Genomic DNA, 70,776 nt, shown 5'->3' with positions numbered 1-70,776 from the left:
CTACCTTTCTTTCCTATGAGCTTCTTTGAAATGCAGGCATACATATATTTTATAATTTGTTTAGTTAAAAATGTTCAATACAAAATTACTTAGAATTTTGTTTTCCAAAAAATATTTATTTCTCTGTTTTTTTTTTACATGAAAAATATTTATTTATTTAAAAGTACATTATATTTGAAGATATTTATTTTTCCTTACATTATACTTCTGTTAATAGTATTCAACGCGGAAGGTTTAGCCTTTGGTTGCTGTAATAATAATATTAGAGTCCTAATGTATAAAAATAATATATGTTTATGTATATTATAATGCATGTTTATACATATCGTTTTCACTAATAACATTCTTACATATTCTTTTACTTATGTATATATTCTTAAATAATACATGGAAATATCATATGAGATATATGTATTATAAATTTAAGTGAGATATTTTATATTTAAATGTTAATTAAATAAATTTATTTAATAACCAAACCAAGGCTATGTGATGAATCAAATATAATTTAATAAATTAATGCTAACTAAACTCAGGTTAATATCACATAGAGAATTAAATATCATATATAGTTCAAGCATAAAATTTTAATGAAAAGATATGAAAAAGTTGTGTTAATTATTTTCAATTTTATATTGAGAGAGAGAGAGAGAGAGAGAGAGAGAGAGAGAGAGAGAGAGAGAGAGAGAGAGAGTTTGGTAGGTGGTTTTGTGTGAAAATTAGGTGGTTAATGTTATTGATTTACAAAAATAGGTCCGATTAATGGGTGCGAATAAAGCATTTGTTAATGGACCTTTTTAAGGAAATTTTAATAACACTTTCATGGGAAATATAGAAAGTTATAAAAAAAATGTTAGTTACTTTTTTTTTTCCCATAAAAATGTTCTAAAAATAGTAAACTAATGCCCTTATAACACCTGTTAACTTTTCCCTACAAAAATTAGAGTCTGAAGCTATTAGAGGAAAATTAATCATCATTGATGATCTAACACATTTATCACTTTTTTTTTTTCAAAACTGTTTAGGGTTTCAATTGGATTAAGTTGTTGTTGGTCTGTTATTTTGGAGGTCTTATTAGAAATGAAAAAAAAAAAAAAAAAAAAAAAAAATTCTAAAGGTACTACAAAACGTTTACAAAATGATATGGTAATGAATGTGATTGCTAAACTTTAATAACCTAATTAATTAATGTTTGAATTACATTTTAGTGATTGTTGACACATCAATTGTAAGTCTTATGCAGTAATTTGTTTTTGGAAAAATGCTAAGAATATTACAAATTTTACTATATAATCTTAGTTTATAAAGGTCAGAGAGTAAAATTTGTAGTATTTCTAACATCACTTATTTAGCCCTTTTATAATAGGATGGGGGCATTTCTTATTAAAAGGTGAGACCTTTTTGTATTGGGGCTTTAGGTATAAGTTTGTGGCCTAAGCCTTAGGCTAGCTCGTGGTCTTACTGTTTATGTTTTCTCTGATTTTATTTTGTACAACTAAACTTTTTAAACTTCAAATTTATTATTTTGGGACATTTCAAATTTGTTGTTCTCTTTAGTAAATTATAAAGATAATAAAAACCCATTATAAAATTATAATATTATTTTTACCAAAACTAAATTGAAATTGTAGCATAAAAAATAGACTTTGTAATATTCAAGCAATTAAAATAGTTGGTAAATACAATCAAATACATAGTCCATTGGGGGAAGAAATGTCAAAAAATGGAGAAAAGTTGAAGGAAGAGTAATTGTAAGGTTAAAAATAATTAGGAGAAAAAGAGTAGAAAATGGGGTGAGAATAGTTAAAGAAAGTCACAATAAGGTGAAAAATAATAGAGAAAAGACAAAAAAAGAGATAGCAATGGTTGGGAATAGGTGGTTGACATGGCACAGTTAAATGCTAATCCTTCATTATTAAATACGAATGATGTCCCTCCCAAGCGATGTCCAATGCATTTTAAAACATTTCATAATAAAGTATATTATATCTTATGTATATTATTTATTGGACAAAACTTAGGTACAGTACCCTAAATGCTATTCTTTAGGTTCCATTCTTAAGATTCAGTTATATGGCTACTTAACTAAAAAATATACTTCTATTCCATTAAAAAAAATTCATATGGCAGAATTTTAAAAGGAGAACCTAAGAAACAGTATCTAAGTACTGTACCTAAGTTTTGCTGTGACTTATTATCTATTATATTATTTAGGAAAATCAATTTCAATTATACTTTCTGTTACAATTGATATTAACATTGACCTAAATGAATTTTTATTTTTTATTTTATTTTGAGAGTTAGATGGTTATGTGAAGAGAATTATCATTTATCATTTATTTCCTAGTTTTGTGCCAAAAAAATGAAAAAAAAAAAAAATAAAAGAAGAAGGAGAATTATCATTCACTTTCAAGGAATGAACCACTTAACAAAATCTTAGATCACTATGACTAATGTTCCCACTTAAAGCTATATATAAAATCTTGAAAAAAAGTGTGAAATTATTAAAATCATTTTTTTTAAAGAATTTTTTTAAGAAGAAGTAAGAAAAGTTTTATTGCTGACTAAAATCAATTTAGAATACATCCTCCAAATCTAGTGCTAGATTTTCTAACCATACATCAAGATCTACATATAGACTGCTCTTCTAGTAAGGATTATTGACTCAAAATTTATACTTTATAATTAGTACAACTTTAATAACAAAAAATACATTTATAAAAGCTCGTATCTTTTTTTTCTTCTTCATTGATAATCCTTATTTACAATCTCATCCTTTTTCAAGAGAGAATAGTGCGAAAATAAATCACAATAAAAATTCATAACAAAATTCAAACATACTTGAGTACACTATAATTTGCAATTAAAACATTTTACTAAATAAAATAATATTTTTTTTTGGGAAATTGTTGTGATCATAGTTTTAACTTTTAAGTGTTTTTTTTTAACCAAAAAAAAAAAAAAAAAGGGATAAAAAGGGTGATGACGTGGCTAGTTCCAAAACTACAAGTGACGTTAGTTAAGGAACACAAAACACAGAGCCATAAGAAGAGACCTTTTGGTCACAATCTTCACTCCAACCTCTGTAACAATCTTTTTTTGTGTCAAATTTGATATTTTGGAGAGCTTTGAACTTCACTTTCTTAGTACATACACACACACACACACACACACTTTCCATGGCATTGGGTCTTGTTTTCCCAAGTTTTATGCAAATTCACCGACCTCTTTCACTCTGCAGTTTCAACTCCTCAACGGTCAGAAAAACTGTTTTGGCGCGAAACTCCAACGGTCAAGAGCCATCTTCCACCGGTTCTATTGCTGTCAAAGAAAAGAAAGCTTTCCCAGGTTCTCTCTTTCTCTCTCTCTAAATATATATATCTTTGATTGTACATTTAAGGTTTTAAGTTGATGTGGTGGAATTTGGAGTTTGTGTATGAATTAATTGCTGAGAGATTACTTTCAATGCTACCCTTTTATCCACTGAATGTACTCACCTTAAACTAGATCAGATTGCTTTATTAGACACACTTTAAGTGGTAGCTTCTTTTTTTTTTTTTTTTTGGAAGTCCAAAAATGATGAAATTTGAGATTCAAGGTTTATTATTGTAACTTGTAAGAATATATTAGTATATATCATATTAAGGTATTTGCATAAATAAAGTAACCATAATTTGTAGAATACCCGGGATTACTATGGTTTTGCAAATCCATGGTTTAAGTTATTTATGGTAATATCCTGATATATAATGTCCTAATAAATTCTAACAATTATTATTATTATTACTGGGTTGTACCCAGTAAGCGAAGAGATTAAGATTTTAGTTTAAGGAACTGATAAAGTGTCTTGTCTATTTTACTTACTGCCTCAATTAGTATGATTTGCCAGTCTTATTTTGTGGTGCATTCTTTTGGTTTTTAATTCAAATTTCCAAACGGTTGATATGATTTTCTCTTTTAATCCACTGTCCAAAGAAAACATTTTTCACATCTAAATTATGTAAACATGGGCTGTTACCGGAAAACTAGCTTGCTTCCTTTCTGTTTGAACATTCTGTGAAAGTTTAAATTGTCATCACAAATGTCTAAAACGTCTTCTTGATTATATATCAGGCCTTAATAGATGTTTATCATGTGATTGTGGTGCAATGTGCAGGGAAGCCGGAGGCCGATGTTGTTGTAATTGGGAGTGGTATTGCTGGACTGTGCTGTGCAGGGCTTTTGGCTAGGTATGGACAAGATGTTCTTGTATTAGAAAGTCATGATCTACCTGGAGGCGCAGCTCACTCGTTTGAGATCAAAGGCTACAAATTTGACTCTGGCCCATCTTTGTTCTCTGGTTTTCAATCAAGAGGTCCTCAGGCCAATCCTCTTGCACAAGTAATTTTTCTTATGTTATTGTATCGATGAGTACATTTTTTTGCCATCAATAAACATATTGCTTGGATCAACAGTTTTGAAAAACTATTTGTGAAATTTATATTACCATCACTTTCTGATAATTGAGCAAAATTGGTTCCCTATCAATATTTTCAACTTGAATGTTACTACAAGCCAAAGTCTCATGACTTCTCTTTTATGATCAAATGTGACATGAGTCCAGTGACCATATTTTGTATGATTTTCAGGTTTTGGATGCATTGGGTGTGTCACTGCCATGTGTCAAATATGATTCATGGATGGTCTACATACCTGAAGGTGAATTCTTGTCACGCATTGGTCCCACAGAATTTTTCAAGGTAGATTCTGGTTATTAAAGCTTTCTATTATAGGTTCACTATTGCACAATAGTCTCTTCTATCATCATGAACACCCTGTATGTTTCTTTCTTATTTCATTAATAATAGTTCTCATATTACCTATCAAAAAAAATTCTATGAAATAATAATGTGTTGTCTATTTAAAAAAAAAAAAAACTAGACAAATGATTTTCCCCATGGCTTAGTGCAAGAGTTACCATGCTGTGTTCAGAACTAAAGCAAAATTTGAAGTCCTAGCTGTTGAAAATGATTAATTGGTTCATAACATATTCAAAGTCCAAGGCAGCAATGAAATTTTACTAATATTCACTTGTGATATAAAGATTTAAAAGCAATATTAAACTCAACTAAGCTTTAATTGCAATTCAATTGAGGTCAGTTCTATGGATCCCCATCAACTAAGTAGGATCACCTGTATGGATTTTATCATACCATTCTACCCTTTCTAAAATTATACTCTTGCCTCTGTATTTAACATATGTTTCTTCAATACTTCTACCCATATTTGCTTTTAGACATCCTTCCCACCTCTTTTCACTTCGTTAACTTGAATTAAATCTCTCTCGTTACTGATGAAAATTTTGATAAATCAACAGTAATTTAAATTTCACAATGACATGCATATCAACTAATTTTTCAAATAATAAAAACAATTTTAAAACGGCTTACAACATCTTTTATAAAACTAAAGGCACATTAAAATCATAAGTATGAAGTCAAACTTGAGTAACAAAGAATTATTAGTAATCACTCAGTCAATTTTCTTGCATGTTAGTACATTCTTTCACATCCCATACAGTATATTCCTACTTTACCTCTCTGGAATTGTTACTGTCTCACTTACGCTGCATTGATATTTTATTTAGGCTTTTACAATGTGTGTTTTTTCTGGTCTTCAGGACCTTGAGAAGTATGGAACTCCCAATGCTGTTCAAGAGTGGCAAAAACTTCTTGTGAGTGCCATTTGTTGTTAATCTCTTTTAACCTTTGATAAGATATGTTTTTAACATTGTGATATTTACTTCCAAGAGTTGACATACCATCTTCTTTGTGTTTGAAGATATCAAAATATTTTTACAAAAAAAAAAAAAAAAAATCCATCATATTGAAACATGAAACCGAAAATTGGGAAAACTCCCTTTCTTTAAACGTCTTTGAAAATTACCAAGTAAGAAAGATGGAAAAGCTGCTGGTCAGCAAAAAGGCTGATATCGTTTGATCTCGCAAATTACATACTAGGATTATGATTTTGCAAGATATGTACATCTTACAGGCTGCAGTTCAAGTTTTACATTTCTCCACAAGTCTCCATTTTCATGTTATCATCTCCCATATGAATAATGCCATTCACCTACAGGATGCAATTCTTCCAATGTCTGCTGCTGCAATGGCTCTGCCTCCTCTATCTATCAGAGGTGATTTTGGAGTTCTTTCCACTGCTGCTGCAAGATATGCCCCATCTCTCTTGAAATCTTTTGTCCAAATGGGACCACAGGGAGCTCTTGGTGCTACAAAGCTTCTCAGACCATTTTCAGAGGTCATTGACTCATTGGAGCTAAAAGACCCTTTTATACGGAATTGGGTGGACCTACTGTCTTTCTTGCTGGCTGGGGTGAAAACAAATGGTATACTTTCAGCAGAGATGGTAACTATTATATATTAATTATTCATAGAGACATTCTTTTTAACTATTCTAGCATACTCTTCTAGATGCTTGTCTTGAATGCATGCTTGGTATGCACCCAGGGACATATGCAAATAGTAAAGAAACAATGTAAATATATACCAATAAGTTACCTAATGATTAATACTTTTACCAGTTAAATCCACAGCAAAAATATTTCTAGATATTTGGATAACATACATAGCATCATTAAACTTTCCAGAATGCTCAAGAAGAAAGTCAAATATTTAGGAAAGCTATTCCAACTTTGTTAACTTGCTTTCATGTGAAAATACAATGCACCATGAGCAAAATATTGGATACTTTATTGTCATGATCAGGTCGTTGATGTATGTATTATAGCTCTGGCTATTCATGATTTTAAGTTTTCAATTAGCAGCCAAAGCAACAAGCTTAAGGGGTTGGAGCATAGCAGTGATATAATAAATCTTGACAGTAACCTTATCTTGCACAAAGCCACAGACACTATAGTAAAAATACTTTTATAACAAATTTAAGCAAAAAAACTTATTCTGTCAACTGCAAATCAGTTTTAATTTCCATAATTTCATCTTTCAATGTGTTTTTTCTCTCTTATAATGTGATATCTTGGTTTTTATAATCATATTCTGTTATAAAACTTTGCGATTAAATTTCTTTTGCAGATAACATGATTTCTTGTTCTCCAATTTTTTCAGGTTTACATGTTTGCTGAATGGTACAAGCCTGGTAGCTGTCTTGAATACCCTCTTCATGGAACTGGGGCTGTTGTTGATGCCCTTGTCCAAGGAATGAAGAAGTTTGGTGGACGGCTCTCTATAGGAAGTCATGTGGAAAAGATTGTTATTGAAAATGACCGAGCTAGTGGAGTCAAGCTAAGAAGTGGTCAAGTAAGTAACTTCAGGGAGCTTGAAGTTGATTCAAATTGAATTATATGTATTTTATTATTTTATCAGTTGAAGGAACATGTATGTATGCTGCAGTTCGTGCGAGCTAAAAAGGCTGTCATAAGCAATGCAAGTATGTGGGACACTTTGAAGCTGTTACCTAAGGAAGTTGTTCCAAAGTCATACCTGGACAGGGTTAACACAACCCCACAATGTGAATCATTCATGCATCTTCATTTGGGATTTGATGCAGAGGTGAGTAGGTGACACAATGTAATTTGTAGACTAGTCTGCTTGGGGGTGGGTTGGGGGGGGGGGGTCCATTAATATTTGTGTTAAAACCCTCAAGAGGATCTTCCAAATCTGTGCCAATTTTCTTTTTGCATAAAGTTGTCTCAGCAAAACCATGTCTCAACCATTTAGTGTCTGTGTAAAAGTGATTTGTCAACCGTTACACTTCTCCCCAGGCATTATTTCAGTTACTTTGTGGGTCATCAGTCTTTTCTCATTACCTTGACTGATGTCCTTTTTGGGCTTTCAAGTGTAAGATTTTCTTTTTAATTTCTCAACATGCTTGATGACATTATAGCAGAAGCGCCTTCCACTTCATTCATGTTGCTTTAATTCATCTCCTTATGAATTATTAGAACCCCCCCCCCCCCCCCCTCCCCCACCCCAAAAAAAAAAAAAAAAAAAAATCAATATTTGTTTCATATATTATGATTCAACTTTTGTTCTAGCAAGTGAGTTTTGATATAGATATAAATAATTTACCAACGTTATTTACTTATCAAAAAAAATTACCAACGTTATGAACCAATCTATCATATTAGTCTCTAATGCTTCATGCAGTTTTCAACTATAGTGGTATGATTTTTATTTTAGTGCCACAATTTCAGTAACCTTTCAACTAGAGGTCACCATCACAGCTTCAGATATCATCTGTGTTCATAGTATGTATTTTTTACCAGGGTATACGCGAGGACTTGGGAATTCATCATATAGTTGTAAATGATTGGGAGAGAGGAGTTGATGCTGATCAGAATGTTGTTTTGATATCTATACCAAGTGTACTTAGTCCAGATTTAGCACCCCCTGGGAAGCATGTGTTACATGCTTACTTGCCGGGAACTGAACCCTTTGGACTGTGGGAAGGACTTGATCGTAGAAGCACTGAATACAAAAATCTAAAAGCAGAAAGATCAGAGGTAAAATATATTTACCTGCATTTCTTGTCAATTGAAAGCTTTATGGTGCTGTTAATGATGACACTAACTTGAAACTTAATATTAATAAAAGTTGGACAAACAACAAGTTTGTTGATTCAACTCGCTTATAATGTTCTGATTTTTTTTTAATTTTTTTTTTACCAATGATTAATGTTTAGATATTTACATAAAAAGAAAATGAAAAAGTAACTGAGTGGAAACTCTTTACTCGAATTTCTTAAAACCTTGTTGAACTAACTGAAAGGATGAACTGAGGCTGATGTTCTTGAGCATTAAAAACATGACAAGTTAGCCTCCTTTGTCATTTAGAAGCTGAACTCATTTGAAAAAACTTGATGGAATATCAAGTTTTTCTGATCAAGTTGCAGAACAAAACCACTGATGCCCTGTTGCATGACTCCTCTTATCTATTAGTAGACAAGTGAGTGCCTGACCTGCTGTAGATTATGCAACAAACAAGATACTAAAATTAGTTTACTTCACTTATTCCGAAAACAAATATTAAATAGAAGAATCACTAACACTAATTGGAATAAAATGCAAGTTTAAAATATATATATATATATATATGAAAAATGGAAGTCAATAGTAGCTGTAATTCTATTTACAGTAATAAGTCAAAGCATAGTACATATTTATCGGCATCAAAATTTACTCTCGTGTTTCTGGTAACAATAAAATATTTACCTGTATCTTATTCTCGTGGTATCTAATATTTATACATATATTGTTACAGAGTCCCAATAACTCTACCTTGTTACTACTGTTAGAACAAGATTTTAGTGAGGTGAACTGTTTGATTTAGTTATTCTCAAGCATTTCTTTTGTTTCAATGATATGTCAGGTCATGTGGAGAGCTGTGGAGCGTGCAATTGGTGCTGGTTTCAGCCGTGATAAGTGTGAGGTGAAGTTAGTTGGAACTCCATTGACACATCAAAGGTTTCTTCGAAGGAATAGAGGAACATATGGCCCAGCTATAGAAGCTGGCAAAAACTCCTTCCCGGGGCATTCAACTCCCATCCCTCAGCTTTACTGTTGTGGAGATTCTACTTTTCCCGGAATTGGTGTCCCTGCAGTTGCTGCTAGTGGTGCAATTGTGGCCAATTCACTAGTTTCTGTGTCTCAACACTCCCAACTTCTTGATGCGATTGGTATTTGAATGTATTGTTCTTTCTTTTCTTACTTCACGTCAAATTTTGCCATTATTTGGGTGTATCTTCATTGATGTTATTCCCTCAGCATTAACTGTTCTTTTTTCCCCCAGAGCATTTTGATAAATATTGTAATGTACTATCACACATACTGAGTGGTTGAGTTTGGATTTGTCACATATAAAAAGGAAATATCAAAAAGAAGTTATATTTACAAGAAATTCCTTATGTGGTTTACTTCTATTACTGAAATTAAGACATGACCACCACCTAGTTCTATTTTTCTCTAGTCCTTTTTTATTAGACATGAAAATCATTTGAAACATTGTGACTTTGAATGTAATGTCTTTGGCATGTCAAGATGGACCAGATGTTGCAATAGAAGTGTGCATTCAAATGAACTTGCCAATTATTTTGAAAGCACATTGTACTCAGTCTCATGCACCTTTTGACTTTTTAAAAGAGAAAAGTGTGCTTGTCTCATGAAACAGGATGCTTTTTACTTTTTTTTTTTCTTTTTTTTTTCCTGTTAAATAAAAATAGTTCCAATGTAGATACTGAGTGCACTTGTTAAAGTGTGATGTAATTTACAAGGCATCATTATATTTTAGTCAGTAGTTGATGATACATCAAGATGCTTTTTTGGTGGGAGGATGATACAAATAAATATGTTTCTCATGGTACATTGAGATGATATAACCCTGTAGATCTAAACGGTCAAAGTAGTTACTAAGGAGTGGCATCGTAATGTTTCTTTACAGGGTGTCATGATTCCTGTGTTCATGATTTTTTTTTTGGAATTTAATTGCACTTGCATCGTTTCTAGTCAAAACTTGCTAAATGGTGCTATCACTTGGTACACTATATTCTAGGCATTAGATAGATGCTTTAGATAAGACAGTTTGGAATATACTCCCAACATTTTGTGATAGATGCATGCATGGTGATAACTAGGTACTAAAAACAGTGGTTAAGCTTTTTCTTTTTTTTAGGCTAAGTGAAAAAGGAGATGAGAAGAAGAGGCTTATTGGTGGGCTTGGCATTAACACCTGAAAGCCTTGTCTACCATAGTTGAGCACTCGTTTCCATTGTTTTTAACATTGCTCTTACTAATATAAAACCAATGGATACCAAAGATTAACAGGTGTTAATCTTTGGTAACCGTTGTTTTTTTTAGCTAAATTTTGGTATCCAGTTATGTTAACACAAATATTGTTAACTTGTTTGCTGATGACTACAACGAGAGATAATGATGTAGAAGAATTAGGAAATTGTAAAAGGACTGTTACTATAAGGGATATTGTCTTCATAAGTTATGGAAAAATTATAGAGAGAAATGTATTTTCCTGAGAGTGTTGGATTACCCTAAAAAACAAGTCTGTTTTGAGGATGAGAACTTCAGGTAAATATGGTATAAAACATCATATTTGTATGTAAAATGAGAGCAGAACTAGCATCAGAACATAAAATGCAGGTGCACTATGCAATAGCCAAAGCTTTTTAAAGGACCTGACATCTTCTTTATTTCTATATTTCTGGCCATAGATTAATCCAAGAGTGAAACATTTAGATGAGTAACGAGATTACATATCTGTGAAGTTTATGAATCCTATGAAGCTGTCATAAAGACTCTCATTGAATGATGTACCTTTTGGATTTAAATAGTAGATGGCATGTGATTTAAAGAAGAAACAAAGCATGCAACAAGGGTTGGAAAAGTAAATTTTATGCAGGCATTGTTATTCTATGTTCATATATCTTATAATATTTTTGGTTTGTACATAGTCAATTGTTATGGTATAGTTCTCTTTTCACTAAGTCTATAGACCTAACTTTTTTCCATAGACTTTTTCACAATTACTAAGGCGTCAAGTTGTCAATGGTAAGTAAGAGTGATTCTAAAGACATCATTTTTCACAACGGGTGATATGACTTGTTGTGATTGAAGTAACGTCACTTTCAATTGAGTCATAAACATGTCATATTAACGGTTGTGAAAATTGTTAGTCCCTAAATTTATCGATGTATCAATGCAACTAAAGTGTGGAGTCCCAATAAAGTTACTCTTATTTTTTAAGCATTTCACTGACTGATCGTATCTGAATTTGATGTAGTAAAAAGTCATGGAGTGTAGTTAGAATGAGGCTAATTTTCTTAGCAGTTGATTCGTTTGAAATGTTGAAGAGCAATTGTTCACTTCCAGGCTCTCGCTCACGCATGCACACAGCAGCTAGCATGCGTGCACGCACAAATAGAAGGAGAAAGAGATGCCCAAGTTGTCAACATGCCCTTCTTTTACACTTAGAAATGGACTGGGATTTTTAATCATAAGCTTGGACGGTCAAACAGCCCAATAGGTAGTCTTTATTTAGTTTGCAATCATTTAAGATACCTTGCCTTTATCATCTTTTTATTTTTATGATTTGCTTATTCTTATCCTACTTTTATCATTTTTAGCATCTAGATCTGTCTATTAATTCTTTTTGGACTGTGGTTGGACCACCCTATATATAGGAGTACTAGTCTGTTTTTTGGTGTACAATATATATGTGTACTGGTTTTTACTAGGCCTTGCATTTTTGTGAAACTAAAATTGACAAGCACTAGTAATTGAATTATTGATTAAGACCATTCAATTGGAGGACCACCTAATGGCCATAATTATGACACGAAATTTGACAAGCTCTTTGCAAAAATTTATCCTTTGCACATGAAGAATGTAGACAAAAGTTGAGGAACTCAAAAGTCAAAATGACATGGTCCAATTATACATGTGGCTGAATTCAACTTCTTCTTCTTTTTTCTAAATTTTTTACTGCATTATATTTCTAGTGAAAACTCAAAGCAGATATATTGGATTTTTTTTTTTCTTTTTTTACAGATATATCATCTTTAAGGACCTTTTTCTCCAAAAAAAACCTCTAAGGACCTTAAAACACTTCAGCCAACTAAAAGAGCTTTTAACCCTTTTAAAACACCTTTCAACCCCTCCAAAAGTAAAACCAGACAAACCCTTTATGATTTACTTATATGAACTCCTAAACTAGTTACATTTTTTTTTTTTTTAATTTAAAGAAATTTAATTCTAATATTCCAAATCACCTTTGATTACATGACCCAAATATTTTATTTTAGCAAGAGTTTTTTAACCTAATAATATTTAAAATGAAAAGAAAAGAAATACACATTGTAAGACCTAATGAGTTCAGGATCCTTAGTTGAAAGTAGTGTTCATTGATTTTTATAACTTCTCTTGAAGTAAAGAAAAAAAAAATTAGAACCACCTCAACTGGTAGATGTGTAGTTGATGTATAATTGTTCTGTTTGCTCTATGATTAGATTTTAATCCCACAATACTCATGTAACAACAAAATTTTCATTGAAGGAAAACTCTTCTGATGTGTTATCTATGTGTGTATTAATCACATTATTTAAATAATAATTAAAATCATCACAAAATAAATTACAAAGATTCTACCTAACCTTTTGAAAAAAAAGACAATCTGTTACATTACCAATTGGCATCATACTATAAATATGAAATTTAATGCATGCGCCTACTATATTTGATTAGATAATCTAAGTTCTTTATAAGCTTTTGAAAAAGACAATATAACAAGCCAAAAACAAAAAAATTATGCATATGATGCTTGTTCTAAAAGCAATGAAAGTAAAGTATCATAAATGATTCTACCCAACAAAGATAGGGATGGATCATTTAAGTGAGAAAAGTTCAACAAACAAAATGGTACAAGATTATCTCATTACGTAGATGTTGACCCTCGATTTCTTGAATACATTTTAGATTGGGTCCCATATAAAAGTGGCCCATGTATGATATAATGCATGTTCTGCGTGTCAATTGTCTAGCATGGGAGCTCATGCATGTTTGTTTGTAGGTGATCATGATATGAGGTCAGTGAATGCTTAAGCTTAGCTATTTGAGTGCCTGTGCTTTGGAAACTTTGGAATAGACTCTGCACTAGAGAATAAAAATGTCACCATCATGATGCAAGAGCAGTTGAGCCCTACAATGACCTTATCTTCGTTTATATGCCCCAAAAAATATTACAATAATCTTTGCTTAATCCTTTAGCTCTGTTTGATTGATGGGAAATTTTGAGGGTTTGGGGAAATTTTAATCAGAATTCTTCTTGAACATTCTATGATTGTGATTTGTGAGTGTCTAGATTCTCATGAACTTGTGATTTTTATATACGTAAATATGAATGATGGTAAAAAATGACATTTTCAATCAACACAATCATTGTCTCATTTTCTCTCTTTCTAATCTCTTCATTCTCTCTTTCCTGCATATTGAATTCTCCTAGCAGGCCAGCCCCATTTTGTTTCTATTGAATGCCTAAAATCCTTGGTTTTCACTAATTAAAGGTCCCTAGCCACCTCAAGCAAAGAACTCCTTGAGTTGTTACATTTTTCTTTTTAGTGTTATGATGTCCAAAGTTTTACGAGTACTTAACTATTTTTTTGGGTGAGCATAATCTTATATACATTGATTAAGTATCAGGATAAATCCTTTGAGAGTGATCTCAATATATTAGTTAGAGGTTTCAAATAAGATCTTATGTATCTAATGAAACCTTAGAAAATACTTCACACAAAAAAATAGTGCTCCTAAAACATCATATGTTGTTACAGTGGAACTATTAAAGTAGGGTAGGCTCCATTTCAAGACAACATATACCAAGATGTTGAAAATGACTCAAATTAAATTTATGCAAAAAAGTTTCTTCCTGTTAACTCTTGCTTTAAATGTGTTGAAACTCTTTAGCAAGATCTTATGGATTTTGATAACAACAAATGAGGAAATGAATTACCTATTCAAATAATTTGTTTGCATTTTTTTTTTTTTTTTATGACTGTTTGGAGATAGAGAAAATCAAAGTAACAATTAATGACAAAGACTTTTTGACACAAACTTAAAAATATAAAATTAAAATTAAACATTTTCAAAGATGGTGGCCAGTTTAAAACACTACAAAACACGCGGGCTATATCCGTGTTTTTTTTAGCCGTGTTTAAACATGAAATAAGAATCAATATCCGTGTTTTTTTTAGCCGTGTTTAAACATGAAATAAGAATCAAGAACTAAATATGTAATTAAACCTTTTCATTCTTTATTTTGTCGATAAAAAAAGTTTTAAGATGTTGACAGTTTGACACATACAAACACAGAGAAAAACAGTGTGAAATTTGAACAGGAAAACCCCACACTCTGATTCAGGCTTCAGCATCAAATCTACCAAATTTCATCTCACACGTTATTATCATCCCCAGATCCACTAAGATCTTCACAGCTCAAATTTTTACTTAACAGCGTGAGTACTACTTCACGTACATTACACAATTGACAATACTCTCTCTCTCTCTCAATCAATCAATTATATGATTATTTCGGTTTCTTTGGTTTTAAAGAAGAAGAAGAAAAACTGGTTTCCCACCCTACTGATATCCTACAAAGATAGTGTCAAATTGAATAAAAACTGGTTTTATCTTTGATTTTTTTCCTTTTTCTTTTATTTATATTGAAAAAATATATGAAACAAGATGTTAGAATCTTAGAATGTTAATGGTTTTTTTTTTTTTTAATGTGAAAAAATAAAGTCAGAATAACGATTATAAGAATAACGATCCGCTTTAGTCTAATATGTTCCTAACCAGAACTCGATTGAGCCAACTTGTTTGCTAGATGTGCTTGTGCCATTTAAGATCAAATAAATGTCACGTGTTTCATATTCAATTAAAAATGAGAGAAAATTGAATGATTCAATGGAAGAGGATTATTTTCAATGATGAACCATTTATACTCTTTACTTCAACTCTACTCTATTATCTCCTCAAATAAAAAAAATAAAAAAATACTCCGCTCTATAATTTATTAATTTTCACTTTTTTTATTTATTTACTTTAATGGTGCTGTGTTATGTGTTTCTTTCCTCTCCCAGGGTTTTTCCTTCTAATTGGAGGAGGAGATAATTAACCATAACAAAAGTGGCGTCATCTGGGGCTTCTTATGTAATATCCCCTTTCTTTCTTTCTATTTTTTTTAACGTTTTTATTTCACTATTTTAAAACCAATTAAAACTCAATCATGATTAATTACATTTTGATATTCTCTAAAATAAATTTTAATTAAATTTACTTCATTTACATGCTCAATAGTTTAAGTTTTTGTTTATAATTTAAGTGTTTATTAGTTTTTTATTATTATTATGAATAAGTCTTTATTAATCTTAATGACTAATAAAGATAATAAGTGAAATAATGCGAGTAGAGAAAGAGTAATGCTTAATCAACACCCTATCCATTATTTTCTTTCCTTAAATCACATGGCAAATATAATAATGAACGTAGTATAGCTAAGGAGTGCGTATGCAATATAGTAATATGTACGCTTACCCTATGCAATCAACCAATAGGAACACAACAAATTTAACCCAAAAAAAAAAACTATTAAAGTAATCTATATTATAATAATAATAATAATAATAATAATAATAGTTGAGAAAAACTCAAATTAGAATTCCAAATTAGAATTTCAATTTTACGTCATGTGTTCTAATTTATTTATTCTTAAAGAGTTTTATTTTTTAATTTTAGAATCAAATATGTGACTATATCATAAATATTCATTTAAGTGAGTTATTAAATACAAAAACTAAAAAGTATAAAATAAATGAGTCGTAAAAAAAAAGAGTACTTCACAATAATTAAAAAAATGGACAATTTAAAGTTTATACCTAATAAAATCCTTACAAATTTTTTTAAAACGTTAATAAAATATAAAAATGACTATCAATAGTATTTAAATTATATATATATATATAGGAATTATATTATGTATTTTATTATATATTTTTAAGTGTTTTCATGCATATGTATGAAGTTATAAGTTAATAGACCGTACAATAAAATTACTACTATTAAAGATTCTAACTTTTTTGACTGTTGGTGCTGCCTTTTTATATTATTAATTTATAATTGAAATTCATTTCCTTTGGTAAATCAAGATTGAATATTAAGTAAAAAACCAAACTCAAGAGTATTCGAGCCTAGGTTCTTTTTTTTCTTTTTCTTTTTTTAATAAATGTAAGAAAATAATACTTATCAACCAAGACATTATCAATTTTGTTAGGAGACCATAATTTAACTTCATACAACCACTCTAAAAATAGGCATTCAAAGTATAATGTTGAATGCCATAAAAGATTTGAGTGTGTTTTCTTCATCACTAATTGATTTTGAGGTAGAATGACATAACTCACAGTCCATCAAATTTGATAATTGAATTTAAAACTATCACTCCTAATCTATTATTCCAATAATAATAGGTGAAACTGAGAGAAACTCAAATTAGAATTCCAAATTAGAGTTCCAATTTTGCGCCATGTGTCCTAAATTATTTATTTTTAAAGAGTTTTATTTCTTAATTTTAAAATCAAATGTGAGACTATATCATAAATATTCATTCAAGTGAGTTGTTAAGTACAAAAACCAAAAAGTATAGAATAAATGAATCGTAAAAAAAAAGTGCTTCACAATAATTAAAAAAATGGACAATTTAAATTTTATACCTAATAATATCCTTACATTTTTTTTTAAACGTTAATAAAATACAAAAATGATTATTAATAGTATTTAAATTATATATAAGAATTATATTATGCATCTTATTGTATATTTTTAAGTGTACTTATATATATGCATGGAGTTACAAGCTAGTAAACTAATAATATATGGGCATGAATAATGATAGGAATACACTTAATCTCACATCTTAATTTGATAATATGTTGATGTGTACAATTGTAAGCGGTAAATATTTTCTCTCCCTCCTTATTTACATGGAATCAGTTACTTTTAATCGATCATTTGCACTAACACAAATCAACAAATGAGTATAAAATAGAGTATGAAAATATTTGGATATTGCAGGAAAATAAAAAATTCAAATTTTAAAAAAAAAGTTAAGTTGACAAACTTTTACGGCTTTTTGTCTAGGTCTACTGCCGAAATTACTTTATCCAAAATCATTAATTATTAAAAAATTTATAATTTTTTTTTTGGAAAGATGGATTAATTTATATCTCTTTGTTGTTAAATTATGCACCACTCGTAGCATGCCACCTAAGCCTTTTTGAGAAAAAAAAATGGTCATATTTGTGGTGTATACAAAGTTACAATACAAACAACGTTTGTAGTGGAGTATGTATGGTATCCAATTCCCAAAATCCAAACCACTCCATTTTAAGAGATAAATGTAGAGTGATACTGATAATTGTCAGAGAAACCAAAAATAAAAACTGTCAGAGAGAGAGAGAGAGAGAGAGAGACATTTGTTTTTTTGAAAACACCAAAACCACCTCTTTTCTTCTCTCACAACACTATTCTTTGAATCCCTCCACTCTCTCTCTCTCTCTCTCAAACACACAAAGCCAAAAAAAAAATAAGAAAAAAGTGAAAAACCAAAAAAGAAAATCAATCAATCAGATCAAACACACAGTTCACTCACTTCACGCTCTCCGATCAAAATTTTTATTTTTATTTTTTTTAATTTATTTATATTTAATTAGTGAAAGCGAAAAAGTTTTGGTTTAGAGAGGAAAAAAAAAAAAAATTTTGCGAAAATCGAAAAGCTAAAGTAAAATGCTCGAGCTCCGATTCGAATTCGCTCCGAAACACTCGCTGGTGAGTTTCTCTCTCTTTCTGCGTCACTGAATTCTCATTTCTCATCGATCTGATTCGATTTTTGAAAAAAAAAAATTGTGCTTTTTTTGTTTATTTTTGGGAAAAATTCGGTGTTGAGTAAATTGGATTTGAATATTGCAAGAAAAAAAAAGGGTAATTTTGGTGTAGATCTATGCGGTTTTGGTTTATTGGGTTTTGTGAATTTTTGTTTTTAATTGGTGGATAAATTGTGCGATGAATCTGATAGGAATTTGAAATGTAAATTTTCGTATCTCATTTTGTTTTGGGTCTCAATTTGGTAATTTGGTAGTGGAAATTGTAAGAACAAGGAAAAAAAGATTGTGGTTTTGTACAATTACAGTGGCCCTAGTTTTAAGTAATTGTGATGAATGGAGTATTAAACTTTAATGCCATTGATTTGCTTGTTTTAATTACTTCTATTCTAGCTTCCACAAAGGTAATTCATACTTGAGATAGTGCAGCTTATGGTTTTATTTATTTATGTATTTGTTTTTGATTGATAAATTACACGCTGGTTTTGAACACGCGGCCTTACCTTGCACCTCTTCTTGTGGGAACAAGAAATATCATTTGAGCCGAAGCTCGTTGGTAGAGCTTAATTTTTGCCAATTTTATGCTTTACTCAAGTTGGGTTAGTTGGTTTAGGAGGGGCCGCAATTTAAAGTTGAAAAATTGTAGGATGTGTGTTCATAAGGCTTTCAACCATGGGTTTCTATGTTGCTGAATTAATTGAGACTTTAATTGTTGCGATTGTCTTGTGTTGGTGGTTTTTTTATATTTTATTTCCCTTATTATGCATTTCTGACTTAGTTTTGTGCACTTCTGTTTTCCTCCTTTTTGTTGTTTGAGTTTGGCTGCCAAATTGTTGATGCATGACCTAACCTTTGTAGTGATGGTCATATATATGTTTGGTGCAGAGAGAAGAAAGATCACGATAATGCTACTGTGTTTTTTATTATTCATTCTGTTACAAATCTATAATAACGTTTTCTGACATAGCTCTATGATTGGCAATTCTTCTTCCACCTAAAAGCTAGTATCTTTATGTGATTATGTGACTGTTGGCTCCCTATAAGATGGTTGTAAATATTTCTCTTGTTTTTCATTTTGATGTTTGATGGTGATATATGGGGGAATCTTTTCCTGTCATTTAACTATCTGTTCACAATAGTATAAATCGCTTATTTATTTCTTACTTTTGGCTAACAAGATTCTACCGTATTGTTCACTTATAAGGATTAACAAGTCTATAATATTGGTTGGAATTTTTAAATTAGATGAAGTGATTGAGGACAACATTCAGTTTAGATATTTAATGCCGTCTAAAATCAACATGATATCTACCGTGTTTTGTGCTCAATATATGTTTCTCGGTTTAAAGTAATGCAATTAATTATTTTAGGAAGGTACTTGCTTGGATGGTATGGGAGGCAGAACAGAAAAGTATCACGAGGGTAGCACATACTAGCGTCCGTAATATACACCAAGCGCATTTATGGCGTCTGCCAGCCTAGGGAATGGTGGAGTGGGCAGTTCCAGGTCTGTTAATGGCTTTAAAGGTTCATCTAGTTCGGTTGACTGGCTGGGGAGAGAGATGCTTGAGATGAGACTGAGGGACAAGGTGGACCATGATGAGGACAGAGTAAGTGGCAATAAATTAGAGTTGTTTATCTTTGATGTCGAAAGTTCTTTCTGTTCCGTTTCAATCATTTCAATTATCCAATAGTTCACTTCTATCCCATATAAGTATCTACTGTAATGGGTAACATGTTGGTGAAGTGGTACTGAAATGGTTTGGTGTTTGTAAAGACACTTTGCCTGATTGGAGAATGATTGGCTCCTCTCTTCAAGCTATGGAAAAAATTTGAGACCTTTATTTTTTGTTGTACCAGTTTCTGTTCCTTAGTGTTTAATCTGTTGCAGGATAGTGAACCAGATGTAATTGATGGTGTTGGTGCTGAAACGGGACATGTAATACGAACCACTATTGGTGGTCGAAATGGTCAAGTTAAGCAGGTTGAAAGTAAATCTAATTGTAGAATGTGAAAATTTTGATATGGTGTTGTGATCTTAATTGGTGAGTACCTTACATTTTCCTGTATTTTACTTGACAGACAGTAAGTTATATTGCAGAACATGTTGTTGGAACTGGTTCTTTTGGTGTTGTTTATCAAGTAAGTTTACTTGTAATGAATTGCTATTAAACTACTTTTTATTCATTTTGACATAATTTCACATTGTTGAAATAATTATATTTTCTGTGCAGGCAAAATGTAGAGAAACTGGAGAGATTGTTGCTATAAAGAAGGTTCTACAAGACAAGCGCTACAAGAATAGGGAGTTACAGATAATGCAGATGTTGGATCATCCAAATATTGTTGCCCTTAAGCATTGTTTCTTTTCAACTACAGACAAAGAAGAGCTTTATCTGAATCTTGTACTAGAATTTGTCCCTGAAACTGTTAACCGTATTGCAAGAACCTATAGCAGGACCAACCAGCGAATGCCCTTAATATATGTTAAACTTTATACCTATCAGGTAGTTCTTTTTGTTTTGGTATATTTCTTTTGATCATTAATTATATTGTTTTGCTTTCAAGAACACAAATTTCTATTGCATGGATCTTGCCTTTATTATTGAATGTATGGGTATGGCAACTGTGTATCAGGACTTGAAGGAATTTTAGAAATGTTGTTTTATAGAAGTATAATCTTTATGGTATACTTCAGTGTATATGTATATGCAATTAGAAGTGGCATCCTTGTACATAGTTTTGAGTCTTTACTGTAGTTTCTTGGCTACTTCCTTCACTTTTCCATGCAATAGTCTTTTTTAATGAAATCTTATCTTATCTATCAAAAAAGAAAAAAAAAAAAAAAAGAGTGGCATCTTTTATTCTTTTATGATGCTTATAATAGCTTAGCTATATGATATAGCAATATAATAGGTCAGACATTATTTCCCTGGTTTGGATGAGTTGGAGAATGAATGGAAAGAAATGAAGAGAAGTGAGTGAGGTATACTTCCCACCAGTAGTCTTTTTTAATGAAATCTTATCTTATCTATCAAAAAAAAAAAAAAAAAAAGGGAGTGGCATCTTTTATTCTTTTATGATGCTTATAATAGTTTAGCTATATGATATAAAAATATAATAGGTCAGACATTATTTCTTAGTGTGGATATTTGGATGAGTTGGAGAATGAATGGAAAGAAATGAAGAGAAGTGAGTGAGGTAAACTTCCCACCAGGCTCATTTTTTGCCTCACCAAAAGTGATGAGCATTGGTGGGACATGAGTTAAGTCTTTTATAGTTTTATCATTGATCTTCTTACTTGTCAAAAAAAAAAAAGTTTTATCATTGTATCATTAGGACCCCTGCCTGACTCAGACTGGTAAAACAAGTATAAATAGAGGATAGAAAAGAGAATTCACATAGCTCATGCGTTGGGTATTTTAAACTTTATTGTAGAAACCCTAACATATTATGAGAAATTTACACGTTTTCCTAACATTTCTCTTTGCATTACTTTTCTTCCTATTAATTCTCACCTAGGTTAAAATCCAAAGTTTGTGTTAATAAGGAAAGTGTTGTCGATTGATTTGAGGATGAAATCTGGGTGCTGGTTCCTCAACAGGAAAAATTATTGTAGTTAGTTGCATTTTATCAGCAGCCTTAATATCACTGTATTCAAGTATGCGCGCTTATAAAATTGTGGTTCCCTCTTCTTATTTTTTGTTTGGCCGTATAGAATATCTTTTTTAATAAAAAAAACCGCCCTGTTAAAAGCTTCTTAAGTTAGTATATTATTTTTAATATATTAACTACTAAATGAAAGCTGCAAATGTATTTATTCTAGGGTTATTCATGGATTAATTTTTTCAAGTTGACAAAACTTAGCTCCAAGTTGTGTTGTCTATAAATAAGTCTCTCCTTTTTCTCCGATTTTTAGTTATTCTAATGGTCCTAGTGTTTCAAAAGGATCCCTTAAAATACTTGTGAAAAAGAGTGCGTAGTTTCTTCCAATGTATTAGGCTAGCTATGCCTTGGGGTTTTTTTTTTGGGTCTCCTTACTTTCCAATTTTATAATCAAGTGACTTATAAGCATTTCATTTGATAAGATTAAAGAATGGTGTTTACATATTACAAATTTATATGATTTTTGCATTTAAAAAATAATTCCACATCTGCTTTTTCGAATTTTATGATTTCTATGCTCAAAGCATGCTGATGTTTTGTAAAACATGAAAGCCATACTATGTTCCCATTATATGTTCCTGCTGTAGCTATTGCATTGTTGTAGCCATGTGCAGAGGAAACATATAATGCATGTCCTCTTGCTTTATGTCTTAAGAAAAAAACTCAAATGTACGTTAATCTTTTTGTTGGAAAAACTAATACAAATGAGCTCCAACTCATATGGAATTTTCTCTCCATGTAAGAATAGGGTGGAGGATGGGGTTGTGGGTTTAAAACTCATGTGGGCATGTGTTGCTTACCAATATAAAAGAAATACCTTATCTGCTATCAGCTAGAGTTCTGTTTCTCATTGTTGTTGTTTTCTGGGTGCAGATCTGCAGAGCGCTTGCCTACATACATAATTGTATTAATATTTGTCATCGTGACATCAAGCCACAAAACCTACTAGTAAGATTCTTCTTTTTGAAGAAGTTGGTGTTTGTTGCTCAAGACTTATTTTGCATGTGACTATTGATTTGCATGAATGCATGATATCTATCATACTAATTCTGTGGGTTGACTAAAGCTTATTGAAGCTGGTCATTCATTGGCAGTTGCATGTTAAATTCATTTGCAAAAAATAAAAAAATGTATTACTTTGGTGGTAGTGTACTCAAGACATTATTGACAAATCTATATTAATACCAAGAAATGCTGATGGGGTCATATTGCACTTGTGCAATGGATATGCCATATATTATTATATGGCAAGGAGGTTATGTGGCTTCTATGTCAAAATACATCTGTATATGTACACTAGTATGTGTACATATATAAACATGCATGCATACTTGTTTAAGTATAAGGAATATAACATGTCCATAATCATGAATATGCCTTTTAATTTCAGACTAAGAAGCATTGATGCAGATTCAAAATATACATATGATACAATATGGACGTGGCAATACATTAAATTTTGAAAACTTGGGATATGATATGGTAGAAATACTTTGATTAATAAAGAGAGTTGGGGATTTACTTTTTGGATGGAGGAATTGGTTTGGTAAACATGGAAGCTCTTTCTGTTTGGAATATGGGTAATATGGAAGGGGAGAAACAATTGCCCATTTAATGGAGTGGCGGTCTTGGTTACTGAGCTGAAATCCTTGCATTTGAGATCATTGTTTGAGTGGTCTCATATACTTGGCACTGGCAATATGCATTCTGCATTCTGTTGTAGATTATATAGACTCTTTTAGAATGTAATTCTTTAGGAGCACTTTGTGTAGACCCTGTACATCTGTTTCCTCTCCATTATCAATGAAAGCGCTAATAATTTTTTTTAAATGTATATATTTTTATATTTTAGTTTAAAAGATAATATCTGAGGCTAAAAGGCAGACAATGTCTAAATATAAAACTAGTTAAGAAGCTATTAGTTTCACATGGAGAGAGTTTACTTATAAGAAAAAAAGTAGTTTCACATGGAGAGAGTGAAAGAAAAAAAAGGTGGGAAGTATCCAATCGTATTAGAAAGTATCTGTATTAGAAATATATCCAATATGGATACAGCTATTAGTTTGAAGTATCCATGCTTCACAGGTTTCAGATATACCATATAGTTGATTTAGTTATTGTACATTCATCTGCACCTCTTTCTTGAATTTCTTTTGTTTGAAATGGGATGGATGGCTTCATGATCCCTGTTTTGCTGTTATATTAATTCATATTTTTTTACTTCAAATTCATCATTAGCTGTCAGTTTCTTTCATCTCAGCATACAATTTTCTAACCTATGTAAGCCGTCAGTTTCCTTAGAACCCATGTTATTGTTAGAAAGTTGTGTTCTTTCAAAATGTTTGATAGTATTATGCTTATATTGGATTTCTTATAAAGTGGAAACCCATGCACATTATAATTGTTGCTTTCGTAACTTAGTTCTAGGATGTGGATGACTTTGGACTATCTTTTGGTCGACTTGGCTTATAAAAATGTTGGTTGTTTGCTATCATTCCATGAGTTCAGTTTATCTATTGATAATGAAGACTTAGTTGTATTTTGTGATTCTTTGATGTGTATAGAATCTGTTGAATTTCTTGGTGACTTTCTAATTACACATTTCAGGATATTTCCTTTTCAATAATTTTCACACTAAAGTGCTAAGTGTTCACTGTCCAGGTCAATCCCCATACACATCAGCTGAAACTTTGTGATTTTGGGAGTGCAAAAAAGTTGGTAAGTTTCATGCCTCTCCCCTTGGTTATTGATGGTTGTGTTTTGTTATTTGCTTTGAGTTTATCCCTTTTGCATTTTATCAGGTGAAAGGAGAACCCAATGTTTCTTACATCTGTTCAAGATATTATCGTGCTCCAGAGCTCATATTTGGTGCCACTGAGTACACAACTGCGATAGATATATGGTCTACAGGTTGTGTGATGGCTGAGTTACTTCTTGGACAGGTGGATCAATACTTGAAATTATACGGACTTAGCTCTGTTTTTACCGTCTTGTGTACTGTCATTAACACTTTTATTGCAACTTATCTTTCAGCCTTTGTTTCCTGGTGAAAGTGGGGTTGACCAACTAGTTGAGATCATTAAGGTGAGGTTACTTTATTATTTTTCATCTGTCTTTGTGAATATCCTTTTTACTATTCATATTTTGGGATTTGGATTTTGGCCACTGACATCAACTCAATTGTATTAGCTAAAGACTTTTCACCTTGTGTTTTTGGAAGTGAAATAGGAAACAAGGAGTACAAGATCTTTCGTCATTATAAAACTAAAAAATATACTCTTTAGTGGTTAACATAAGTCTAAATAAGTGTTTCATTTATTTAAAACTTTTTCCAGGTTTTGGGAACTCCAACCAGGGAGGAGATAAAGTGCATGAATCCAAATTATACTGAATTTAAGTTCCCACAGATAAAGCCTCATCCATGGCACAAGGTATGTCCTTTTCCTTGCTTGTACCATTTTTATATTGTCTTCAATTGTCTTTGTTCTTGAGTGCCTTTTCGTGTGGGCTGTCTAAGTTTCACAGTTTTTGGAGGATGCTTTAGTGAAAGTGTTAAGATCAGACATCCCTCGGACTGGACATTTTTTGGCAAGTTGAGGACATCTAATATGACCAAGATCATATTTATATAGTAACTGTGTAGGAAAAATATAAAGGTAGAACTTTTGAGCAAGATTCTGGCTCAGGAACCAAAGAGGAAGTGGTTTTGACTCTCCTGAGATGTTGATGTGCATGCTTTGCTGGTTTTTAGGTGCACTGAGTAATTTTAGAAAAAAAAATGAAAGGAAATGCGTATATAGACCAATGGTTTGAGACTGTCAAGAAGTCTGAGAGGTATTACAATGGGGCTTGGCCATTGGCATGGGGAGAGAAGCAGTAGGTATATATTATGGGTCATGAAATAACTTTAAACCATGAATAACTTCTGCTTAGGGTAAGGCTTGTGCTAGCTATTCTAGAAGCCTAGGAATCTTTTATGTTATTCCCCAGAAGAATTTATGATTACTTTAATAGTGTCTTTGCATGCTCATATTAGCCCATGCAAATTATTTGCCTCATTTAATCGAACAATGTGTCTGTTCCTCCCCCCTCCCCCCCTCTTTTTTTCTTCTTCATTTAAATTTGTTCTCTGACGGTATTCTCAATAAACAGGTCTTCCAAAAACGTTTACCCCCAGAAGCAGTGGACCTCGTTTGTAGGTTTTTTCAGTACTCTCCCAATTTGCGATGCACTGCTGTAAGTTAATTTCCATTGTATTCTTTACTTGGCCAGAAAATATTATTCAATGCTCAGCCTTTTTTTGTTGTGGTACTGCAGTTGGAAGCTTGCGTTCATCCTTTCTTTGATGAGCTGAGGGACCCAAACACTCGCCTTCCTAATGGCCGCCCTCTTCCTCCTCTCTTTAATTTTAAAGCCCCAGGTAAATACTGAATAAAATAAGCGTATCATACCATCATGGTGTTCCTACTTTTTCTTTGAAAATTTTACTTTGTCCTTCATGTTGTTAATTCTTTGAAGTTCATTGTTGTTATTATGAATATTTTTTAAAATAATAATAAAAAAAAAAAGTAGAAGAAGAAAGAATGAAAAAGAAATTAGTGGCTTGATTGTGTTGTAGTATTGTCAAACCTAGATGAGAAAAGCTTTAGGTGGGGCAATTCAGTAACCTTGAAGCAGCGTGAACATATCTTATGAGTATTGTGCTTTCTGATCTTGCATTTACTAATCCTTTTCCCTTCGCAGATTTATTAATATTGTAGTAAAAGTTCAGAATTTTTTATATACTCTCTTTTTTTTTTTTGGTGATATCTTTCATCAGCATCGTCATTATTTTCATAGCAAGCATGTTTCTCAATTAATAGCGTGAGCTTCTTATTTTCGAAAGGGGGTCTCTTACAATTTATAACTTTTTTTCTTCATCAAATGTCATTTATGTTATCTATGTTGAAAACAGTTATATGAATATAAAAGTGAAGCTGAATTTCATCTTTACTTATCAAAAAGAATATAAAAGTGAAGCTACACTACTTATCCCAAAGAAAATGAAGATTAAGAAGACAAAAAAATATTGAGCTTTATTTTTCTACTTCTAATGGTATGAAATATTGTACCTGATTAGACAAAAGAAAATGAATTGAGAAATTGTCATTGGTTACAGACAATGTACTCATTTGTGCATTCTTGAACCTGTTGAAATTATTTTGGTTTGGTTTTGCCCCGGCTTCTAATGCTTACTAACGTTTTCTTTTATTCTTATTGGCAGAGCTCTCAGGCATACCACCTGATATCATCCATAAACTTATTCCAGAACATGCTCGGAAGCAGAACTTGTTTATGGCTTTGCACTCTTAGCAACCGTACCAAATCTTTCTTACTTCTGGTTGCCATTCCACCCAGGTTTGGTCTTGATCAGCATCTGTCCAAAATCCCTCACCCTTATTATTAGTCATCTTGCCTCCTGTGAGAGAGTACTACAAACGGAGTTCCTAGGACAGTAGAGGAAACCTGAGGCTTTGAATTTGCTTGCTGATGGTGCTTTTAAATTTAATTCAAAGACACTATGACTTATATCATGTGTATTTATTGTGACCCCAATTGCAGGGGATTTTAGTAGGATGAAAAGTATGAGCATGTATGTATGTATGTATGTATGTATGTATACCTGTGCTAAAAATGTTTTTCTTTTAGCAACTCTTCTTATGATCTTGTTCTTCCCTTATTCCATTTTTATGTTTTTACCCATATATAACTATGACAAAGATCTCATTATAAAAATTATAGTTGTGGTTGATCTTTGACGTTTTCGACGAAAAGATTAAGCTCATGTCTGAAACTTATTCCTAAGACTACGCTAGCATTTATTATGGTTGATTGGGAATCATCTATTGCTGATTTGTGGCTGTCCATGCCCCCAATTTTACAGCACTGTATAGTAAATCCTGTAATAAGTCTTCTTTTGCTCATTAGTCGAAAATGATTTTTGTAATCTATATATAATCGTTTCCGCCATTTTATTCTATCGAAAGTCACACCCACAGTTAGTTCCTTAATTGACATTTCATATTTTACTACATCTATAAATTTAAATATTATTTTTGGTGTTCCTCTATCTTCTTTTTTAGCTGAACTTGAATAAACTCACTTTTCTTTTTTATTGGTGCCTTAATTACTTTCCTTTAAACATGATCAAACATTTCAAGCAATTTTCACTCATTTTTTTCATCGATAAAGGTCATCCTCTCTTTTAAATTAATTTCTTCGTTTTGGATCCTACATGATATTGATACACTAACAAAACATGAAATCAGGGACAAGCCCTACTGGGTCCATTTTTTTTTTTTTTTTTGGGTAATTACATTCCCCTCTCTTGAAGTTTGGAAAAATAACATTCTATCCCAAACATGATGAGAAAAAACACTCTCCTCCTTTCTGTTTAAATTAATAATGAAATATTCCAAATTTGTATGAGAATCTTTTTACCAAAATGTAATCATGGTAAGTAAAAAAAATTATAACTTTACAATGAAAATGAAAAATTTTTCAAGCACCAAAACACTTGTAACAACAAATATCTCTATAACCCCTGTTAAAAAAGATAAAAAAAAATAATAAGCTAATTCACACTTGATATTTTAAAATACACTTTGATTAAAAATTTAAAACAATGAATTTTAATTATGAAATAAGATAAACCTACCTTTAAGCAAATGACAAGTTAGTACATGATTTTTTAATATTAGTATAACAAAGTTTAGTCAATTGGATGTAAGGGGAGAAAGTGTTTTTTTCCTACAAGTTTGACGTGAAGTGTTATTTTTCCAAACCTCAAGAAAGGAGAGTGTAATTACTTTTTTTTTTTTTAATAATTATTATATATTTCATTTTTGTAGTTGGGCCCTCCTTTCAAAACCTTAGGCCCCCATTATTCTCAATAAGCCTAATTAGCCTCACTCAAATAACAATTATCCAATCCAAAAACTTAACAAAAACAATAAAAACATTCACAATGGTGATTGTATTTTAGCAAAAAAAAACTACTTTACCACCAAAGAACAAAAAAATCATGTGTAACTAAATTTTTTGTAACTACAGTACACTTTATAAATACCAGTTGATTGTAACAAGTTGTTAAAAATAAAATACAATATTTTATTAAGATTATGTGTCTGTTTGAGAATGACTTATTTAGCTGAAACTGAAATTTTTTTTGCTAAAAGTACTGTAAATAAAACTAAAAATTAGCTGAAATTGTATAGTGAGGTTCATGAATAATATCAAAAAGTGCAATGAAACATGTATGTGTAAGTTAGATTTGAGCTTATATAGAGGAATAAAAAAAGTTATCTAATAGTACATTTACATGAAAAAGCTTTTAAGTGACAAAGATGCTAGTTTTGACATGACACATGTTAGAGAAGGAGAAAGTGATAGCAAAAGTGTAAAAGGACACAAGATGTACATGGAAAACCCTAGAAAAGGGACTAAAAAAATCCACGGTTTTGAGCAAGAATGGAATGTTCTGAGAGACCTTGTTTTTTACTTTTCTATCTTGTCAACTTTCTACTCTTTTCTCCAAAATATCTACTTGGGTTTTTACCTTAAAATACAGCTGCACATTCCTCTTATAATCTGATAAATATGGCTGAGTACAAAGACAGGTATCAAGTCATCATTTCTCTATTTTGGACATTTTCACAGCTGTGATATTATTTGCTGACTAAAAGATAGAGATTACGCCAACGTGGCACTAGGACTTGTGGGTAGGTGACTTTGCCACTGCTTGGGAAACAAGTCCTGGATATTGAGAGGGACATCAAGAGTACTGTGAATGATACTCGTGTTTCTAAAGTAGTCCAACATGTATTCAACCAATAAGGGGTGTCCTTATAGTTGCTGACCTTAGAAAGTCACTATTTCCCTTTTTATGAGTGCTTGAGTACCAGGTCAGGTGCATATCTTACTTCCTTTCCAATGCAGTCATGCCTTTGGCACGGACCAAGAATAGGATCTTTTAGCCAACTCTTCCTTTTCCTTTGCTCACAACCATTCCACGTGTAGGGCCCAGATCCAACCATATATGCATTCTCCCATGCCTTAGTGGTGTAATGTACAAAACCCATGAATAATAGCAAAAATAAGTTAAATAGTTAAAAACTGTATTTTTTAGCCAATGTCAAACGCAACATATATCTCTTCCTTCAATTAAAAAAATCAAATTCTCTCTATTCCTTTATTATTTTAATGTCTTGGTCTCTCAACCTGTGCAGTCGACACAACTCCCAGTGCCATCTAGGAAGCAATGGTAACAGCAGCAATGAAAGCTAGGAGTCTTGGTTTCACCCAAATTTTGTTTCTCAGTGATAACAAGAGATTAGTCCAATTTACCAACAAAGAAGCAGCTCCCAGTTGGCAGGAAAGGATCTTGATGGCTGATTTATCTCACCTAAATCAGTCTGGTCTCAATTATCACTCTGTTTTTGTACCCAAGATAATCACATGTAATATTAGTAGCCTAGCTAATATGGCAACTAGAACGCCATTGCATTGCAATTGGGTTAACTCGACCTTTTTGTTAGACTTTCCTTAGAATGGTATAAAAAAGAAAAGAAAAGAAAGAGTTGTTTATATTATTTTGAATGAAGTGATAAAAAAAATAGAATATTTGATATTAGATGTATGGTAAAACGAGTTGGTAAAATAGATTAAGAGTTTGTTTGGATACCGATATTTGTTGAAAATTGAAAACTTATTGCTGAAACACTGTAACAAAATAATTTTTAAATATAAATAGTGTCGTGTGGGACCTAGTTTTAAAGGTTTTTTTTTTTTTTTTTTTTGTGAATTCCGTATTTGCAGGTCCCATAAACAGTGCCTGGGACCAGTCAAGTAAAACGCAGACGCACAAAACACCACTCCTGTCACTATCCGAACTCACACTAAATAGATTTTTGAAATGTTAAAAGTTATAATTTTTAGTGTCATTATTGTGAATGCTTTAACTAAAAAAGAAAAATCTTAGTGGCCTAGTATTAAAAAGAATATTATTTTGTTTTTGTTTTTGTCTTTATCTTTGTTGATAAATGATTGTAATTTAATGTATTTAGCAACATCCATTTGATTATTTATAATTTTTTAATATTATATGAGCTTTTTTTTTTTTTTTTTTTCGACCCCGCTAACTTTAAAATCCTGGGTCGTCCTGCCTGAAATTCATCTGATTTATGGGTAAAGCTATTAAACTGTTGAGTGGCAAAGCTTGTGTTTCTGGTCTAAACAATAATTTATTCGGGCTTATAATTTTGTGATCAATGATTTTTTTCGTTTGTGCATGTGTTACTTCTCTGACCCAAAGGGTATCTGTCTTCATGTTTTCCTGGGTCCACCCTCATCTACCGATTTGGGAGCTTCTAGAGGGAGATGGTCCCCAAAGATTGCAATTCTTCCGTTGCTTTCTTCTATCATATCCTTTAGTCAGCAAAGTTTGAAAAAAATAAGAAAGGACAGAAGAAAAAGAAATTCATGTTCAAGAAATAATTGTAGAATTTTTAGCTAGCAATGTGCCGACAAGAAACGCATGGAAATTTCATCTCTTTGAATACACGCAGTCAAAAGGAGAAAAACATGGAAATTTCATGTCTTTGAATAAATAGAGTCAAAAGGGGCGTGCATTGAGACTGGTTTTGGATCTTTAATTGCAAGTAGTACTTTGGTTGAATAGAAACATTTCGCACAGAAAAACAGCGACTCTAATAAAATGAGAGAGAGAATGGAAGACTCTCCCTTGATAAATTAGCTAGAAAGATGAACAATCGTAGTATGGCACAAAGAAGCCAAAAGCAGGAAATCTATACTACAAGCAAGAAGGCATGGTCTCATTTTGCTCTACTTCTCATCTTGTCACTCAAAGCTCATCTCTCCACTGCATCTGATACCATGTACCGAGGTCAGCCTCTGGCATGGAACCAGACCCTTACTTCTAAAAGCGGAATTTTCGAACTGGGTTTCTTCACACCTGGTAAGTCTCACAAGCATTATGTAGGCATATGGTATAAAACTATAGCAGAGTTAACAGTGGTTTGGGTGGCAAATAGAGACTGCCCAGTCTATAACCCGTCCTCTAAAGCACTAGAAATTTCTGAGGATGGCAATTTGTTGATAACTGAAAAAGGAATTCCTTTTTGCAATTGCACAAACTCTGGCATGCCTAATTATACTGTAGCAGTGCTTCTTGACAATGGGAATTTTATCTTAAGGGATAAATTAGATAATGTATTGTGGCAGAGTTTTGAGGAGCAAACCAATACGTGGCTTCCAGAGGCCAAGATTGGGTACAATAGACTTACCAATGAAAGCAATATTCTAAGATCATGGACAAGTTTAGAAAATCCAGATAGTGGGCAGTTCTCTGCTGAATTTGAACAAGGTAAATTCTTACTGTACTATATGCGCAGTTCTTCTTCACTTAAGCTGCATATCAACAATGTGACTGAGAAGGAATGGAGCGGTGTAATAAACGTATCCTATGTTTCTGATAAGTATGGAAGCTATTTTACATATTCTACATATTCTACTCTTTACCCTTCTATATTCACTAGAATTGTTTTGGATGTTACTGGGGATCTCAATCTCTATGTATGGAGCAATTATGCGCGGCAATGGAATTTGGCTTGGACAGAAGCTTCACGACATTGTGAGATAGATGGTTTTTGTGGCAATTATGGCATCTGCACTCAGCATAGGGTACCTCTCTGTGATTGCCCAAAAGGATTTGAACCAAGGTGGTCAGGATCTTGGAGCTTACTACAAGACTACTCAGGAGGGTGTATTAGGAGAACTCGATTAGGATGCTCTGATGGAGGAATCGATAAGTTTCTCACGATGCCCAACATGAGCTTTGTGGCGGCAACAGAGATTAATAGAGCAGTTAAAAATGTTGAGGCATGCAAATTAACATGCTTTAGGGATTGTGACTGCATTGCTTATGCCTATTATAATGAATGTTTAATTTACATGGAACAATTGAGGAATTTACGACAACTATCATCTGATAATGAGATTGGTGGAGATTTGCATGTTCGCATTTCAGCGTCTGAGCAAATTGAGTTGGTTGGAAGTAGAACCAAGATGTCGAAAAAGGTTGCTTGGATTCTTGGAGTTTTTGCAATGCTCATTCTTCTCCTAAGTATTGTTTTGGCAATTATATTGTGGAAACCTTCCGCTGATGGTGCACTCGAGGAATCAGAATTTTCTTTGATGTTGTTCAAGTATCGGGATTTACGAAAAGCAACAAAGAACTTCTCCCAAAAACTTGGGGAGGGCGGTTTTGGTACTGTTTTCAAAGGGACTTTGCCAAATTCAACAGCCATAGCAGTGAAGAAAATAAGAAGTGTAGAGCAAGGAGAGAAACAATTTCGTGCAGAAGTGAGAACACTTGGAGCAATCCAGCATGTCAATCTTCTTCGCCTATGTGGATTCTGTGTAGAAGCTTCAAAAAGATTTCTCGTCTATGATTATATGCCAAAAGGTTCTTTAGAATCTCATTTGTTCCAGGAGGTTTCTAAAATTTTGGATTGGAATACAAGATATCGAATTGCAATTGGGATAGCTAGAGGGTTGGCATACCTTCATGAGAATTGTATAGACTGTATCATACATTGTGACATCAAGCCTGAGAACATATTGTTGGATGCTGAGTATGACCCGAAAGTGGCTGATTTTGGGCTTGCAAAGGTAATAGGTCGGAACTTCAGTCAGGTTTTAACCACCATGAGGGGAACCAGAGGTTATTTGGCACCAGAATGGATCTCAGGTGAAGCTGTCACTCCAAAAGTTGATGTTTTCAGTTATGGGAAGCTGCTTTTCGAGATAATATCTGGTAGGAGAAATATAAACATGCTAGATGAAGAGATATGTAACTACTTTCCAGCTCGTGTTGCAGTGGCAATAAACAAGGGGGAAGACCTTCTAACATTGCTAGATTTCAAGTTAGAGGGCAATGCTAATATGAAAGAGCTAACTAGAGCATGTAAAGTTGCTTGTTGGTGCATTCAAGATGATCCAAGGGATAGACCAACCATGGGAAATGTAGTTAAAATTCTTGAAGGATTGATGCAATTGGGCATACCTCAAATACCTCTTTATTTCCGGCGCCTTTCAGAAAATCCAATGGAAGCTAGTGTTTGCCATGAGATTGAGACTTGTTCAAGTTCATATTAACAGCCACAAGTTTTTGTCTGAACTGTCTTCATTATCAGTAAGCATGATACTTGCCCACCTGTGACCTAGTGATCTTGTTGTTCCTTTTATGTAACACGAATAAAAGATTCCACTATTGTTAGTACTTAGTAGCTAAGGAGCCAAGTGCATAAACATAAATGTAGTTTCAAAGTGCTAAAAGAGACTCGGTTATTTTGATTTATCTGTTGTACCTAGTTATTGTATTTGTTTAGAGTAATGCTAGATATATTATTTACACCAGTTTTTTTTTTTTGAGAAAGATTATTTACACCAGTTGAGTTGGTAAACTTGTATAGGTTTTCATTTAGACCCACCGTTAACATTACAATTTTATCTGCAACTAATGATTTGCCATGTCAACTTGTGTCAAATTTTGTGTATCTAAACCTTTTCATTTGTTTAAGGGTTAAAAGAACCGGTGGGATTTTGTAAGTAGTGTAATATTTATGTTATAAACTAGATTTTTATTAAAGTGTTTATTCAAAAATTTAGTCGGATTGGGCTATGTCATGCAATATTTATCTTTCAGCATTTCTGTGCAAAGCTGATAAATATTACATGACATATCCCAATAAGCTGAGAAAGTAAGAGGGTTAAAACTTCAAAGCATTTGATCAAATGCCGTCTTTGAGGAAAAATTACCATAATTAGTAAAAGCCCAGGCTAAGGAATCATTCACTGTAGCCGAGAGGTTTAAAGGTGTGGCTTGCAAAACATCAGAATGCTTCTTGAAGGCAAAGGAAAGAAAATTCCAATTCCTGCAAAAACATCAGAAATGTTTCAGCCTCTCCGATTCCATCTTTCTTTTTTTTTTTTTTTTTTTTTTTTTTTTTTTTTTTTTATAATATTTATGGTGCAAAACTTCATTTATCGGAAATCATGGTCCATATTATATAGGGCAAAACATACACCCTAAATCTGGCTCATGACAATATTGATCGTGACCATAATATAGTGTTGGAGCTTATAATTATGACAAATGTGCTATCTATGGATATGATGCCGGAAATAAATTATATATCATCCGTCAATTTGAATTCGCAATAGCAATGTCTCCTTGCATAATATCGTAAGCATGGACGATATAATAACAACATGCAATTCAACCGTTAGATTTTCTAAATTCATATTCAATAAAAAATATATAAAGAGAATTTAAAATTTTTCTCTTTTCAAATTAGTTTAGAGGGAAACATTTTTTTAAAAATTATTAAGTAGAATTGTATCTAAACTTAGTCTTTATAAAAATTAAGGAAAAAAAAAAAAAAGGATAGCTTCACTCAAATCATCTTAATTTAGATATATTGGAATAATTAAAAAAAAAAAAAATTGGCCATCTCTAATAAAGATGCTATAATCATATTAAAAATACTAAAAAATGTTATTTTTATAAAATTTTCATAACAAATTATACATGGTAAGTTGTTATTGGTTATAATTTAAACTTATCATTGAAATTACATTTTTGCTCTCTAATAACAACACGTATGATTTGTTACGAAAATGTTGTGAAAATTTTGTTAACATAGTATTTCTTAAAACTATTATAATTTTTTGTTATAATTGTCCACGTGACAAACCAAGAAGAGTAGAGAGAAAAAAAAAAAAAAAAAGATTAATCCAAGTGAAAATAATTGTGGCAAGTTGTGAAATTTAACGTGCAATTGGAATTAGTCCATCTCAAAACCTAAACCCTCAACAATCAATCTAAAACCCTACTACTACCACTCTGTCAGAACTCAGGGTGAGCTCAACGAGCCATCCATGGCGAGCAGACGGTGTCTCCACGCTTTGACCCGCCACGCCTCCGCCCTGTTCTCCACAAACCCGTCTCTCCCTTCCCTCCCTCTCCCTCTCCCACTTCCTCTCTCCAAAACCCAGCCCCTAAAACCCTTCCTCGCCGCCCACATTTTCACCACTCCCGAACCCACCCAGCACTGGTCCAACACTCGTCATTTCTCATCCAAAAGAGAAGACGACGACGAAGCTGAAGACGATGACGATGACGAAGACGATGGTGACGAAGATGACGATGACTATGACGACGATGAAGTGGGTGGGGTTAGCGAGGAGGAGGGCGAGCTGAAATTGGTGAAGAGAGAGTACTCTCCGGAGGAGAAAGAGGCCGAGGCTGCGGAGATTGGTTACAAAGTGGTGGGCCCACTAGAGCCCTCCGATCGGGTTTTCAAGCGCTACGACCCGGTTTTCGCTGTCGTTCAGGTTCTTCTTCTTCTTCTTGTGTCTTTTGGTGTCGTTTTTTTGATTGGATGTTTTGGAGGTATAGATTTTTTTTTTTGGTTATCTTTTTGTGCTTAGATTGGATCGCACCAGTTCAAGGTGAGCAATGGGGATTCGATTTTCACTGAGAGATTGAAATTCTGCGAAGTGAATGACAAGGTGGGTTGCTATTGAATTTGCGTGATTACTTATAAAACTATGTGTTCATTTGTACTTTGCATTGTTAATTGATAGTCACAGTCAAGGATATCATTTCCATATCATATAAATTATGCAGGGAAAAAAAGAAGTAATGGGTTTTGCCAAGTATCTCATGTTGATGGAAATTCAGAGTTATTGGTTACTTATAGTACTATTTTGAGGGAGAAGTTATGTACTTAGCATGCTTTATAGTTCTGGACAAAACTTACAAACAGTTTCTGTACCTTAGGTCCTCCAATTTAATTCAACTATGTTGCTGCATTGCCAATGAGTCACATGGTTACACCAGAGTGGCCTTCAGGGCTCATTCATAGATCTTTACGAAGAATTATTCATATGCTTCTCTCTCTGTCTGCGACTAAGGTTTAGACTAGTAGATATATATGATGATAAGATTTAATGAGTATTTTTTTTTTTTTGGTAGAAGAAGGCAATTAGTTAGTTACTAATGCGCTTGAGATCAATAGCGTATACAGCCCTTTCTGTTGCCAAAATCGTTGTTAGTACTTTGGGTACTGACATGAGCAGATATGCTTGCACTTGCCGTGAATTCACTTCTCTATGCAGCTTCTGCATTCAGATGCTCGTACATTTCTTTTCTTTGTTTTGTTCACAGTACCTATCAAAAACATGAGTCACATAGTTGAATTTAATTGTCCATGAGGGAAGATATTACTTTTTGTGCTTATTGGTCACTGCAGCTACACGGTTGAATTTAATTGGGTACCTAAGTTACAATGTCTCAGGAAGTGTACCTAAGTTTTGCCATTATTGCTACAGATCACCAAGCATGCAACTAGATTTGCTGCTAATATAGGATGTCATATGGCATGGTGTACTTGCTGTGTGATAGACTTGCATGAACAGTTCTGAAATGTGCTCTTGGTGGGATCAAAAGAAGTACGGATGGGAATTTAGTCTTGCTTTTGTTCAAAAATAGGGGGGAGAGGTTGGAATCATTTTGGTTCTTGGCCATCGAGTATTTCAATATGTTAAGATAGATTGTTAATCGCTTCTCAATAATGAGATTCTTGTTATTGGTTTTTTTTTATCAGTTGACTCAAAAAGCAGATCTTTTTGCTAATAAAGGAGATCTTTGGTCTGAACTTCATGCCTTACAGGTTTCTCTGTCTTTTATTTTATCATAATGAAGAAGGAATTTCAAAACAAAAATGATATCCAATGAAACGAAACAGGATTTATATTTAATCTTCTTTCCCTTCATGCTCACATTTTTTTAAATAAAAGGCCCTGGTAGATAAATTTGGAAGCCTCTCGAATGAGACAATTGGCATTTTACATTGTCTTTGGACCTTCCAAGTCAATAAATTAAATTTTTTGTTAAGTGGTGCCAAATTGGGTATATATCAATTCCATGAACCACTTCATTGGCTCATTCACCTGATGGAGCAAGCCAAAATAGACACAGCAAATTACTTATCAAAAAACATAAAAACAAAGACATAGCAATTCAGCTTATAGAAACTTATATATATTCTCCTTGTTCATTTCTGCTTGGGCTGATTTGCCATGTAATATCTTTATGATCCATGCTTTCCCTACCTTAACAAAGGAGATGCAATTGAAGGCATTTTTATCCAAGATGGTATTAGGATTGATTTGAGATTGCCTTGATTTCAATTGTGTAGTCTTCTATAGTTTTCTGGGAAGTTATATGAAGTTTTACTTTCCCAACAAAAATTCAATAACCTGTCTTTTTCTCTCAAAAAAGTGATTACTTTATTAATGCTTCCATCTCTTTCCGTTGCAGTTAATTTTGAACAAGGTTCTTTTGCTTGGCTCTAGTAGTCAGACCATTATTGGTAGGCCCATATTACCAGATGCAGCTGTTCATGCAGTTGTTGAAGAGCATGTGAGTGTGATACTAATCTTCGCTCTCTCTCCATCTCTCTCTCATTGTGTTCTCATTTGCATATAATTTTTGCAATCATGTTTGTTTCATGGGATACATTTCTTGCAAAATTAATTCCTTAGGATAACTGGAATTTCCAATTTGAAGAGTTAATTCAGAAGAGGCGGTCATTATATTTGAGTTCAGAGAAAGATATCCATTTTGATACTTGGAGCCTCTTAAAAAGGTCAAAACAAACTTTTCCAGGAAGAACTTTCTATCTAAATGGACTGCAATACAAAGAGAAAGAAATAGTAACTAGAGTTTATCTAGCTTCATAAATTACATGAAAACTAACAGCTATGTTATATGCTAAGTTGTGATTATGATCCCAACTCTATAACAGGGGAAAATCAAGAAATAAAAATGGGATTATTTTTTTTTTTATTATCAAGAAAGTACTGGTTATCTTGAAATTGCTATTCTGTAATCCATGCCATAATGCTTGGGGTTGGCTTCTATGTTTGCCAATAAAGTGCTTTTGCATAATTTTAACCTTGATTTGAAATTGCTAGGTGGACTACTTGAAAGTTCTAAAAAAATGATAAGCCAAATGAACAAATACAAGCAGGGCATATGCCCCAAACTAGTGATGGACGGAGGGGTGCTGGTTTTGAAGGCCCAAGAAACCTCCTAAACTACTACCTAAAGGTGTTGGTGCAAGTTGAAAATTTCTAAAATGCAAGGCAGGGAGAAAATGTATGCAGATCTCCTAATATAACCCCATGTTATATCATTGTGCTAGTAAAGTTTAAGATAGATCACAATGATATTAATTAATTTGCCTATGAAGCAAATTACTCCTGTGATCACCATGTTTATAGACATTATAGTTATCTTTTCACTTTCTCCTTTTGTATTGTCTGGGACCAAACTTATATGGCTTTTGTGAATTACCAAAAAGGTTACAGCTTCTCTTTTTTGTAAGGCAATTTATATTTTTCTCATGTTGCTCTCTCTCAGGCATTAGATGCAAAGGTAATTATATTCAAGAAAAAGAGAAGGAAGAATTATCGCCGTACCAAAGGACATCGTCAGGTATTTCATAAATCTATGGTCTAAACAATTTTTTTCCGCTACCTCACAGTGATCATTTTTCTTGACCCATGCTTCTCCTTTTCAGGAACTGACTAAATTAAGGATTACTGATATTCAAGGAATTGAGAAACCTGAAAAACCCTACACTGGGAAGCCTTCAAAGGCTGCTGGGAAGAAGCCAGAAAAGGTAACTGGGAAGAAGCCAGAAAAGGTTGCAGTTGCTGCTTAAGGGGGATTTTTTCCATGGCTATACATCAACAATAATGGCCGTCCATGCTTATAACTCCTGAGTTTTGACTTGTTAATCTTATAGGATGAGCATGATTCCATTCCTAATTTTCTCCATGTACACATCTTGGATGTCTTGTCATGCAGATAATCATACCACCAAATTGAGCACGACTTGTAGGACTGGTTGCATAATTTTTTTTTTTAATAGTAATTTGATTCATAAAACCTACTGTAGAATCACCTACTTCTGTTCCCAAACAGAGATGTTACCGTGGTCTTAAAGAATCGTATCTTTGCTCCTAGATTTTTGCCAAACTCTTGGATTCTAAAACATATATTGACATTGTGGATGTGGTTGCCACCTTGTGAGGTACATCTTGTATCTTTTTGAAATGGAACTCGTTTGGTTATTGTGCTCTTGCATAATTATCATAAGTAACTTGTACCTTGCGTTGATTTGAAATCTGCTAAAGTCAAAAGTTGCAAGTCTCTCATGTCTTATATCAAAGTCAGACTATAATTCAATCTCATGAACTGAAACCGGTTCTTAGATTGCATGTGGTTGCCACCTTGTGAGGTACATCTTGATTCTTTTTAAAATGGCACCTATTTGGTTCTTCTACTAATCATAATAATCATAACTTGTACCTTGCTTTAAATCTTAAATCTGCTAAACTCAAAGGTTGCATGTCTGTCTTGTCTTATATCCAAGTCAGACTATAATTCAATTTCATTAGCTGAAACAGGTTCCTAGATGGCAGGGATGTGCATGTGAATTGTGATGCATGTGTAGCGATACCTTTGTCTATGCTGTTGAAAGTGTTCAATTTACGGCATGATCAGAGATGTGCTTGTACCTGTGCAGCATTTTCCTTTTTCCTTTCTCTCTATAGGCTGGTGTAGGTTTTTTGGGCCTTTGGACTTCAGTCTAGCCCAAGACTGATAAATGTGTTTGGTAATTTTTGGGGCCATACTCTTTTTGAACCCTCATTTTTGCATTCATAATTAGCTAAGGATTTATACAAAGGTGGCTGATTCATCAAATTATATATATATATATATATATATATATATATATATATATATATATATATATATATATATATAAAGTTGTCCTACACTCCAACTGTCCAACATAGTTCAATTTTGATTTTGCTATGTCTAGATGAGCTTAATTTTTAATTGGTTTATTTTGTTTAAAAATAAATGGTGTAGGATCAATTTTTGGGACCCAGGTCCAGCAGGTAGGTGATTCTGGCCCAAAGAGTCCTAGACAATGAATTTGTAGAAAGCGGGTTACAGAACTAGGCCTTAATGAAGTGAGTGTTAGTTAATTTAGGGCCATGCAGCGATTTGAACGTAAGAATACCTCCTTTATGTCCACTGGATGTTCGGTCCGAGGAAACATGTGGGTGCACTTCTGTTCCTGATTAAAGGCTATAGTCTTTCTTTCTCAATCTCTCCTTCTTTCTTTCTCCTTTTTATTTCCATCCCCCTTTCATGGGATGCCCTTCTCTTATATAGCCTCCTTAAAGTAATCAGATCCTTACACTTGTTGATCAGCTGGACCTTCACTTGAGTGCCCGTCCCATCGGACATCTACCCTACCTTTCTGTGAGTTGTAGTGGCCAAGGTAACATTGTTCGCCTGTCCTCTCCACATTAATGCGGTTAGAAAAGTAGCTTCCTTACATTTAATGCGGCAGTTGTGGTCTCCCCCTGGACATCCTGTACTCTCTTCCTTCTCCCGACTTTGTGAGGCTCGTCCTTACTACCAATATTCGTTGGAGTAATTCCTTATTATGGATAGGGTGCACGTTTGGTTCATATTTGGCACGTCCGAGGAGACATTCCTCCTCGGACCTCTTTTAAAATAAGCTTGAACTCATCAGAGTTGGGCTGGAAGTCCTTTTGGCGCTCCATTTTCTCCTCGATCGTGGCTGGACTCTGTATGGGGCCCAAGGCCCATTGTTTGATTTGGGAATTTTACCCCTACAAATGGTATAAAAAGAATTATTATAACTAAAATTATTGAGATTAATTGGAAAAATAGAGGATTTGAACCGTGAACATTTCTACTGGAAACACTTAGAGATGCTAATTAAGCCACAAAGCTCCTAGCAAATAAGTGGATATTAAAATAAAATAAAACAAAACATGTTCTTAGTTGTTGATTATGCAAAGAGTGATTTAAGTGAAATTAAGAAACATGTATCCTATGGTTGACTTGGTTGGGGATGATACTTTTTCACTCCGGCCATTATGCCAATGTGCCAATTTTCTTCCCCACCACTTCCTTATTGGCTAAGGCCCCACAATTTCCAAATTATCAAGGGATTTGTGATGCACAACGAGATGAGTGACAATTTTTTAAGGAAAATTTTTTTTTTACAACAATCAACCTAAGATGTTGTAATTGATGTATAATAAAAGTCACATGTGATAGCCATTCATCACCTTCACAATTGTAAAAAAATTTGTCCCTAACAATGCAATTTTATGCATAATTGTTAAAGCCTAAAGAAATCCACTACCAAAATAAATAAAGGTTTTGCTCAGTTCAGCTCAACCTTTTGAGTTTATTTATTTATTTATTATTATTATTATTTTTATACAAGAGTTGCATTTGATGGGCTATTGGGCCTTTTAAAGAAAACTGATGGGCTTGATTAAAAGAAATGAATTTTGGGCTTAGTTTAATTTGGATTTGGATTGGACTTTCAAGGAAAAAAGATGTTAGGATTAGTTAGTGAATTATGTTATTTAATGTGGATGGTTCAAGTGCATTGTGCTGGGTTTCAATGTTTCATTACGGTGCTTAACCCAATTTGTTTGTGACAAACTGGGTTGAAGGGTCAGGACTGGTTGGGTATTTGTGGATCAAACAGGTTGGACCCGATTCATCCTTCAAACAATTAAAAATACTAATTAGTCTCATACCAAATTTCTCAACTTGTTAACTTGTATGATTATAAATAGTCTACGAAAAGTGATGGATCCATGTACCTTAATTACAAGTTGCGAATTGCACTATCAGACTGCTTTGTTTTCTGATATTTTTCGGATGTGATTGTGCCAACACACATATTCTTCGAGTGTTGAGCATGGCAAGAAAGAATGATCTAAGTATAACCTAATATTTACGCATTATGCTTATCATCTATCAAGACACCTTATAAGAAAAGAAAGAATTTTTAGTTTTGAGCCAAGAAACACTCACCCTCTCTTTTCCATCTCTATCATCCTTTGATTGAGATATTTATTCCCTTTATCTAGAAAATTTATCTATTAATATTCTTTCGTCTAATTAGGTAAAATATTTTTTACCATTAAGTAGAAAGAATAAAACTCAATTTCTTTTTTCTTTTTCGCCATTTTCTTTGGGATTAGTAGTATAACTTCACTTTTATTCATAAACTGTTTTCATCATTGGAAACATAAATGACATTTATAATTCATAAACTATAAAGACCCCCTTTCATAAATAAAAACCATAAGCTTTATTATAAAAAGTTGAATAATGGAGAAGAATGCATGTAATAGACTCTAACAAGACAATTGAAGGTCAATCACCAATCCTCTAAAGTATTAGAACTAAGGCGTTTAAAAGAAACTCAAGAGAATCTATATATATTAGCATGAAAGAATCTTTATCTAAAAATCTATAGAATAAAAAAAAAAAAAACTATAAAACTAATAGTATGTTAAGTTTTATTTTTTTAAAAGAGTAAATTGCATACACTTTTTAAATTTTGGAGTTATTTGAATTTTACGCTCCCAAAATTTTTAAAATTTGATTTTATATCTGAAGTTTAGTTTTTACACCGAAAGAATTTTGTTTTTGTCAAATCCGCCCAAACCGCACCGTTTTTACGAAGGAGAGAATACCAAGGTTTAAAAAACACAAAACTTCAAGCTCCAATACGACACCGTTCGGCCAAGTTATAAAATCAAAAAGCCAAAACCCGACGAAGCGTCACACTCCCAGAATCGCAGAGCAGGTCATCGTGAAACCATCAGCCCGACCAGATAAGTTCCTAGGCGGCGGCGACAGCGACGGTGAGTGTCATTCCTCCAATTCCCCAACAGCAACAGACAAAAAAAAAAAAAAAAAAGCATGTCTTGCGCCACTACCACCTTCAACCTTGGACCTTCACTGAGACTACACAACTACAGCTACAACAACTACAACTACAACAACAACAACAACAACCTGCGATTTCCGAAGCCCTTTGCTCACTACTTCGCTGTCTCTAACAACAACAACTACAGCGACAACACTTCCTCGTACTCTGTGGGTACCCTCTTTTCCATTTCAACCAATCATCGCTCTACCTCATTCAACGGCTCACGATCGTCTTCCTCGCCCTTCTTCATCTGCTCTTCTCTCAAATCTCAGCCGTCCGTCTCTCTTGATCAAACCAACAACTCTGCTTCTCGTAAGTATATCTTCTTCTTTTTTTTTTAATAATTTTTTTTATATTAATTTATGTGTTCTAATTTCACAAATAATTTGATAAATTTAAGGGAAAGTTACAGTATTTGAAAAAAAAAATATTGCGAATTATTATTGTGATCAGTGTTGTTGTTGTTGTTGTTATTGTTGGGTAGTTTTACTGTATTATGTTGAATGATTCTGCTAAAATTCAGTGAACTCTCCTGTTATTCCTTAAATTTATCGGTGCAAAAAAAGCTTATATATTTCTCTTTTTAATTTCTAGCTATTTCTCAAATATTTTGTATATTTTTAGAGAAAATTACAATTATACGAAAAAATTGGGAAATGGGCTTTCTTTGAATAAAGTCAAAATCTGTTCTTGTGGTTGGCTTGATAAATAATTTTTAGGCTTTGAAGTGGTTTTAAATGCATGAGCTATTATATGTTAAGCTTTACTTGGAGTAATCCTGTTGAAGAAGCACATATATAGTTAGTTTTCTTTAACTAGCTTTTTAGTCACTAGTTTAAAATGGTCCTTTCCATGTAAATAGCCCAACTGTAATAATTAGCAATGTGCTTGGCCACATTGATAGTAGTAGTGAATCCGTACCTGATATTGCAGGAGTTTTATTCACATATTAGTCCATTTCTTTAGTAAGTGTTGATTTGAGGTTCCCTGTTGAAGCCAGATGTATCGTGTGTATGCTTGCGCATACACATTGATTCTCTGTCTGAATTTAGCATTGAGGGTTTCTTGACCTTGGCTATGGACCTATGGTGGTGAGACTTGAGAGGCTGAGGATTTGTTCTGGTGTTGTTCAAATATGGTTGTTCTTATTCATGTTAGGGGAGAAAATAAATTATTAGCTCTGCATCACTTTAGTGACTGATAAGTTAACAATTGTCTGAAAGCTTATTTATTTGTTTTTTTTAAAAATTCTCTAACCCTTTGCAAGGAGGTTTGGGGAATCAGTGGTGTTGTCACCATCATTAACACTAGTCAAATTTAAGGAGTTATTCTTTTTTGAAAATAACTGTTGATTCATGCAAAGATATGAGCCTATGAGGTATTGGTTTAATCTACTTTGCATAGTAATTAACTGGTCCTCTTTATTTACTAATGTTGCAGAAGAGAGGGTGGTAGTTTTGGTCATTGGTGGAGGGGGAAGGGAACATGCACTTTGTTATGCTTTGCAGCGATCTCCCTCCTGTGATGCTGTCTTCTGCGCACCTGGTAATGTTGGGATTTCCAACTCAGGGAATGCCACTTGTATTTCAGACCTTGACATCTTTGACAGCTCGGCTGTAATATCCTTCTGCCACAAATGGGGTGTGGGGCTGGTTGTTGTGGGACCAGAGGCTCCTCTTGTTTCAGGCCTTGCAAATGATCTGGTTAAGTTTGGAATTCCAACTTTTGGCCCTTCAGCAGAGGCTGCTGCTTTGGAAGGTTCCAAAAACTTCATGAAGAATTTGTGTGACAAATATGGAATTCCTACTGCTAAGGTTTATCCTCCTTTCTTTAATCCATCAAACCAAGAGAAGAGCAATCTCCATTCATCTCATTGTGTTAAATATTTTTTGGAACCTTAGTACTAATTATTAGCTTTCATTTTCTAAAGTTCCTTATAGTGGCACATTGGTATGCTATTTCTTTTTAGATACATGCGTGTATTTGTGTAGTTTCTTCTCTATTGGACGGTAAAAGTGAGCTTGATCCCAGTTTTCCCTATTGCTATCCATATTTTTAGTCTTATTTTTCTAATGGGCATTTCTTTCCTTTCTTTTAACTGTTATATTTACTATCCTTTTATATTTTAACAAATTTCAAGTCTGGAATTTCTTTGCTTTCGCATTATTGTGTCACCATTTTCCCACAAAATTACCTTAAGAATTTATTATTCAATTGTGCAGTATAAAACATTTACAGATCCATCTGCTGCAAAGCAATACATTCAAGAGCAAGGAGCACCAATTGTTATCAAAGCGGATGGATTGGCAGCTGGAAAAGGAGTTGTTGTTGCTATGAATGTGGAGGAAGCATGTGAAGCTGTTGACTCAATGCTTGTGAAGGGTGATTTTGGTTCTGCAGGTTGCCGTGTTATTGTTGAAGAATATCTAGAAGGAGAAGAAGCATCTTTTTTTGCCCTGGTGGATGGAGAGAATGCCATACCTCTAGAGTCTGCTCAGGACCATAAACGAGTTGGAGATGGAGATACAGGGCCCAATACTGGTGGGATGGGGGCATATTCTCCAGCACCTATCTTAACAAAAGAACTTCAGGCATTGGTCATGAAATCTATAATTCTTCCTACGGTAAATGGAATGGCTGCAGAAGGGTGTAAGTTTGTTGGGGTTTTGTATGCTGGGCTTATGATTGAGAAGAAGTCTGGCTTACCAAAGCTGATTGAGTACAATGTGCGCTTTGGAGATCCAGAATGCCAGGTCAGTTAACAGACACTAAATTGATATTTATTCTATGGTCCAATATATAATTGGATATTGTGGACCCTGCTGGCTTTGAAGCATGATAGCAAGATGCAAATTGTGGTCAGGCTTTGAATGTGGTATCTTCATAAATTATTTTGACTTCAAAATTCAATCCCGTATGGCTGACTTAGTTCAGTTAGCTATGGTGCTGTTACTGTTTGGGAAGTCATTAAATTTTGCTTTTCTTTGCTTATATTAATCTGCAATTCTTTCACAATGAACTTTCTTTAAGTTGGTTTTTAAAAGTAGATGGTGGATAAGTTGATATATTGCCCAAGTATTAGGCTAGTGTAAAAATTGTACCATGTAGCATGTGAATATTATGGCTGAGGTAGTGAGATAGGTAAGAAAAGAATAATATAAGTTAAAGGCAGATCACTTAGTTAATCTTCTTTTTTAATGCCAAATTCTGGTTTGCCTTTTCTCTAATTAGTAAAGTGCCAACATGATATAAGTTATATTGTGTACGTACTCTACAAACACATGGGTTCAATTGCATACTCAAAACTTTTTGAATGGGTCTGCTTTAGAGATCCATGTTTTTGCTGTGACTATAACAATATGTTATCAACTTAAGACATTACAATGTGTCAATGACATTGTTCATGACACCTTTTTGGCACTTCCCAGTAACCCTCTTAGTTGTCAAAAAAAAATTTATGTTGTTGGTGACATATTGAACTGGATTCTTTTGGCCTTGTTTGCCCTTAATGATGAACAGGTCTTGATGGTTCGGCTGGAGTCTGATCTGGCACAAGTTTTGCTTGCAGCTTGTAGAGGAGAGCTGAGTGGGGTATCCCTGAACTGGTCCCCAGGTTCAGCCATGGTAGTGGTAATGGCAAGTAAGGGTTATCCTGGGGCCTATGAGAAAGGATCTGTGATTCGAAGTCTTGAGGAAGCGGAGCATGTTGCTCCATGTGTTCAGATATTTCACGCTGGAACTGCCCAAGACTCAGATGGCAATATCATTGCCACGGGAGGACGCGTTCTTGGGGTTACTGCCAAGGGAACAGATCTTGAAGAAGCACGGGAACGAGCTTACCAAGCTGTTGAGGAAATTAATTGGCCGGGAGGATTCTACAGGCGGGATATTGGTTGGAGAGCACTGCCCCAGAAACATTTTGCTACAAAGAGGGTGAACTAATATGAGAAAATAAAGGTGGCTCATTTGGAAAACAAATGTTCTACATTGTTGAATATTTAAAAATGGTTCATGATAGAAATTAACCAAGGAAGAAAAAGGTCCTCTTGTTGGCGGACTTTTCTGGCTTCTTATAGAATTTTCATGTCATATTACTGACATTGATTCCATCTTTTTTGTATCCAAAGATTGAGCCAAAAAAGTTCAGCATTACTCAACACATAGGTCTCAGGCTAAGTGACATTTCCCAATTTTTCTATGAGATAAACCTGGGTTCAAGTCCTCTCTCCATTTGTTGAAAAAAAAAAAATGCATAGATGCCAAAATTGGCGTAGTTTGTTGTTACTTTTGGAGATGTGAATATATATATATATATTTTTTTAGATTTATTTTTATATATGTTTAGGATATTTTTTCAATGTGGCAAAAAGAAGAGAGGATACCTTCAGTAAGGTTGTTGCAGTGTGTTTGACAAATTTAGTTAGTGAGAAAAGTAGTGAGGTAAAGGGGAATGGCGAAAAATGAAGTTTGTAGTATCTCCTTTTGTTAGCATGGAAGGAAAAGAAATGAAAAGGAAGTTTAGAGAAAAATATGGTTTACTTCAGATGGTATGATGATTAATTTGTGCCAAAGAGAGAAGTTGAACTCAAGATATTCTTTCTGCAATTAACTCCTAAATCTTCACTTTTGATATGATTTGATGTAAACCATATTTTTGCCCCAATGAAAAAAGAACAAAAAAACAATTCTTTGAGCTAATTTCCCTCATCGAATTATTAAAAAATAAATGGATGAGTTAAAAATAACAAATCATGGGAAAGTGATTCTTTCAAAAACAAATAAAGAAAAATCATGTGAAAGTATTTTGCAGTGAGATTACTTTCCAACATTAAAGGAGCTATTTAAGGAGAGAAATATGTAAATACAATGATGTAATGAATAACACCTTGATTGTAAAATATATAATGTTATTGCTTTCCTTACTTGATCAACTACTTTAGATTGAGTTTTGTAGGTGGTCTTGATAAGTTAGGAGAGCAGAAAATTACGACCTTAGATAGAGCCTTGATTGTAAAGTACGTAAGCCTCATAATCTAGTGTAAGTCAGTAGTCTGAACAAGTTAGGAAAGCCAGAAAATTACGCACACTCTTGATGATTAATGAATGATGACACCATGCCATTCATTAATGGTTTTTAATGGTTCTAAAACGTATAGTTTCTTAAGGAATTAATTAAATTACTGATTTTGTTACATAACCTTCACTTCAAAAAAGAAATATTAATCACGTTGCAAGGGTTAAGATTTAAAAAGATCTTCATTATGATAGCAAAGGATTAACCATAAAAATTATTACTAATTTCATAAAATTGAAAAAGACTGTCACATTAAGCATATCGTAAATAATAACGATAATTCGGGGAACAATGGCTAATAAAAACGCATTGATATCCCACACTAATTATTTTGGCTATATCTTAGATAGCAATCTACCCTACTTGTCTCTCAAAAAATAAGGACAAGTGGTAGCACTTAACAATACTAAAACTAATTGCAACATAGAAAAAAATAATTCTAAAGCTAATCAAGCAGCCGATGGAGCATTCTTGTCATGATCAGCAATGATATTCTTATAATCCAAAGACTCATCCTCATAAATATCCCACCATTTTTTCACTAGATTCTTGATATCTTCCCTCTGCATGTTTTCTTCTTTCCCAGTGTACCTCCAAGGCTTTGAACCCTGCTTTATCATAAACACAAGGAGACAAATTAATTATTAATAAATATAATACTTATTAAGTATAAGATGCTATAATTGAAATCAACCAAAAGATTAACATACCGCTGCACAATAGTGGGCAACTTTTATTTCATCAAAGTTGAAATTTTCAGGGTGGCGCCACAGCATGGCTAAAACAAGGTTGTATATGGGAGGGATGGGCTTATAAATGTCCTTAAAGTACATGTTAAGGAAGTCCTACAAAAGATAACCCAGAATTTAGTATATTTTTTAGTGAAACAAATTGAAAATATGGTCATGATAGTATATTATATATAACCAAAAATTAAATTAAAATTACCTGCTCAGCAAATAAAGTAGGAGGGGTGACTTTGACAGTCTCCAAAATATCCTGGTAAGTTGAAAGTTTTGGCTCATAGACAAACATGCCTGCATTGAAGTAAAGTGGGGGAGGTGAGCCCAACTCAGCTGGCCACTGAACCCTCTCTGGGCACTGTTGGCAATAGCCAATGTTGTGTTGAGTAGAATTGATCCATACATTCTCACAAAAGCAATCCATCACAGCATAAAAGTATCCATCAGGCAAGTCAAATAGGTGATCAATATTGCCAAAAACTTGTATGTCACCATCCAAGTAGATCAACTTGTCATACTCCTCAAACTACATGCCAAATGCCAATAATCAAATCACTTATTAATTATAGCATACAATTTATAGAAAAAAGAAGATATAATATACTTGGTAGATCGAGTGCTTTGAAAGAAAAGATATAAAAACTTGGTAGTGTATTTCATGTTTTAAATGTGGACATCAATAAAAAAAAATGTATATATCGCACATGAAATCATGAACATATATTGTGTAGCAAAGATTTACCTCCCAAATACGAAGTTTTGAGTAGTTGATGACATAGTATGCCATAGCAAACTTAGCAGTGTGGTTCTCTGGAGGGCTTAAAGGCACAATCTCACGTAAAATACATCCCTGAGATTCAAGGATGCAACGGTGCTCCTCAGGCACATCAGGCAACATGGCCACCACAAGAGGATAGGCAGACTTGGCCTTTCTTAGGCCCTTAGCCAAACCAACCACACCTTTCACATAGTCTCCAGCACCAGCCAAAAAGGTCACATAGGCTCTCTTAGGGAAATTCACACTCTTGGTTGTTGCTTCTAGTGCCATTCTTGGGGTTGAAAGGAAGAGAAAGAAGCAAGATTTTTAATGGAAGGGAAAGAACAAAAATCACGAAGGTCTAGCAAGATGGTTTTTGAAGAATAGGGTTGTGGCTGTATATATAGGCAGTATGTGGTGGTGAAAAATGGTAATGTTTGATATTAGGGGAAATGAATTATTCTTATGTATCTTTTTTGCCAAAAATCTTGGTACTGATTTGGTTCAGAATATATACTGTATGGAAAATGTTAGAACTATAAAATATTTTACAAAAATTAATTTTCACAAATTGCTAACATGGTGAATAGTTATTGATAATTGAAAAAGTAATGTTAATGGTAAGTCTAAATGAGAATTAATAAAAAACAGCAATATCAACAATTTTATAGAAATATTGTAAAATAGTTTGTAATTGTCAGTTGTAACATTGCTTATATTTTATATATGTGTGTTTATTTTTTCCCTCACATTGTTGAAACTTGAAACTTGAAATAAAGGGTGGGTGAGAATGATCATGAAAGGTGCTTAATTATTTGACGTGATAAACGGTTCTGGTTGGATATAAGCCTTAATCAAGTGGGTCTAAATCTGTCAATAAAGCAAAAACGAATATTAAAAAAGGAAAAAAAAAAAAAAGAATAATTGAACGCATAAATTCGTGCACAAGATATCATGCAATTGGGAAATTATTGTATAGTCCGGGACTACAAGGTCAGCTTACCGACCTTGTAATCCCAGCCAATAAATACATGACACCTCACCAAAAAAATGCTTACATAGACTTTCATGCCACATCAACTCAATAACCCCTACCCATCTTTAACATCTGTTAACTCCGTTTGAGTGAGTTCAAAATTTAGATTGGGAATGAGCGGGGCTGTGAAACTTAGACCATAATTTGTTTCTCAAAAAAAAAAAAAAAAAAAAAAAAGAAGAAAACTAGACCATAATTCTTTTTATTTAGCAACAAAAAATAAATCCTAATTCCATTGACTTCCATTTTTTTTGCCCTTGGAGTACAAATAAGTTGAATATGGAAATTATAACATTTTTCATTGTTAGGGATTTTTTTTTTCAACATGTTATAAGGGATATTTTGTTGTGATTGTCATTTGTTTCCCTCTCTTACCTTTAAATCTCAAAATTTATTAGTGAGTAATCAATTCCAAAATTTCTGAGATTTGCTATGCAAGCATTTAGCATATATTCCATATTTAACGATTAAGGAATCACTTTTAATGCAATCATCTAATTTTTTTATAAAAGGTAGTTGCGATAAAAAACCGGGGTAAACTTATTGCATATTATTTCCATTAGGTTTTCAACGGTTTTCTTTTTCCACTTTATCTTAATTTATAGAATATTCTCCTATCATGTATTCTTTTACATCTCTTGGGCAATACGTTTCACAGGTTAATTCTACCGTACTCCCTTCTTCTTTTTTTTTTTTTTTTTTTTTTTTTGGTAAGATACTCATTAGTAGGCAACCTACTATACCAGGTTACCAAAGCATCATATTTAGTGGTACCATCCTCATATTGTGCGGTACCAACATCATATGTAACTGTACTTTTGTCACATTCGGTGGTTCCCTTATTTTTTTTTTTCACATTTGATGGTACCATTATCATATTATGCAGTACCAACATTACATGTGACTGTACTTTTGTTACATTCGGTGGTTCCTTTATTTTTTTCACATTTGATGGTACCATCATCACATTATGCAGTACCAACATCAAATGTGACTGTACATTCGGTGGTTCCTTTATTTTTTTTCTCACATTTGATAGTTTTATTGTCATATCAGGCAGTTCAACATCACATTTAATCGTATTTTTCTCACATTCGGTGATACTTTAATTTTTTTTTCACATTTGGCAGTTCCATTGTCACATTAGGTAGTACCAATATCACATATAACTGTACTTTTGTCACATTCGATAGTTCTGTTATTATTTTTTTACATTTGATGGTTCCATTGTCACATTGGGTAGTACTAAAATTACATTTGACCATACTTTTGTCACATTCGGTTGTACTCGTATTTTTTTCTCATATTTGATTATACCATCCTCAAATTGTGTAGTACCAACATCACATGTGACTGTATTTTTATCACATTCGATGGTTCCCCCCCTTTTTTTTTTCTTACATTTGATGGTTCCATTGTCACATTGGGTAGTACTAGCATCTTATTTGACCGTGTTTATCTCACATTTAGTGGTACTTTAATTTTTACTCACATTTGACAGTTTCATCGTTACATTGGGATTTGGGTAGTACCAACATCACATGTAACCATATTTTTGTTACATTCGATAGTTCCCTTATTTTTTTTCTCACATTCGATGGTTCCATTATCACATTAAGTAGTACTAACATCACATATGACAGTACTTTTGCCACATTCGGTTGTACTCATATTTTTTTCTAACATTTGATGGTACCATCTTCAAATTGTGCAGTACCAAAATCATATGTGAATGTATTTTTGTCATGTTTGGTGGTTCAAAATTTTTTTTTCTCGCAAATGATGGTTCCATTGTCACATTAGGCAGTACCAACATCACATTTGACCGTACTTTTCTCACATTTTGTTATACTTTAATTTTTTCCTCACATTTGATAGTGCCGTCTTCACATTGTGCAGTTCCAATATCACATGTGAGTAAACTTTTGTCACATTTGGTGTTCCTCTTATTTCTTTATCACATTTGATGGTTCCATAATCACATTAGACAGTACTAACATCATATTAGACTGTACATTTCTCACACTTGGTGGTACTTTTGTTAGATTCGATGATTCCTTTTTTTTTTCTTGCCAATTACCATAATACCCTTGAAAACTAAAAAATGACTGAAATACCGTTAGAACCTAAAAAATGACAAAATACCCTAAAACTCAAAAAAAATTCCAAAATTACTAAAATGACTGGAATAACCATGAAACTTAAAAAATGACCAAAATACCCTTAAAAAAATTGACCAAATGACCCTGAAACAAAAAAAAAAAAAAAGACCAAAATTATCATAAAACCTAAAAAATGACCAAAATAAAACTAAAACCTAAAAAATGACCAAAATACCCCTAGGACAAAAAAAATGACCACATGACCTTGAAATTTAGAAATTGACCAAAATGACCTTGAAACAAAAAAATGACTAAAATGACCTCATAACCTAAAAAGTAACCGAAATACCCTTATGACCTAAAAAATGACTTAAATATTTGTGGAGACTTTTTGCCTCAGCTCGGCCAATAGCTTGCTTGTAACCGATTTTGGCTTGAATCCCACATCGAAAGAAAACCCCCCCACTTTCTGCCTTATAAGCTGTGAAGCTAAGGGAGTAGTGTACCACCAAGCCTCGATCACAAGCAAGCTATTGGCCGAGCTGAGGCAAAAAGTCTCCACAATATTTATAATCCACTTAAAAATATAAAATTTACAAAAGAAAAAAAAAAGTGAAAATTTTTTTTTTTACCTAGTACTTAATTTCTTGAAAGTAAAGTACCATACAAAAGAAAAAAGATAAAGATAAATCACTCCAAGGTTCACACTCTAAATACTAATTATTAACTTAAATATTTATAATTCATTTAATAATATAAAATTTAAAAAAGAAAAAAAATTTACTCAACACTTGATTTCTTGAAAGTAACATACCATACAAAAAGAAAAAATATATATAATTAAAGATAAATCATCCCATAGTCCATACTTTAAATACTAATTACTATCCTAAATATTTATAATCCACTTAATAATATAAAATTTACAAAAGAAAAAAAAAAGTGAAAAAAAAATTTATCCAGTACTTGATTTCTTGAAAATAAAGTACCATACAAAAAGAAAAAGACAAATCACTCCATATTCCACAATATAAATACTAATTACTATCTTAAATATTTATAATTCACTTAACAATATAAAATTTACAAACGAAAAAAAAAAAGTGAAAAAAAATTACCTAGTACTTAATTTCTTGAAAATAAAGAACCATACAAAAGGAAAAAGAAAAAGAAAAATCACTCCATAGCCCACAATATAAATACTAATTACTATCTTAAATATTTATAATTCACTTAGTAATATAAAATTTGCAAAAAAAAAAAAAATGAAAAAAAAATTACCTAGTATTTGATTTCATAAAAATAAAGTACCATACCAAAAAAAAGAAAAAAGAAAAAAGATAAAGATAAATCACTCCACATTCCACAGTCCACAATCTAAATACTAATTACTATCTTAAATATTTATAATCCACTTAATAATATAAAATTTACAAAAGAAAAAAAAAATTACCCAGTACTTGATTTCTTGAAAGTAAAGTATCATACAAAAAGCAAAAGAAAAAGAAAAAATAAATTACTCCGCAGTTCACAGTCTAAACATTAATTACTAACTTAAATATTTATAATCTACTTAATAATATAAAATTTACAAAAGAAAAAAAAAGTGAAAAAAAAAAAACTCAATTATGGATTTCTTGAAAGTAAAGTACTATACCAAAAAAAAAAAAAAAAAAAAAAAATGATAAAGATAAATCACTCCATAGTCTACAATCTAAATACTAATTACTATCTTAAATATTTATAATTCACTCAATAATATAAAATTTACAGTGAAAAAAAAGTGAAAATTTTCTTTTTCCTAGTATTTGATTTCTTAAAAGTAAAGTACCATACAAAAAAAGAAAAGAAAAAAAAAAGAGATAAAGATAAATCACTCTACAGTTCATAATCTAAATACTAATTACTATTTTAAATATTTATAATCCACTTAATTATATAAAATATATAAAAAAAGTGAAAAAAAATTACCTAGTACTTGATTTCTTGAAAGTAAAGCACCATATAAAGAGAAAAAGAAAAAAGAAAAGATAAATCACTCTGCAGTCCACACTCTAAATACTAATTACTACGTTAAATATTTATAATTCACTTAATAATATAAAATTAACAAATGAAAAAAAAAGTGAAAAATATGAAAAAAAAAATTTACCTAGTATTTGATCTCTTGAAAGTAAAGTATCATACAAAAAGAAAAGATAAATTACTTCGCAGTCCACACTCTAAATATTAATTACTATCTTAATTATTTATAATCCACTTAATAATAAAAATTTACCAAAAAAAAAAAGTAAAAAAAAAAAAATTACCCAGTACTTTTAATGCAATCATCTAATTTTTTATAAAAGGTAGTTGCGATTAAAAACTGGGGTAAACTTATTGCATATTATTTCCATTAGGTTTTCAACAGTTTTCTTTTTCCACTTTATCTTAATTTATAGAATATTCTCCTATCATGTATTCTTTCTACATCTCTTGGGCAATACGTTTCACAGGTATGTTTGGCAACGAGAGTGAAAATATTAACACAAGCTTGAAGGTTTTTTTTTTTTTTTGACAAGGAACACAAGCTTGAAGTTCATTAGCCAAAACCAATAAATAATCAAACAAAATGATCACATCAATAATAACTATCGAATTATCATATATATATATATATATATATATATAGGCTTTGATCATGCTACTTTTTTGTAAAATTTAACCATAATATAACATTAAAAGAGTGGTTTCTATTTGTAACTTGCAATTTGAGTAATATTACGTACTTTTACATAAGTCCATCATTGACAACACATACTTTGTACACTAATTACAATACTTCATGTCAACGGTTGCAACAAAAAAAAAAAAAAAAAAAAAAATTATGCCTCTAATTTTATTGACTTATAAATCCTTCTTATCATGTTTCATAAATTTATTAAAGTAGGTTATTCTCCTTAGAAAAAAGCAAATAGCCAGAAATATCAATTGTAATTTAATGCCAGATGCCAGGAATTTGTTATTTGTGTGCTTGTGTGTGTTTTTATAAATTTAGAGGCTTGTTTGATAATTAACAAATTCTCTGTCTCCCACTACCGCTGGGACCTCTTGCATCTGAAGCTAAGGCCATGGAAGAAGTAGCTCACTTCGCTAGAGAGTAGAGATATTGGACTATAGGATGTTATCTTCGAGACCGACTCATCAACCATCTCAGGTGCTCTCACTGGCTCATCCACAACACCGGTTACTGTTGAGGACATCATTAGAGGCACTCACCACACCCTACGTGACTTCCGAAGAACTCAGATACTGCATGTTAGGCGGCATGGCAACATACCAGCACACACTTTGGCACAACACGCCAAAGGGATCGACACTTTTGTTACTTGGTTAGAGGAAACCTATCATGTATTGAAAACTCTGTGTTTCAGGATGCTATGTATCTTTCTCCTTAATAAAATTCATGTATTTCTCAGCAAAAAAAAAAAAAAAATTCATTGTCTCTTAAAAAAAGAATAACGCTTTGGTCAAGATAGTAAGGTTTTAGGGGGCTAATGGAAGGGAAAAGACCTGGGGAAGGGGCCAAGATGGTGGAAGGGACCTTCCTGTAAGGGTATACCTTTCCCCTCCACATTAAATGCTCTGCAACACCTTATCAGCTGCATTAATGAGGAAATGACATCTGAACAATAATTTCACAGCTAGTAGCCCCTTCTATCACCTTCAGCAGAACTCTGATTTGACCAATATCTCGAGGAAAGCCTTGAGGCATACAATTGGAGGACTAGGATGCAAGAAAGGAGGATATATAAGGGGGAAAAACCTCCCAATAAAGGGGGATGATTCTGGAAGAAGAAGATAAACAAGAAAGTGAACAATGCATTGCCTAACTTAGAACTTGTATCAATCATATATAAGAACTTAACCTCGGACCTGACCAAGGAGAGCTTTATTCTCAATTACAACATGAATTATTTTCCTTTGTTACTTTATGCTCTTTGGCCTTAGACCTGAACTTAGCTTAGAATTACACCAGAACTGTCTTCCCTCTCTCTACATATATACCTTTTATTGTTTGGACTTGGTTTGAAGGACAAGACTCTACTTTTTTTAGTGAGCTTGGGCCATCAATTTTCAAGTTCTTACAGATAGTATTGATAACTTATACTTGGAAGTATAAGATGATATTTCTTTTTAATTGATTTATATGCTGAAAAATTACATTAAATAAACAAACAAATCCGAAGCTATGATCTTTAAAAGCCTTCCTTTATATTATTCACTTATACATTTTTTTTAATCCTAGACTTCTTTGGATCATTAATTTTTTTCCCTTTATCTCAAGGTGTTACATAAAATAAATTTTTTTAAGACTAAAACGAAAATTATACAATCTAAGTTTGGATCAACTGTGATTTTAGTCCCTCTAATAACTCTGCCAAAAAAAGTTTGTTCAACTGTTTTTACCTATAGTCCCAAATATACTCAAGGCCAAAGATTGCCTTATAACTATTTTTGCTTTTTTTTTTTTTTTTTTTTAATGATGAAAATAAACTGCTTTTACCTTAAATCAACTATGGATTGAAAATTTCAATTCCAGTCACGGGAATTATTTCATTGCAAAATACATGCAAAATGGAGTTTTAACTCCAAATGTCTAAACTGATAGAGACCCTTCCATGATAGTAACAGCTTTTCCTCGCAGTAGCACTCTTTGGTTTTGTTCATCGAGATGAATGTTTACTACTCCACTTCTAGCTGAAGCCTAAACAGAATCAACAATGTCAATTAATATGATGAAGACAACAACTACAACGATGAGTTTGCATTCATTAAAGATAGGCAAGAATACCGCATATGCAACAAGATCACACTTCCCTAGCCTTTTGCTCCAGTACAATGCTAAGGCACAATTTGCACTCCCACAAACATGATCCTGAAAAGAAGCGAAACAGGTAAGAGGAATTGCACTAATTTCATTTCAATTTTAGACAATAACAAGAAGGGGAGGTTCTTTTTTCTCATTTTATTTCTGCATTCTAGTATTATCCAAGGTACAAAGTCATTATAAAAAAATTGGATACAAGAATTACTCAGCTATTCAACACATGAAGAAGCATCCTTTAACATGGCGAAATTTGTTTGAGTAAAGGGTATTACTTAGGTCTGATAACATTCTATTCAACACAAAAGCCGTATTAAGTAAAGGGTATTACTTAGGTCTGATAACATCTCTCATTTGTTTGTTTTTTGCAATCGAATAATATTAATCAATTCATTATGCGGGCTCTAATAAGTGCATTAAACTGTGTCAACCTTAAAAGTCCCTCATGACTTGTTGAATCATGTATCCAGAGATGTTCAATGTTCATTCTAACATAATCAGAAACATGTTATTAATGCAATAAAGAGACCAAACAGAGATTGATAATATATCAAGTTCTTGAATAAGAAAAAATTAAGAAAGATTATAAAGAATTCAAGTGGTTCAGCTTGGAGGTGTAAGTTCATAGCAAAAAAACCTCTAAACGTCTACCGTTTTACTATTTAGCTTTGTGTGTTACAAATGAACCGAATAAGCATTGGACTATTTACAGGTTAACCTTGAACTAACCTTAAGGTTATAGTACTATGGTTAGGATTAAGATTCCTAATACAATGAACTTGACAAGAATAGTACAATTTGGGGCCTTGATATCACTAACATTAATAATCGTATCACAATATAAAGAAATTCAAAATTCATAGGATTCATAATTTAAAATTATATTACTTGGGACGCCAAATTTTTATCAAGAACAGCCAAGTATGCTTAAACTAATTCATTTTTCTTTCAGGTAAATTAGAATATATCTCCTTTTCTATATTGCTTTCTCAGTCATGTATGGAAATGAAAGTACATACCTCAGCAACAGGAGTGAACCATCTAAGACGGAACTGAGGATTGGCCTAGTTGGACTGAGTGAGGTGAGTCAAGTAACACGTGGTAGGGATGTTGAACTCGGTTGCCACCACTTGTAGCCACTCCTGGATTCTCTGATCTTCCTCTAAGAAACACACCACTGCTGGGTTACCCTTGAAAGCTGAGTGAGTGAACGCGTCCACCTCCCAATGCCAACTCAGACTTTCATTCACAAATATACAACACATACATATAAGATTATAAAACACACACACAATACCACATAGTACTTGACAGGTTTCATTGCCATGTTCCTGTGAGACTCAGAGAATTTCTGATGCACTGAAAATGAAGTTGTTTCTGTTAATATAAAATGGTCAACGGACATCAGAAAGCAAATTGAGGAAAGAATTGGATTTATATAAAATAAAAAATAAAAAACGAACTTGCCAACTTGGTGGTTTGTGTGTGTATAGATATATAAACTATTCCACTTCATGTCCATATAACACATCTCAGAAACCCCATTAACTATATTGAATCTACGACCTGTGGCTGTGAGCTGGTTGGTTTATATTCCCAAATCGCATCACAAGTGCAACATACATGAGTAATGACGGAAAGGCACATATTCACTTCACTCCAATGCACAAGGGGTAAAGTGTAATACTGAAGAAATCAGGTCTATCTCTAAGTACAAGGGAATGTAGTGTGTGTGTGTGTTTTTTTTAATAAATAAGAAAAATATACTTATTCAATCGAATTTTATTGTTATTTTATTCAATTTTTTAACATATAAGCAATATATATTCGTAGGCCAATAGAGATATGTTAATAAATCTCCTAATTTACCTTTTATTTTATTTGAAAACTTCAGTTCTATTCAGTCTATTCTGTCCACTTTGGTCCTATTCGGCCCTATTTTGTCAACTTCCGTCCAATTGGTCCAAATAGGTCCATTTTGGTCCACTTCAATCCATTCGGATTACTTCAATCTATTCTGTCCACTTTAGTCTAATTTGGTCTACTTCAGTCCATTCAACCCATTTTTGTGCGCTTACATAATGTAAAAAGACAGTTTTGGATTAATAGCACTTTTTTAAATCTAAATTTATTTATAATATATACATATCATAAACTCATAATATCTAAAATTTTCAATATAGCATTTATTGTTATTACGCTTTTGTTAAGCTATATTAACGTAACATTTTGATCTACTTTTGTCTAGCTAAATTTAAGTGAAAGTCGTTTTAAACTCAAAAGCTATGAATATACAAATGTAATGGCAGTTACTCATTTATTGTTACTTCGCTCTTTTTGAACTACATCAGCATAGTATTTCAGTTCATTAAATCCATTTTAGTCTAATTAGTCCATTATGTCCATTCACATGATATTTAAACCATCTAATAATATTAATAACCTAGAAGAACATTCAAAAGACCGAGGGAGACAAAGAAATGGTGGATAAAGTTTATCATAAAAAAAAATTATGATAAGGCGAAAGGCTTAATAACATGTTATAGTTGATCTTTAAATAATTGTACTTACCCAATAAGATAAAATAAAATAATTGCAATACTTGTATGTATCTGTTAAGTATTAGTCAAAATTAAGATCATTTTGTAAGGTTGATGCATATGATTTTTGAATATTTTGCCTGGTTCCTAGTTTGTTCTAGATTCTTTAATGGAAAATCAATGAAAACGTAAGCTTTCAAAAGGCAAATGCAATCATTTTGTCTCCAATATCTCAAACAATGGAGTGCAAAGTTACACTCTTTTCAAGGTAAGAGTTAGAAAATTTTAGGAAGACATTACAGAGAAAAATGAAGCTGTATTTGAAAACTTGCCTTGACAAACATTGTTATGTGGAACAGTTATTGAAAGTTTCTCTTAAAGGGAAAAAAATATCACCTTGCAGCTATAGAATTTGAAAACTCTAGCTCCAGGGGATTCTTCCACCCGGTAATAGTCATTTATTTCAATTGTAAAATACATGCAATATGGAGTTCTAACTTCAAATTTCTAAACTAAGAGAGACCCTTCCATGATAGTAGCAGATTTTCCTCGCATTAGCACTCTCTGGTTTTGTTCGTCTAGATGAATGTTTAGTACTCCACTTCTAGGTGATGCCTGAACAGAGTAAACGTTGTAAATTAATATGACAGACAAAAATACAACTATGAGTTTGCAATACACATGGTGAAAATACCTGATATGCAACAAGATCACACTTCCCAAGCTTTTTGCTCCAGTATGGTGCTAGTGCACAATGTGCACTCCCAGTAACAGGATCCTGAAAGGCAAGTTATATAACTTTATTATGCAGATGTTTTGAATTCCAACTAAGGGAAATGTCATTAAATTATCAATTCATCACTACTGTCTATCTTCTTTTCCAGATGACAAAAGGAAGATAGAGTTAGAAAGCTGAAAGGAGAGGAACAATAGATATAACTATATAAGAACTAGTAAGCTATCCAATGTATGAAGCATTTACTCTTTAAATGCTGTTAGTGAAGAGAATGAGGTTAAAAAACATCTCTTGCTTGTTTATGGCAATAGCATGAGCATCATAATTCCATTCTGCAGGCAATGATCATTACATTAAACATTACTGAACCTTTTGAATTATCTCAAGAGATCATGCTAACAAAGTTATAAAATATTATTAACACTGTAAAGAGATGCAATAGATATTTAGCTATAGCGTCATGCACTTCACAATCATTGCAATTGGTTGAGACCAAAGACTGACAAATTTTACCTCATTGATCCCAAGTTTTGGCCAAAAGGCCCGACTGTAAAAATCAAACCCAGACCCTGAGGGAGCAGCCCCTGTTGCAATTATCCCCGGTCCAGGACATTTACGTATAGCATCAAACTCTGGCTGTATTTCAACCACACTTTCTCCTGATGGGAGTACAACCTGCAATATTGATAAGCTTGACTCCTGAGTACTTATGAAGTAGTCATAAATCAGTGGAAAATATGGCATTGCTCCATAAGGAATCATCTAAAAACACAAGGAATGCTACAAATATTCCAACCAACCACACATCTGTGTCCAAAGATTTGAGCAAGAAAGTCATGAATGAGACACCATATTGTTCATGTCATTCATTTTAATCAAACATTAAGCTTTTGAAATTTTCGCAATGAATATTTCACTAAAGATAATTAAGATACTAACTAAGGTATTGAAGAAAAAGAAAATAAATATAAACTGTATTAGAACATTACAAGGAGGCCATCTGAAGTAGTAGTGTTCTTTATATCAATCACAGAAGCACCATTGAAGGCATTGGAAATTGATGAAACTTCTTCAGAATTGGAATCAATTGTTGGAATAGTTGGAAAATCCAATTCAATCAGAAAGCAATCTTGCGATTCACCATTCTGAATATCCGAAATATTAGATGCCTTGGTTTCCTGGAACTTTTTAGTAGTTAAAATTCCAGAGAGTGTGACAAACTCAATAATGTTGGAATTCACCAAACCAGATGAAAACAATGCATGTGCAGCTGCCAACATGATCTAAAAGCTAATAGGAAGCACCCAATTTAAAAATTTTAAATATTATTCTAATGATCTAAAATTAAAATATAATAAGATAAACTAAGAACACCCACAAAGGCAAATATTAAAACTCAAAAGGTAGCACTTTGAAACATTTTTAAAATTCTGGTTTTTCTAAGAGTGGAAGTGAAATTAATAAGTGAGACCTCAGCAACAGGAGTGAACCATCTGAGACGGAACCTAGGATTGGACGAGTCAAGAGAGTCGGACCCAGATAGCCGAGTCAAGTAACAAGTCTCGGCGATGTTGAACTCAGCTGCCACAGCTTGCAACCATTTCTCATCTCTCTGTTCCTCTAATAAACACACCGCTGCTGGGTTTCCCTTGAAAGCTGAGTCAGTGAACGCGTCCACCTGTACCCAAAACCCAACTCATTAGAATCCCATATATACATATACATATACATATATACATATATATATATATATATATATATATATATATCACATACATAACAGAGAGAGATAGAAAGAGGTACCACATAGTACTTCACAGGTAGCTTTGCCATGTTGCCGTGAGAGAGTTTAGAAGCAGCGAGAATGTAGTTTGTTGTCAAAACATTTTCGTAGATGTATATGTAGCATTGGTCAAAGCACATCAGCTGGTTGGTGAAGAGGTATATTCTCTGAATAATGCTGGTGACACGTAAAAAGTGGTATAATTTGTGTCACAATTCATCTATGTAGCAAGTTGTGCGTGGTAAAATGCTGATGGTAGGTTTATATGAGATCACCTTTTTATTACTCACAACTCATAAAGTAGTCGAATTGTGACTTAAATTGTGATATAAATTGTCACTTTGTGTGACACTAGCATAATTCATATTCCTCATACCTTACACGTGTGAAGTTAACATACATCGGACATAGTGTATTTTATGATATCAGGTATTATAGGGTTTACATGGCTATTGGTGGATCTCATGCCTTGGGTCACAACATGGGCTTGGGTGGATCTGGTTATGTATCAAGGAGACTCCTGTTTTACCTTTTGGGCCTTATCTAGATATAGTGCTTTTAGTTAAAGTGGTGCGGTCAGTGTCAAATGATTCTACACCACTGTTATTTGTTTGTAGTGAATGATTGCTCCTTAAAAAAATAATGCATGTGATCATGGATTTCTATTTTATAAATGTCTAGTGCTAGCACCTGGTGAATTCAACACATCTCTCTCTGCGGTCATATGTTAACACTATTCTTCAAATGAACTGCATTGTGACCAGTCACCAGAGTATCACCGCAATGAAGTTATGTTTAAGAGCGTAAAACAGTCTGCTTTTATGAAGTGCTACTGCTCACTGCTCAGTAAAGCTTTTGTTTTGCAGGGATGCAGATGCCTATGATGTACAGGTGGTGGATCAAAGTAACTGCTGGAGAGTACCAGCGCAAGTGTCTAGTTGTGGAGGGACACCAGCCGGCAGAGATGTTGCAAATGGGTTGGTTTTTCCCCGTGCAGCAAAATCATGTTTTGACGGGAAAAGTTTCTGCAGGTTGCAGTTATGCCATTTGCAACCGAATGGCAGCCAGATGCCTGGCTGTTCGAAAAACATTAATCAAGGCTATAGAGCTTGGTTTTTGCAGACTTGTTTCATTCAATACTTAAGGAGTTTTGTCAAAGTTTGAAGGTAAATGAGAGTATTTCAAGATAAGGTTTCAGATTAGGCAGAGAGGCAGAGTATTGGGGCAGAGTACACGTTGTGTTGATGAAGTTTGCCCAAAGTCATTAAATGACAATTGCCTCAGCTACAAAGCATACGACCTGCAGCTTTCTGTAATAGTGTAATCAGTTTACATGTAGCTTTCTATTGTAGTGTAGTTAGTTTATTTGTGTTGACACGTGTAAGGTGATGATCAGTTGTCGGTTGTAATGATCAGATGGTGGGAAGTTGATCCATGAAATTTGGAATTGGTTAGGGAGTGGTTAGATTATTCTCTTTGTTCTTTAGGCTATATAATCTTTCTGTAACTGTTTCTTTAATGTATTGATTCAGAAATTTCACAGAGCTTTGATTCGTCATTCTTTCTTTCTCTCTCTCTCTATCTCTCTCTAGCTTCACTGTGTTTGTTACACTCTATTTTCTTACATTGTATCAGAGCATTTTTGCTTCCATTAATGGCGAATCAAGATCAAGCTCCTTCTTCCACTGCTTCTCAATCTAATGCTCATTGTGAGCTTTCTCCAATGGAGGATTCGAGAAGCCCTTTTTTTTTTTCACCATGGAGAGTCACCAGGTGCGATTCTCGTTACTCAGCTCTTGACTGAGGACAATGACCCCAATTGGGCTAGGGCTATGCTTATGGCACTAGATGCGAAGAGCAAGCTGTGTTTTGTTGATGGCTCTATCACGATTTCTATGGCTGTCACACCCCTGTAGAAAATTGCTTGGTCGAAGAACAACTCCATGATTTCCTCATGGATTTTGAATTTTGTTTCACCTTATATCACTGCAAGTGTGATCTACAGAAACATTGCAATGGAGGTTTGGAATTCACTCAAAAACCGTTTTTCTCAAGCTAATGGTCCACGAATTTCACAGCTTTAGAAGATGATCTCAACAATTATGCAAGGAGATGCAACCGTGACTACCTACTTCACTAATCTTCAAGCATCATGGGATCAGTTACTCAATCTCAGGCCTTCACCATCTTGTTCATGTGGCTGATGCATTTGTGGAGTGAATGATAAAATCACACTCTTCAATCATCAAGATGCATTGATGCAATTCCTCAATGGCTTGAATGAAGCTTTCTCACAAGTTAGAACTCAGATTTTGATGATGGAGCCAAGTCCTTCAATTGACAAAGCCTTCTCTTTGGTGATACAAGAAGAGAGGCAGAGGGCTTTAAGTTTCAATGGAGGTGGTGTGTCAGTTGATTCAACAGCTCTGGCATTCAAGACTCAAGGTTTCAATCAAGGAGGAAAGAACAAAGACAAAGGCAAACCTGTTTGCAGTTATTGTGGAAAACTTGGCCATTTCATGGAAAAATGCTACAAACTAGTTGGATTTCCACCAGGATACAAGCAAAAAGGCAAAATTTCTGTGGCAAATCAAGTGATTTTTGATGGTGAAAATGGTCAATCCGAGGCTACTGCAAGCTCCTTTCCATTCATAGATGAGCAATGCTAGCAATTACTGTCAATGTTGAGCTCTCATGCTTCTTCCTCTACCAGTCAAGATGTTGTTCATGTAGCCAATTCTACTCTCTCAGGTATTTCTTGTGCCTCTTTCTAGGATTCTGTTTGCATTAATTTGAAGAATTCAATTTTTTCTGAAAATCCTTCAAATAAAATAGCTCATAATGCTAAAACTTAGGTTCTAGACACAGGAGCCACTGATCACATCATTCATTCTACATCCCTTTTCACCAGCATAACTAGTTCCTTGTCATCCTTTGTACATTTACCTAATGGTGAAAGGGTTCTTGTCACACACATAGGCACAGTCCAACTTACCCTAACATTGATTCTTGAAAATGTGATTTGTGTCCCAGCTTTTTCATTTAATCTGATATCAATGAGCAAATTAACCAAATCATTATCATGCTGTTTGGTTTTTCTTTCAAACTACTATTTTATACAGGACCTTACTTGTTGAAGAGTAATTGGATTGGGTAAGCTTCACAACAATCTTTATCTGCTGCAAACCTCAGAAAATTGCAAGACTGCTTCAGAAGCAACTACTGTCCTAGAGTCAGTTTTCAAATCTTTTGTTCATTCTATCTCTAATGATTCTACTGTCAATAAGTCATACTTATGGTGTCTTAGATTAGGACATGTGTCTGATGACAAACTTCCTTATTGTGTATCAGATGTATCTTCTTTTCATTCCAATAAAGAATGTGTTGTTTGTCCAATTGCCAAATTTAAAAGATTACCCTTTCCTAATTCTAATTATATATCTGAGAATGCTTTTGATTTAATACATTGTGATGTATGGGGACCTTTTGCTAAAGCAACTCATGATAGTTTTAGATACTTTCTTACAATTATGGATGATACTACAAGATCCACTTGGGTTTATCTAATGAAATCCAAAACAGAAACTAGGCCTTTGTTAATCTCTTTTTATAACATGATCTTTACTCAGTTTCAATCTCATATTAAAGTAATTAGGACTGGCAATGCTCAAGAATTTTTTCTCAAAGATTTTTATGCTCAACATGGGATTATAGATCAAGACTCCTGTGTTGCTACTCCACAACAAAATTCAGTTGTGGAGAGAAAGCATCAACACATTTTAAACATTGCTAGAGCGTTGAAATTTCAGTCAAGTATACCACTTTGCTATTGGGGGGATTGTGTTTTGACAGCTGTTCACATTATTAAAGGTTGCCTAGTACTGTTTTGAATCATAAAACTCCATTTGAGAAACTTTATTGCAAAACTCCTTCTATAATCACTTAAAAGTGTTTGGATGTTTATGTTTTGCATCTACCTTAGCTCACAATAGATCAAAATTTGCTCCTAGATCTATTCCTTGTGTCTTTCTTGGATACCCTTTTGGTGTCAAGGGTTACAAATTGTTGAATTTGATAACCAAACAACTTTTCATTTCAAGGGATGTATCTTTTCATGAACATATTTTTCCTTTCATCTCTTCTATCACTTCACCACAAGCTTTTATGTCTTTTCCTCATATCTGTCCTAATGTGGCAACCTCAGTTGATGCCATATTTCTTGATCCTATCCTTCCATCTTCACACACTTCTCCTTCCCCTTGTAATCCTACTCAAGTTTCACATCAAGCAGTAGATCCTATCAATATTGTCATCCCTGATTCTATTGTACCTAAATCTGTCATATTAGATTCTAGTCATTCCACTTCTGCAAAATCTGTTACTACTCTTTTAGTTGCTCAAAATCCTATAAATGATCCACCTGCATCTATCCCTTCCTTAAGAAGATCTTCTAGACCTTCTAAGGCTCCTACATACTTAAAGGATTACAAATGCAGCACCATTACTTCAAATGAGCTTACACAGTCCACTTATCTCAGCAGCAACAAGTCAGGTTCTATTCATCCATCAGGTACTAAATATCCTCTCTCTAATTACATTGATTCTTCCTAACTCTCTCCTTCCTATGCCCATTTTTGCTCCCTTATTACCTCAATCCCTGAACCAAGATTCTATCATGAGGCTATTAAGGATCCTAAGTGGAAAGATGCCATGAATGCTGAGATTGCAGCTTTGATTTCTAACAATACTTGGACACTTACTCCTTTGCCTTCCAACAAAAGGGCAATTGGATGCAAGTGGGTCTATAGGGTTAAATACAAGGCAGATGGATCTGTGGAGAGGTATAAAGCAAGACTAGTTGCAAAAGGATTTACTCAGCAAGAGGGATTAGATTTTACTGACACTTTTTCACCTATTGCCAAGTTAACTACCATTAAAACTCTTCTTGTTATCTCTACTGTGAAAGGGTGGCACTTGGTACAGTTAGATGTCAACAATGCATTCTTAAATAGGGATTTACATGAGGAGGTGTATATAAAACTCCCTCAAGGCTTTCACAGCAAAAGGGGGAATGTTGTTTGTTCGGTTCTAAAGTTTAGGATTTTATGTATTTAGAACTCTAATTTGTATTGTTGGCAAACCATGATCAAAACAATGTGTTTAGAAGTGTTTAAGTCCTACTCAAAGTTGTGCGCCTATGTAAAGTTGGAATCGAGTTAAAGCAGGAAAGGATTGTGCCTTTCGGCCTGGCTCGATCAATCGAAAGATAGGCTCGATCGATCGAAGCTCGGGCATAATGTTTTTCTATAGATTCATCCAACTCAGCCCTAAGTGTTTTAAAACATTTTTAGGATTTCTTATTTGTCCTAGGTATAAAAGGCAAACCCTAGCCACGTTTTAGTGTTGCTCATATTTGCGGTTTGTGTAAATCTCTTGTGAGATCTAGAGGAGCTTTCCTTTACACAAACTTAGGGTTTTCAAGGAGAAGATTTATCTATACCTTGATGATCAATTCAGTTGCTGCCATTGAAGCTCAAAGAAAACACAAGCGGGTGTGCTTGTATCTGGTAGTAAATCCAAGAAAGAAGGAGTCCGTGGATTCGGAGCTTGCACGTGGTCGTGTCAGTAAGTTCTACTGGTTGGTAGCAATAAGAAGTCGAGCGTGGGGGCTTGTAAGTCTTATTGTATGAACTTCGATTCTTTCAAGATAGTGGATTCAAGTTTACCTTGAGGATAGCTAGGTCAAATCCTCCTCAGGTTTTTACCGGTTTGGTTTCTTGGGTGATCATATCTTATGTTATTTATTTTCCACTACTTTGCATGATTTAATCTTTTATATTGTGGTAACCTAGACTTGTTTAATTGGACTAAGTAACAACTTGGCTAATTACCTAGGTTTAATCAATAGTTTAAGGGGTCTAAAAACCATCATTGTTTGCAAGTTAAATAAGTCTTTATATGGACTCAAACAGGCCTCAAGGCAATGGAATGCTAAATTTTGTTTTGTTGTCAAACAGCTTGGTTTTTAGCAATCCAAGGCTGATTACTCACTGTTTACAAGGAGGCTTGGTGGTTCTTTCATAGCATTGGTGGTCTATATTGATGACATTCTCATAGCCATCAATAATGTTCAAGAGGTTGAAGCACTCAAAGTCTCCTTAGATCAACACTTCAAGCTTAAAGACCTTGGAGGTTTGAAGTATTTTCTTGGTCTTGAAATAGCCAGATCAGCCAAAGGGATAAGCTTATGCCAAAGAAAATATGCTTTGGAGATTCTATAGGATTCTGGTATGTTAGCTTGCAAGTCTAGTAAAGTACCAATGGAGCAGAATTTAAAGTTAAGCAAGCTACATTGTACTTTGTTACCTGATCTTGGAGTCTACAGAAGGTTAGTTGGTAGATTGATATACCTAATCATCACCAGACCAGACATAGCCTACCCGGTTCACAAGTTGAGTCAATTCATGTCCAAACCAAGGAAGCCTCACTTAGATGCATCTTACAAGATTTTGCAGTACATAAAAGGGTGTCCAGGTCAAGGAATTTTCTTGTCTGCATCTTCAGATTTTCATTTGAAGGCTTATACAGATGCTGATTGGGCAACTTGTATAAACACCAAAAGATCAACCACAGGCTATTGCCTATTTTTAGGTGATTCCTTAATCTCTTAGAAGTCTAAGAAATAATCTATAGTGTCTAGATCTTCTGCTGAGGCAGAATACAGAGCTATGGCTGTCACTATGTGTGAGTTGACTTGGCTGTTATCATTGTTAAAGGATTTGGAGATTTGGCATCCTCAACCTGCTCTTCTATTTTGTGACAATCGAGCAGCCATTTATATTGGAGAAAACCCTATGTTTCATGAGAGAACCAAACACATAGAGGTTGATTGTCATGTTGTTAGGGATAAGGTACAAGACAATGTGGTTAGGCTATTTTTCACTCCCACACACACTCAGCTGGCAGATTTGCTCATAAGGCCCTTAACAGTTCATAGTTGAGACATTTGTTAAGTAAAATGAATGTTATGAACATT

The 70,776-nt window shown here is 33.3% G+C and overlaps 7 protein-coding genes and 1 pseudogene across 9 annotated transcripts in view; 5 read left to right on the top strand and 3 right to left on the bottom strand.

Moving 5' to 3' along the window:
• LOC126716018 (prolycopene isomerase 1, chloroplastic) overlaps positions 1-9,911 on the top strand; it is a 14,873-nt gene extending 4,962 nt beyond the window's left edge. The window contains exons 1-9 of one of the 2 annotated variants that reach the window (XM_050416925.1): positions 3,052-3,348; positions 4,157-4,380; positions 4,629-4,739; positions 5,660-5,713; positions 6,118-6,405; positions 7,122-7,313; positions 7,407-7,565; positions 8,282-8,518; positions 9,384-9,911. In XM_050416925.1, coding sequence (XP_050272882.1) covers positions 3,180-3,348; positions 4,157-4,380; positions 4,629-4,739; positions 5,660-5,713; positions 6,118-6,405; positions 7,122-7,313; positions 7,407-7,565; positions 8,282-8,518; positions 9,384-9,698 — 1,749 coding nt within the window. In that variant the 5' untranslated portion in view covers positions 3,052-3,179 and the 3' untranslated portion in view covers positions 9,699-9,911. Of the gene's footprint in view, positions 1-3,051; positions 3,349-4,156; positions 4,381-4,628; positions 4,740-5,659; positions 5,714-6,117; positions 6,406-7,121; positions 7,314-7,406; positions 7,566-8,281; positions 8,519-9,383 lie in introns of those variants that run through there. The other variant, XM_050416927.1, reaches the window with a different exon arrangement.
• An 8,094-nt stretch (positions 9,912-18,005) lies between these two features.
• On the top strand, positions 18,006-27,806 carry LOC126716017 (shaggy-related protein kinase kappa). Its single transcript, XM_050416924.1, has 13 exons — positions 18,006-18,400; positions 19,824-20,063; positions 20,345-20,437; positions 20,536-20,595; positions 20,688-20,960; positions 22,993-23,067; positions 24,781-24,837; positions 24,921-25,061; positions 25,153-25,203; positions 25,455-25,550; positions 26,272-26,355; positions 26,437-26,539; positions 27,383-27,806. The coding sequence occupies exons 2-13, from the start codon at positions 19,917-19,919 to the stop codon at positions 27,469-27,471; spliced, it is 1,269 nt and encodes a 422-aa protein (XP_050272881.1). The 5' UTR covers positions 18,006-18,400; positions 19,824-19,916; the 3' UTR covers positions 27,472-27,806.
• Positions 27,807-31,701: 3,895 nt separating this feature from the next.
• LOC126716014 (G-type lectin S-receptor-like serine/threonine-protein kinase At2g19130) lies at positions 31,702-34,596 on the top strand. The gene has a single exon (XM_050416922.1). The coding sequence runs from the start codon at positions 31,921-31,923 to the stop codon at positions 34,333-34,335; it is 2,415 nt and encodes an 804-aa protein (XP_050272879.1). The 5' UTR covers positions 31,702-31,920; the 3' UTR covers positions 34,336-34,596.
• A 1,431-nt stretch (positions 34,597-36,027) lies between these two features.
• On the top strand, positions 36,028-40,386 carry LOC126716016 (50S ribosomal protein L21, mitochondrial-like). The gene is made up of 5 exons (XM_050416923.1): positions 36,028-36,576; positions 36,673-36,753; positions 38,567-38,668; positions 39,671-39,745; positions 39,831-40,386. The coding sequence occupies exons 1-5, from the start codon at positions 36,121-36,123 to the stop codon at positions 39,972-39,974; spliced, it is 858 nt and encodes a 285-aa protein (XP_050272880.1). The 5' UTR covers positions 36,028-36,120; the 3' UTR covers positions 39,975-40,386.
• A 3,544-nt stretch (positions 40,387-43,930) lies between these two features.
• On the top strand, positions 43,931-48,324 carry LOC126716012 (phosphoribosylamine--glycine ligase). Its single transcript, XM_050416920.1, has 4 exons — positions 43,931-44,414; positions 45,543-45,916; positions 46,325-46,855; positions 47,622-48,324. The coding sequence occupies exons 1-4, from the start codon at positions 44,093-44,095 to the stop codon at positions 48,042-48,044; spliced, it is 1,650 nt and encodes a 549-aa protein (XP_050272877.1). The 5' UTR covers positions 43,931-44,092; the 3' UTR covers positions 48,045-48,324.
• A 1,099-nt stretch (positions 48,325-49,423) lies between these two features.
• Positions 49,424-51,036, bottom strand: LOC126716013 (galactinol synthase 2-like). Its single transcript, XM_050416921.1, has 4 exons — positions 50,662-51,036; positions 50,125-50,445; positions 49,887-50,021; positions 49,424-49,784 (listed from the first exon to the last, which is right to left on the bottom strand). The coding sequence occupies exons 1-4, from the start codon at positions 50,965-50,967 to the stop codon at positions 49,626-49,628; spliced, it is 921 nt and encodes a 306-aa protein (XP_050272878.1). The 5' UTR covers positions 50,968-51,036; the 3' UTR covers positions 49,424-49,625.
• A 7,369-nt stretch (positions 51,037-58,405) lies between these two features.
• LOC126705918 (uncharacterized) lies at positions 58,406-60,849 on the bottom strand (annotated as a pseudogene).
• Positions 60,850-61,517: 668 nt separating this feature from the next.
• On the bottom strand, positions 61,518-63,893 carry LOC126716011 (uncharacterized). Of its 2 annotated transcripts, XM_050416919.1 has the most exons (6): positions 63,761-63,893; positions 63,406-63,635; positions 62,947-63,235; positions 62,471-62,632; positions 61,916-61,999; positions 61,518-61,836 (listed from the first exon to the last, which is right to left on the bottom strand). In XM_050416919.1, exons 1-6 carry the CDS (start codon positions 63,878-63,880, stop codon positions 61,729-61,731), a joined length of 993 nt encoding a protein of 330 aa, XP_050272876.1. In that variant the 5' UTR covers positions 63,881-63,893; the 3' UTR covers positions 61,518-61,728. The 2 variants fall into 2 exon arrangements, with proteins under 2 accessions (XP_050272876.1, XP_050272875.1); XM_050416918.1 differs by lacking the exon at positions 62,947-63,235 and having other exon boundaries at positions 63,429-63,635.
• Positions 63,894-70,776: the final 6,883 nt, after the last annotated feature.

Source organism: Quercus robur, chromosome 2, assembly GCF_932294415.1.
Source record: "Quercus robur chromosome 2, dhQueRobu3.1, whole genome shotgun sequence".
NCBI classification, from domain to species: domain Eukaryota; kingdom Viridiplantae; phylum Streptophyta; class Magnoliopsida; order Fagales; family Fagaceae; genus Quercus; species Quercus robur.
This window is presented reverse-complemented; position numbering and strand designations above follow the sequence as displayed.

Coding starts and splice junctions, on each gene's coding strand:
- LOC126716017 (XM_050416924.1), top strand. CDS start 19,917: ATGGCGTCTGCCAGCCTAGGGAATGGTGGAGTGGGCAGTTCCAGGTCT. Junction 20,596..20,687: donor CTTTTGGTGTTGTTTATCAA/GTAAGTTTACTT, acceptor TTTTCTGTGCAG/GCAAAATGTAGAGAAACTGG. Junction 25,551..26,271: donor AGCCTCATCCATGGCACAAG/GTATGTCCTTTT, acceptor CTCAATAAACAG/GTCTTCCAAAAACGTTTACC.
- LOC126716014 (XM_050416922.1), top strand. CDS start 31,921: ATGAACAATCGTAGTATGGCACAAAGAAGCCAAAAGCAGGAAATCTAT.
- LOC126716016 (XM_050416923.1), top strand. CDS start 36,121: ATGGCGAGCAGACGGTGTCTCCACGCTTTGACCCGCCACGCCTCCGCC. Junction 36,577..36,672: donor CGGTTTTCGCTGTCGTTCAG/GTTCTTCTTCTT, acceptor TTTTGTGCTTAG/ATTGGATCGCACCAGTTCAA. Junction 38,669..39,670: donor ATGCAGTTGTTGAAGAGCAT/GTGAGTGTGATA, acceptor GCTCTCTCTCAG/GCATTAGATGCAAAGGTAAT.
- LOC126716012 (XM_050416920.1), top strand. CDS start 44,093: ATGTCTTGCGCCACTACCACCTTCAACCTTGGACCTTCACTGAGACTA. Junction 44,415..45,542: donor AACCAACAACTCTGCTTCTC/GTAAGTATATCT, acceptor CTAATGTTGCAG/AAGAGAGGGTGGTAGTTTTG. Junction 46,856..47,621: donor TTGGAGATCCAGAATGCCAG/GTCAGTTAACAG, acceptor AATGATGAACAG/GTCTTGATGGTTCGGCTGGA.
- LOC126716013 (XM_050416921.1), bottom strand. CDS start 50,967: ATGGCACTAGAAGCAACAACCAAGAGTGTGAATTTCCCTAAGAGAGCC. Junction 50,022..50,124: donor CTACTTTATTTGCTGAGCAG/GTAATTTTAATT, acceptor TATCTTTTGTAG/GACTTCCTTAACATGTACTT. Junction 49,785..49,886: donor TTGCCCACTATTGTGCAGCG/GTATGTTAATCT, acceptor ATGATAAAGCAG/GGTTCAAAGCCTTGGAGGTA.
- LOC126716011 (XM_050416919.1), bottom strand. CDS start 63,880: ATGTGCTTTGACCAATGCTACATATACATCTACGAAAATGTTTTGACA. Junction 63,636..63,760: donor TACCTGTGAAGTACTATGTG/GTACCTCTTTCT, acceptor TTTTGGGTACAG/GTGGACGCGTTCACTGACTC. Junction 61,837..61,915: donor GTGATCTTGTTGCATATCAG/GTATTTTCACCA, acceptor TACTCTGTTCAG/GCATCACCTAGAAGTGGAGT.